Source organism: Epinephelus lanceolatus, chromosome 1 (genome assembly GCF_041903045.1).
Source record: "Epinephelus lanceolatus isolate andai-2023 chromosome 1, ASM4190304v1, whole genome shotgun sequence".
NCBI lineage: Eukaryota > Metazoa > Chordata > Actinopteri > Perciformes > Serranidae > Epinephelus > Epinephelus lanceolatus.
In genome coordinates, this window is record NC_135734.1 from 48367639 (window position 1) to 48421169 (window position 53531).

The 53531-nt window shown below is 41.6% G+C and overlaps 4 protein-coding genes and 1 pseudogene across 6 annotated transcripts; all 5 read right to left on the reverse strand.

Annotated features, from left to right (window-relative positions):
• Positions 1–2886: 2886 nt before the first annotated feature.
• rbl1 (retinoblastoma-like 1 (p107)) lies at positions 2887–20639 on the reverse strand. Its single transcript, XM_033627570.2, has 22 exons — positions 20366–20639; positions 19001–19134; positions 18456–18659; positions 18075–18139; positions 17565–17693; positions 17002–17165; positions 16676–16740; positions 16351–16525; positions 15489–15655; positions 15008–15120; positions 14741–14844; positions 14198–14335; positions 13880–14044; positions 13595–13751; positions 13286–13510; positions 11911–12098; positions 11386–11562; positions 10675–10746; positions 10462–10549; positions 8407–8555; positions 8097–8261; positions 2887–6673 (listed from the first exon to the last, which is right to left on the reverse strand). The coding sequence occupies exons 1-22, from the start codon at positions 20525–20527 to the stop codon at positions 6479–6481; spliced, it is 3201 nt and encodes a 1066-aa protein (XP_033483461.2). The 5' UTR covers positions 20528–20639; the 3' UTR covers positions 2887–6478.
• Positions 20640–23944: 3305 nt separating this feature from the next.
• LOC117256903 (uncharacterized) lies at positions 23945–31808 on the reverse strand (annotated as a pseudogene). The gene is made up of 4 exons (XR_013492306.1): positions 31531–31808; positions 29721–30778; positions 26767–26983; positions 23945–26597 (listed from the first exon to the last, which is right to left on the reverse strand). The product of XR_013492306.1 is annotated as an uncharacterized LOC117256903 (transcript).
• Positions 31809–32401: 593 nt separating this feature from the next.
• On the reverse strand, positions 32402–41581 carry LOC117256902 (uncharacterized). The gene is made up of 5 exons (XM_078172225.1): positions 41301–41581; positions 40027–41179; positions 34970–35145; positions 34814–34867; positions 32402–33571 (listed from the first exon to the last, which is right to left on the reverse strand). The coding sequence occupies exons 1-5, from the start codon at positions 41470–41472 to the stop codon at positions 32607–32609; spliced, it is 2520 nt and encodes an 839-aa protein (XP_078028351.1). The 5' UTR covers positions 41473–41581; the 3' UTR covers positions 32402–32606.
• Positions 41582–43109: 1528 nt separating this feature from the next.
• On the reverse strand, positions 43110–49297 carry LOC117256687 (uncharacterized). The gene is made up of 2 exons (XM_033626255.2): positions 49024–49297; positions 43110–47929 (listed from the first exon to the last, which is right to left on the reverse strand). The coding sequence occupies exons 1-2, from the start codon at positions 49193–49195 to the stop codon at positions 46992–46994; spliced, it is 1110 nt and encodes a 369-aa protein (XP_033482146.2). The 5' UTR covers positions 49196–49297; the 3' UTR covers positions 43110–46991.
• Positions 49298–50148: 851 nt separating this feature from the next.
• Positions 50149–53305, reverse strand: LOC117256683 (nuclear factor 7, brain-like). 2 transcript variants are annotated; one of them, XM_078171645.1, is made up of 2 exons: positions 53077–53305; positions 50149–52972 (listed from the first exon to the last, which is right to left on the reverse strand). In XM_078171645.1, the coding sequence occupies exon 2, from the start codon at positions 52955–52957 to the stop codon at positions 51551–51553; it is 1407 nt and encodes a 468-aa protein (XP_078027771.1). In that variant the 5' UTR covers positions 52958–52972; positions 53077–53305; the 3' UTR covers positions 50149–51550. The 2 variants fall into 2 exon arrangements, with proteins under 2 accessions (XP_078027771.1, XP_078027778.1); XM_078171652.1 differs by having other exon boundaries at positions 50149–53000.
• Positions 53306–53531: the final 226 nt, after the last annotated feature.

Here is a 53531-nt window from a genome sequence, read left to right on the forward strand (position 1 = left end):
TGGAACTGTTGAGTGCTTCAAGCCTGAAATATCATGTCAACGCAAAGCATTTAGCAGTGAACCTGGAAGTCAGAGCTCTGACGCTAGTGTTAGCAGCCAGCCTCGTCAAGTCACACTCGACCAGGCGTTCAGAAGCAAACTGAGTAAGTCTAACTGTGACCGACTAACTAACTCCCTTGCAAAATGGACTGCAGACCAGTTTCAATGGTAGAGGACAGGGGGGACATTGAATTGTTTGCAAAATTCATTGGAGTTGACATTTTCTAAATACTGTGTATGTATGCTATTCATTTAGATTCATTAGTCACAGAGCATGTAATTAATTAGAATAATTTTTTAATTGCTTGACAGCCCTACTTATTTTTATTTGTGATCTCACTGTAGAGTTCTCTAAAAAAAACCAAAGACCCCTGGAGGTCCCCGTGTTGGGAATGGACAGACTTTAATAATAAGGCCACTGCTGAAATACAAATCATCTCTGTTATTCATCAGCAGCCAGAGAAAAACACTTTGCACCTCCACATGTTGCTGCGTCCCTGAGTGAGTCATCATAAGAGGGACACATTACTTTTATTCACTGAGACAGTTTAAAGAGGCGTGTCGTCATGGTAATAAATGAGTGTGGGACCAACAGGAATTTGATGTACCAGTGTCCAATCACACACTCACACAAAACAGAGAGGAAACAGAATCTGTAACACAAGTAGCCTGCAGGTACATTTTAGTCAGCAAACAGGAGAGCTGATTATGATATTGATGTTTTAAGAAAATAAGAATGAAAGAAAAAGAGCTGAGGTCTGATCTTCAATATTATCAACATCGCCTGAAATTAGTTTTTCGGCAAAATACTGAGAATTAAATGTGATATTTCATATTTACATTAGTATGTGGGGGTCAGACTCATAAATAAAAACTGTCCTGGTATCTTTTAGGGAAAATGAAATGTCAACAGAGAGACGAGCTCAGTGAGATTCAGGTGGCAGGGATGGAGACTGACAGGATTGCCATGGTAACTGGGTGATAAAAGCCCAAGAGGATGTATTATGTACGGGACCTCTCTCTCTGTGAGAGTCCTCAGCAGGAGGATCACATATAATCAATATTTTTTATAAAAACAAGGGATGAAATGACTTTTTATGATGTGAAAAGTGTCTCTGATGTCGATGTGTGCATACAGGTGACCATTTCCTAACATGATCGCCATAGGAACTTAATGAGGCGACAGATAATACGTCACGTAATATATCATATACGTTGCTGCACTGCCAAGAAGTGGCCACATCCCAACCCTCACCTATGGTCATGAGCTCTGGGTAGTGACTGAAAGAATGAGGTTGCAGATACAAGCGGTCGAAATGAGTTTCCTCCGTGGGGTGGCTGGGCTCAGCCTTAGAGATAGGAGGAGGAGCTCGGAGTAGAGCCGCTGCTCCTTCGTGGGTCAGTTGAGGTGGTTCGGGCATCTGATCAGGATCCTCCTGGGCGCCTCCTGTTAGAGGTGTCCCGGGTATGTCCCACTGGTAGGAGATCAAAAAATCAATTAGTGCAGGTTTTAAACTACATAATCTGCTCATTTAAAGGTCCAGTGTGTCGGATTTAGGGGGATACATTAGTAGAAGTGGAATATAATATTCCTAATTATTTTTACATTAGTGTACAAACACCTGAAAATAAGAATCATTGTGTTTTTGTTACCTTCAAATGAGCACTTTACATCTACACACGGAGCGAGTTATCCTCCACCTTCCACAGAGTCCACCATGTTTCGGACAGATGTGACCAACAACCACAAAATATACAAAATGTACAAGACACATTAAAATGATTAAAATGAAACAAGCTTTAAGTAACGAGTGGAATATTTTGTCCAGACCATCTGTTTTAGAAGTACAAAAAATAATAATTCACAAATCAGTAAAGGCAGTAACTGTTTCATAACATTTTCCAAAGGATATTACTTTGTTAAAGTTATCTTATCTAATTAAAACTTACACATGGTGAGTATATAATATCCCACCCTTCAGTTTTTTTAAGACAAAACACGAATAATTTTAGGCCAACAAAAAGTCAATATACAAAGTTGAGAAAGCAAACGATCTCACCTCGTGGTCCATTCAGTGGGGTTGTAAATTGATAAATATGTCGATTGATGTGATGTTATATCGGGTCTTTGGTCAACATGATACTTGCTGATATCACAAAGTCCACCACAACATGATTTCGATTCAATTCAATTCAGGGACCTGCGATCAATATGAGACAATATCAGGAAATATCCTCATTATCTTTATCTTGGCTGCCTGGTGCGAGGCCGCCAGGGGCAAGGTAACACAGGAGTGCCACGGCAAAATCAAGACATATCTTGAAGACAAGATTTCAAAACTTTTCCACGAATTTTCAAGAACTCATACATTTTTCCCCCAACATATCAGATTTAAACTATTCAAACAGAAATTGAAGAAACGTATGATGGTAAACAAAACGACACGTCAACTCATATTACAGCGACATTACATCGACAGCATCAGAAAATAAATTTCTTTCTTTCTTTCCACAGAAGATTACTGTGACAATGTCAACACACACAACAAAATTCAAGGACTTTTCAGGGTTTTCCATGACAATAGGAACCCCTGTAAAGATGACAATATGTTTATGTTTTCACTTTGCATCAATGATGTTGGATAATTGGCCACTGAATTAATATATCGATCCAGGTCGACCATCTAGTGGATTTTTTAAGACTGAACTTCAAATCTGAAATATAAAACTGATTCAATATTTTTCGACCTAAACTCTAATCCTATGTTGGAGCTTTGAAACAGCAAATACAATAAATACAATAAAGAGAAATTTGTGCAGACATGAGGGACACAAATGAACCCAAAGTGCTCAAAGTACATTTTATTTTACAAAACCTTTGACAGTTTGTAGAAAATACAAATTTACTGGTTGGAAAGAAATCAGAAAAGTTACAAAAATGACACAAATGCTTTCCCTGCTTTCAGATTCATTTCCATTACTGTACTTTTTTAAGCCGTCTGGGAACAAAAGCTACACTTTTAATTTGCATTTTACAACAAGTGGTTAGTTTTTCTCCGTCTCCTTTGCTACTGTGCTTTTAGCAAACCAGGTGTGAACAAAACGGAAGATGTTAAATTGTTAGATTGTTTTCTAAAATGTTAAATTCAATAAAACTGATGTGTAGATGCTACACACTCAACATACAAAAATGCTGCTTCAATCGAGCACTCTTATTGCCTTTTATTACAGCATTTTACAACAATCAATGGTTCATAACCACAAAAACGAAAGTTAAAAGGAAACAGTTAGAAGTAGTGAGTAAAAGAATTATTTTCCCTCAGCAATACAATCTCTATAAAAACTAGAGACCTCTGAAAATATAGTAGTGGAAGACATGTTTATACTAGAAAATGTACAATACAGCTTGATTTGGCAAATCCTGTTAAAGGAAACTATTTACACAAGTTTAAGGTTGAAAACTTTAAATTTTTTCTTTCAAATATATTTCGACCTGATGAAGAGCAACAAGCTTCAACTTCTGTTTGAGAACGAGAATCGAACCATCGACCTCAGGCTTCTCAGTCTCTGATATCTGATATCTGAGTTTTTACCTTTTACAACTTGGACTTTAAATTTTTAATACTGTATATGTATTTATTTATTTGTGTTGGCAGGAAACAGCGAACACTGCCAGGGGCAAGATGTTTGATTTTCACCCTGTCTAAAAAAACAACATGTGCGCTGAACTGTTGTTATAGCAACCTAAATTCTGGTTTCTCATCAGTAAAATGAAAGAAGATGAAAATGCCTGCTGAAGGTCATCAGATGCAAAGCTTAAAATAAAATGAAAGTGTTGAGTGTTTTCTTCTTTGTGGGAAACATCAGTACCACTGTGAAATATCTCCATTCAACGCTGGGTTTTAATAAAAGTTTCTACCACACTGGCCTGAATAAGACATGACATTATATTTCACTGGAAACTATGTTATAAAACAGTGGGTTGTATTATATTGTAAAACATTTTTGTAATCAACAGGAGCAGATATCCGACTGAATACACGGAGTACCTTCTGCTGAATTATGGGCTGTTTGTAGCTATAAGCCCAATTTATGATAGGGCAGTCAAAACGTATCGCTCCACAGAAATTAAATCATCGTACATCATTTTCAATTTATGCTTCTGCGATTGGTTTTAAGTCATCTCCGTGGTAACAAGGGACACTTTGAGTGTATTTCTGTCTTGTTTAGTGAAGCACAATCTACAAAGACAGCTGTTTGAATCACCTAAATATCCAGTTGTATCTGTGTTTTGACGTTTTTACCATATATGTCTGGTTTGATCAGCCCCCAGTCTGTGAGCTGCAGATTTCAAAGAATAAGTAAATACAAACACTGCTGATTTCCTCCTGTGGCACTGACATGAGAATATTTTGGTTGAGTAAATGTCTGCTGTCAGTCAGCCTGGTAAAAACACAGCCAGCCGAGGGTCATGTCGATGAAGTAAGTAAATGCTATATCATAGGCAGCTGGACTTGCTTGAGTTTCTTGAAGACGTTTCATCTCTCATCCAAGAAGCTTCTCCAGTTCTTAATGACTGACGATGCCTTTGGGACCGTACACATGCCGCATCTTTTGCGCCCTCAAATTAATTATTTTCAATGTATACGCACGGGATGCGTGCACAAACACCAGAGCCACGCCGCTGCAGCACGTAGGCGTTCCTGAGCACCTGTTTTTCAAGGCGTGACAGCTGCACCCTGAGATAAACCGAATTCAACATGCAGCAGCACGCATTGCATGTCATGTGACGAGGAACAACCAATCACAGCCGACAGATGTCTCTCTCTTCTTCCGTAAATATTAGTCTGTGATAAATATGGAGGAGAAGTTGATAATTTTGGTGCAGGGCTGCCAGAGCTTTTCATCTGTCTGACAGATGATATATCAATACACTTATAAACAGCTCCTGGAAGAAGATCAGCTCTGCACTCAGGATTTCAGGTAAATAGGATATGACCTCATGTTTTCAAGGTGGTTAATGTACAGCCCCGTAGAACTGAAGAGGCCTCTTGGATGAGAAGCGAAATGTCTTCAAGAAACTCAAGCAAGTCCAGTTGCCTATGATATAGCACTGATGATGTAGGATGCTGAGTGCAGGTCAGAGTCTGTGTGGATTTAAAACTACTATCTCTATGGCGATGTTAGTAACACTACCAATCACGTCGCACAACAAAATATGAAGGTGGACACGACATAAAATTCTTCAAGTGCACGACATGAAAGGAAGTTGACACTTTTTTCTGTTGAAATACACCATGTCTTTTGAGCCATACATCAAAAGTGCCGAGCGCTCAACTATAATTCAGGTTTTAATGTTGCTAAGACAGAGTTTCTTAATGTCAGTTCATAGAGGGCTGTAGGAGCTCAGCTAGTTTAGCCTAACCTATGAAAGTTTCTGTGTTTTGCTACCAAAGAGTGGAAATAAAATTCCTGCAAAGTGAAATCGAGTCAAAAGTGTCTCCTGACATCCTCATGGCAGAAACAGTCCATCAAGCTGCCAAAAATCACAGCTGAATTTGATAATGAGGAGCTCAGAAAGACTGAAAAATTTCCAGAGTAAATAGTTGAGACAGCTTCAAGAGTCCGACAGGAGAGAGACTGAGTACGTGACAAGATTCACAACTGTGGGATTTACATTCTGCTGTAATGTAAGTATTTCATGTTTCACAGGAGGACAGCTCTCTTTACAGTATCCCCTGAAAACCTTCCTATTTTCAATAACTATATTTCAACAAAAAATGATCTCATAATCAGTCTTATTATATTCAGGCCACTGTGGTATTTTTAACTTTTCAACATAAAAAATGAAAGAAATGTGAAACCATCCTTTAAAGAGTAACAGAAGTCTGAAAAACCTGTCTGTGCTGTCATCTAGCAGCTGCAACCTGTGAGTTATGACACTCTTGACTGTGTAACAATGGTACAACATTTGCATTTGTGGGATAAAAGTTAACTTAAAGAAAGTTAAGTTAAAGATACTTTTATAAAAGACTTTTACAAAACTTAAAAAAGACTTCTAAAGAGTCAAACAGTTCAGCTAAAGTCAACAAGTCTTCTAAGGTGAAAAGGTGAAACAGGTGTGGCGTGTCACAGATTGTGTTTTGATTCCTGATATGGTTCAAATATCACATTGTAGATATTATTATTGGTGCCAAAGTCCAATTTCTGAGGTTTTGACAATGCTACAAAGAGGAATTATAGGGATAAAATAAAATGGCATGAATTGTGCCATTATGTTCTGCTCAGGTTCTATGACCCTCAGGTCATAATATATAAAACGTCACAATCAAACGGACATCAGTGATGAAAAAAGACTCTTAATGTCTTGTTTCATCAGCAACTGTTCTGTAATGAAAGTTACTTGAATGTTTCACGCATTTCTCCTTCTGTCAGCCCGTCAGTGACTCTGCCGCTCGGACACAACGTCCTGCAGACGCTTCAGTAGCACGTCTGGGCTGCTGCCGTTCTCCGGACACGCCCTCTTACTGGGGGAGTCACAGGATGACGACATCATCACATCCCCCTCCATGGTGAAGGCCCTCTTCCTGCTCACAGAGCCCTGACGGATCATCCGGTTTATGTCGGATAACTCCTGGATGGAGGGACGAGACAGAAGAGGAAGAAAGACACGGTTAATTAATAACATATATTTTAGATTTATGGCACCTTATTTATATATTTTGGATTCAGGGTGTCCCACACATTCATTTATTAGTAGCAGCCTGATACAATATCACCATTTGCTGCCACATGCTGATTTTCCATTTCTGGAGCTGGACCTTTTACGTGGAGCCTGTGGGAACAGTTAATTTCATGCTCCAAACTCTCGGAGTGCAGAGGGAACTCTGAGCACAGATGGATCAGAGTTGAAACAGGCAACTACTTGCAACGCATCGTTCTATAAACCTTCTGGTTCACACCAATGCAACTAGATGAGACAGTGTATCATCTCCATGCAACAACTCTCTGTACTTCTGCTCTGATTTTCAGATTTTCAGACTTATTTTGTGGCTGAATATAATTTGTAGCTTCTTAAAATATGAATGAGGATAGTGATAGTGAGCTACTGGCTGCAGCTGCATTTGTAGTGGTGATGAAAGGACAAAAAACTTAAAACAAGCAACAGATTGACTGTATTCATGATAAATAGGCCTCAATAACGTAAGTAAGCAGCACCAATTACTTTGTCAATGAGGAAACGTGTGCGAGAGCGGGCATAAGCACATACAGCGAGCAGCAGCAGCAGCGCCCCACCGTCCGACACCAGCCCACTTGAGACAGAAACAGAGGGCTCGGCAGGGACTGAGCACCTGCCGCAGCAAGTGAACACGCCGTCTGCAGTCATTTTAACTTGACCAGCGGACTTCACTACAAGCTGATTGGCTGTTGAAACAGGTGACGTGTTTTAAAACCAGCCTCTGATAATCTGACCAGCTGAGTTGCAGGTGACACCATCAGCCGGCCTGAGTCGAGCTCAGATGGCCAGTTCACACTGCTGAGTTCAACTTTCTCTGCAACGTTCTAAAATGGTTTCATCTCGTCGCAAATCTTTGGTCTGAACTGGGCTTAACAGTTTGCTCTTCTTGCCTCTCAGGAGCTGCTCCTCTAATCCATGCTCTAATAAGCTCTGATCAATCAATCCACAAACTGATCGACTGAGCAGAGTGACTGTTGAAACGAAAAACATGGAGGAAGTGCTGAGTGTTGCATTAACTAGGGAAAAAACAAACAAAACAAAAGCTTTTATTCCTAATAAAAAAGCTGTTTCTCTCTGGTGTTGAGGTAAATATATTTCTGCTAACTTTAATTTCTCACCTTGAAGCTTGAAGCCCAATTCAACAACTCAAATGTTACACTTCAGTATTCACAACCATGACATTTACAGCCTCGAGACAAAGAGGCTTATCCAGAACTTGCAGGCACTAATTTTTAAAATACAAAAAGCAGTTTCCAAAAAACCCTCCACTGTATTCAGATGTGTGTGTGTGCGTGTGTGCGTGTGTGTGTGTTCTTGCCTTAGATGGGCTGCTGTTGATCCTGTACGTGTAGGAGTTGGGTGTGAGGCAGGCTGCAGAGTTCTTGTGAGGGGAAACATACAGCGAGTGTCTCTGAGAAATCCGGCGAGGGGAGAGAGGCTGAGCCCGGACAGACGGGAACGGAGACAGCGGGGGAGCATCTGCCTGGAGGATCAAACACACACACACACACACACACACACACACACACACACACACACACACACGTTCACAGTCAAATTATGTAAGTGCATTGTACTAATTTCATTATAGTGAACCCAGTTTTCTGCTGTGGGTTATCATGTCGTACCCGGTTGTCATGGGTGGCGTATCGCAATGCAAAGCCCTTCATCTTCAGGACGAAGACATTGTTGTAGAACTGGATAAGGTCACCACGTTCCTCCTCCCCTGATTGGTCAGAGTTCGCTTCTCCTGAGACCTGAATGGTTTTCTCTGCAGCTGAAGACAAAGATGGATCAACTGTTATTAGTTATTAATCAGATGAAACTACCAAACGCGTCGGCTCCAGCTTCTCTGATGCCAGGACATCACCATACTGGATCCTGCTGGGTTTTTCTGATCAGTCAATTAATCCACTGCATTAAGTTCATTTGTGACTATTTCGATAATTAATTACTCACTTTAAGACCCTTTTTTGGGCAAAAACAAATGTGAGAATTTGCTGCTTTTCTCAACCCTACATTTCAGTGAATATTTTCAGGTTTTGTACATCACTTCATATGCGGGATATTCTGATAGGAAATTTCACATTTCTAGACAAAATAATAGTAAGATAGATAATGAAAATAATTGGAAATTGAATCTCTGCTGTGCTCAGTGGATTGAATTAATCTAAATATCAACATTTTCAATTGAAAGTCATTATGTGTGGCCAACGTTTGGAAGCTGGAAGATAAGTCTCGAGTGGTCGCTTGATGATACTTGGGACAGAGAAGAAGAAAGACCATGTTTTGCTACTCAGATTTACTTTTTTCTGACTTGTATCTGTTCTTTATCCTAAAAAAAAAATCACAAAACATAAAAATTGATAGAACCACAGATCATCTACATTCATATAAAAAAAATTGAATTCAAATCATTTTTTCCTGATGAAGGCCTGAGGATTTAAATATTGTTAACAAAGTGATTACAGTGACCAACAAGAGTGCAACAAAGAGGTAAAATTCAGTTCTCAAGATGAAACAAGCAACTGTTTTTAACCAGTGAAAGGAGACAGTGCTTTATTAGGACCAGAGGTGACAGATCATTTCAAGCAGTAGCTCCCAGACTGTGGAATGCTTTGCCTTTCTCACTACGCTGTTTAAACTCTGTTGATATTTTTAAAATGCATTTAAAGACTCTTTTATTTAAACTGGCATTTGGTTAATTGTGTTTTTTTTTCTCATATATCTATGCATCTTTGCATTTATGTTTATACTTTGTGTTTTGTTTTCTTTGTTATTGTTCTAACTTCTGTGAAGCACTTTGTGGTTTTTACCTCGGAAAGGTGCTATATAAATTAAGTTTACTTGCTTACTTTATTAAAAGAGTGTTGTGCTCAAGGCGTGTCGCTACAGCAGCTTCATAAACGTCTTGGCATACTGAGCCAAGTGTGACACTGATGAGCAATGTGCCCTGCGCTGAAAAGTTTAGAATATTTTAACTTATGCTTGCGTCTTAAAACCTCAAGAAAAATATAACGTGTAACACAAGAGAGGAGTGCACACCACCCAAACCAAAATAATGGTTTAGCTGGCACCGCATCTCAGTAGCATCTTTTACACTGCCTGTTCAAGGCCGGAATATCGAGCTGTTATGCTGCCTTGTTGTTGTGTATATAAGGTACGATCGTGGTATGGGGGGGCAGAGTTTTCTTGCCTTTAAGCCATGGTTGGTAAATCATGGGTGGCACGAGTGTGACACTTTGATGACATGTTATTCGTGTATCCCACAGTGGAGGATTTAAAAAGTAGCTGGTAGCATAAAGAAGCTAAGTCAAAATGTCTGCAAAGAGGGAAAACCATGAGGTCTGGGAACTCCTTACCCTCCGAGCTGAGGACAAGATCAGATGCTATATAACAGGAAAGGTAAATGATTTTATTGCCATTGTTACTGTTGACAAAGTGCTGCCTGTGCATATATGTCACGCTAGAGGCTAATGCTGTGAATGCTGTGTTAAAATCACACACAGGAGTGGCATGATGCAGCGGTCATTTGGTTCTGTGTAAAAATGCAAAGGCAGCATGAAGAAGGGACTTTGTCGCAGCTCTATAGCGCCATCTGTGTAAAAAGCTGCTCTAAGTTAACAACAGACCATCATCTTTACATTCAATGTGTTTATGAAGGATGTGTGTCTGTTTCTTACATTCGCCACCTGAAACAGGATCCACCTCCATGTTCTCATCAGTTACCTGCTCTCTGGGAGTGTGACGCAGCAACACGCTGCGGTATACCTACACACACACACACAGACACACACACAAAGTAAAGTAAAGTAAGTTGGTTTGTAAATTGTTGTTCTATCATGGTATACAGTGGTGTGTCCCTGTAAAGTGCAGTGCGTGTGTGTGTCTCTCACATGGCTGCTGGCTTGTGGTTGGCTGCGATAACACTTCATGATGTCATGGAAGGTGTGCGTCTCTTTGGTGATCTGCAAGGAAGGAAAAAAATGACAGGAAATTAAAACATTTACATGCACAGGTCAACTTCACTCAGCCAGCTGATTTCTGAAAGCAACAGTTCACCCCAATTAAAAAAAACATATGACTGCTTTTACCTGTAGAGCTGTTTATCAGTCTACATTGTTTTGGTGTGAGTGGCTGAGTGTTGGAGATATCGGTCTTTTCCCCGATATAATGAACCCAGATAACACTCGGCTTGTGGTGCTCGAAGCAGCAAAAAAAATATGTTTGATAAACTTGACAGCAATGCTTCTTTCCAGAAATCATGAAGCATGCACCTACTGCTAGCTCACCTAGCACCATCAAACTTTGTCTGCTCATGTAGCACCAATTTTGCATCTTTCTACTTTACAGACAGACCCATTTTATGAAAAGACCATCTTTCAAGCAGTGAAATACTTCTTTACTGACACAGTGAGGTTTTCTGCTCAACAGAGAAAGAGTATTCAGGGAAACTGCCAAAAAAATGATTTCCCTCCAAGGAAAACATTTCTGATTCATAAATTAAAAACCGTGTTATGCTGCCAGAAACATGTTTCCCTGTGAGGCAACACTGTTCTTTAAAACATGGTCACATATGTTCTTTATTAAATGTGAAGCTTTCTCACTTTGGATATGATGTAAACGCTGCACAGCAACAGCTGGTCCAGATGTCTGTCCTTCATCAGACTGGTGCAGTGGACCAGAGAGTGTTCGAAACACGTCCAGATTTTCCCTCGCAGCTCCGACGGGACGTCCATCTTCGCACACAGATCCCTCAGACGTACACTGGCCAGGTGATACACCTGGAGACAGATACGGAGGAGATGAGCTGGTCAGAAACATGAAACAAGTGCAGGAAAACACCACCGGACGTTTTTGTATTTTATGTGTGGAAATATTTTTTGCATTCATTCATTAACACAAAACATACTACAGATATTCACAGAACCAGAGAAAAAATAAGAAAACAAAAAATTAGTCTTGAAAGTCCTGAAGTCCATGTCAGTATATGTCATTCATGAGCCCATGAATCTCCCTTTACAGGGCTTTAAAATCTGATCCTTACAACATACAACAACCTCTATTTATGCTACGCCAAGTCAATGAAATCACATCCACAATAAACGATGATGATGATAAAGGTTTTCTACCTTCCTGAAGAACAGCGCGAGTGATCCAGTGCGACGTGGCCGTCCCATTCCTGTCTGGGCGTCGGAGGTTGCGGGTGCGGTGGCGGCGCGGCTCGGGGAGGCGGTCAGCAGGAACTGAGCAGTGATGGTGCCAGAGGAGTCACACGGCTGAACCGGGATCAGTGTGATGGTGCGGTCGTTATTCATACCTGGAAACATTCACACACAGCTGTCAGCAAGATAAACTTGTTTTATGAGCACTTGATTCAGTGTGTCAGGGTCAGAGTCTGATTCATGTACAGCTTCAGAGAAAGGCACTAACTCCGGAACTCGTTATTTACAGGGCTTTGTTGAATGCTCTGATCTGATTTGATGATCATTAAAACACAGATACACTTGACTTTAATGCAGAGAGCACAAACAGTTCTGCCAGTTAGAGGCTGCATGACAAACTTTCAGGTTTATCCAGACATTTCCAGTGTTGATATACATTAAGTTTCATGTTTCATCTGCATTTAAAAAAAATCCTGATAATGTGACAAAGCGATGGTCATCACATACATGCAGTCGGTGTTCATGGGAACGCCCACAAAACGTCTTCTTTTTATGGCGAGGGGGAAAACAAAGCTACTACACTGAAGAGTAGCTGAGTGGCTTTCTGCACGTTGGAAAATCTTTAAAGTCCTGAGTTTGTGAATATTTTTCAACCTGGACCCTATTCTTCCATGTTTTTTCTTCCAAGCTGGCACAAAAAAGGCAAATGAGTAGCACCCAACGCATGACCTTGTGTTTTCCAGGTGGTTAAAGATGCAGCATGTGTACGGCACCTAATTTCCAGGGCTGGTACCTGCGGTTATTCCACAGGCTAGTTAATAACATGTCGGGCAGGAAATCCAAAGTGTGGGATCATTTTGAGAAGGTGAAGGACGAACCCAAGGTGATATGTAAACTCATCTTCATTGGTCGACTACAAACATGACGTATCATCTGAAACATGGAAGTAGCTACATGCCCATTAGCCCACAGCATCATTAACAGGCGGCTCGCTCAGTGTGTGACGTGCATACATTAATATCGTAAACATGTGGGTGACTACTCGACTAATGGTCCTAAATGACGAATATTGGTTGAGTAGAAAATTCTTAGTCTTGGGCAGCCCTAATACTTGACAGCTTCAGTTCAGGCTTTTGTTATGTTCAAAGTGATATGGAAAGGTGTGACTGACATCATGACTTTTACCTAAAGGTGACAGCGCGCTTATTCAGACATGAGCCAGAGAAATTAAACGGCCATCACATTAACATAAAGTGTCTTCGTTTGCAGTCATGTTTTTTGAAGGCATCTCCTTTATATTCTTTGTGTTCAGTGATGTAAAACGTGTAAATGTGTCATCTACCTTGCAGTGGGATACTCAGGACGGTGGCCTGGGAGCCCTGACTGATCTTCAGGGTGCTGCTCGAGCCAAACGTCAACCTTTTGGCTGGTGACGACATTGGACTCAAGCTTGGAGCCACTCCTGATGTCGTGGCCGGAGGGTCGTCGCCAAACAGACGCCGCTTAGCGCTGCCAGCCGCTGGGGAGCTGTACCTGTCGTGGACCGACAGCGGGGAGGGAGGCACATCTGGAAGATGGAAACGGGTAACAAAGTTGATCGAAGCTCATTTGTAACAACAAAAAACATGTACCGTAACACCTGAACACTCACCTTTACGTGCGCTGCCCAGGCCTGACCTGAACTCTCTGATGCGGGGGTGGATGATGGGGGAGAGGGCGACCAGAGGCAGGTGGGACTGACCTCCACTGGTAGAACCAGGACCAGAACCAGGACCAGAACCAGTGTCAAGACTGGAGGAAAAATTCACCTTAAGAGAGAGATGAGGAGAGAAAGTTAATGAGAGGGCAGAAAGTGGGACAAGATGAAATAATCAAAACAAAAACAAAGAAACGAAGTAGCAAGAAAAGGAGGAAAGTTTGTGTGTTTCCTGCTGACCTCCTCCACTGTGGGGACTTTGTTCCCAGCAGCCTGCAGGGCGCTCCACAGGGCAGAGTCTGCGCTCCACGCTCTGCTCTCCAGAACCTGCTCCTCGATCAGGTTCAAATGCTTCACCATGTCTCTGGACAGGCCTTCCTCAGAGCGGATAAACACCTCAATCACCTGCACACAGTTAAAGAAATACAGTTATATTCATATTCAAACTACTCCATGAACGGAGGCAAACAGACACAGGAGAGAAGGAAATGAGAATTTGAAAGGATTTCAATGGTTGTTTTAAGTTGTAAAAGTGTGTATGTTATGAGTGTGTGTTACCTTAAAAAAGTAGAACGGGGAGAGTTTGAAGATGTTGATGATCCAGGGGAAGGTTCTCTGGGAGCTGTAGGAGAACAACACCACCTCCAGACAACACGCCATCAGGGAACAGTGGAAGATATCCTGCTCCAATAACACCTAAACACACAGATTTATATTTACCTAAAGTACCAAAAAGCCTATAGTACAATTACAAAAAAACTTCATGTGGCAACAAACAAATAAAACACATCTGGAGACGTCTGATGAAACAAGAAGGAAAGCAGAGTTTCGGGCTTTTTTAAATTTTTTATAACGATTAAATAAAATACAGTGAGTGCTGGACGGAGCAGTGAGTGACAACAACTTCGCCCACATGTAAGAGGACTGTCTGCGGTGGAAACGCTAGGGTCTAGGTACCATGTCTGAAGTGTCACTTTTGGTTCCAATGGTATCATACAGAAACTGTTTGGTGGAAACGGGGCTTTAGAAAGCTTAGATAGGCTCGTAAATGGTAAGTGGACCTTGAGTTTAAACTGTGACACACATGTGGCTGCTGCTTACACTCATGTCTTTGCCTTGCAGCCGTCTGGTCTCCTGCACCATGACGTTCTCAAGGATCTTGTAGTAAAGGATCTCAGCCAGCTTCAGTCGGTTCTCTGCAAAGTCTGAAACAAAAGACAAATGGTAAAACACACGTTAAGTTACGTACTGTAATTTGATTTAAATTTCATATTGCTGTCGGAGCATTCAGTGAGAGAAGTAAATCTTCTCATGAGCTGACTTAGGTAGGTTGAAGCAGTTATGTGTGTGTGTGTGTGTGTGTGTTACCTATATGAGAGCCAGGCATGTCCTCTGAGTCGCTGGTATAATGTTCTTTGAATGTTTGTCCCAGTGTCTTCACTCTGCCCAGTATAGACTCTGTGGGATCTCTGGAGCACGACCTTCAATCACAGCACAGAACACACTGTCACCATGGAGGGTAATGTTTCACTGTTACTGCTTAAAAAACTACTAAAACAATTATTCGATTACCAAAATAGTTTCTGTCACTCAACTAACTGATCGAATCATTGCAGCTTAAATTGTGACAATCATGTAAGTATAATCAATGTTTTTTTCTTCTAATCTTTTACTACAGTTTTTCAGAATTCAAATCAAACGCAGTCTCATCTGCTCCACTCCACTGTTTTCCTACTCCATCATAATTTCCTCCACTTTACTTGACTTCATCCTGGTCCGGTGACGCTCGACGCTGCTGAACTGCAACAAACAAGACAAGAAGCACAAAGAGACAAAAAGAGGAACTGACTTGAAGATCTGCATCAGGTGGTCACTGGGCGCCGCCCTCAACCCGGCCACCATGCTCTGCAGCCGGCTGACGCTCTGTGTCGCCGAGGAGACGGGCGTGACGAGCAGATCCTTCTCCTTCAGGTAAACTCGTCCGGTCAGAGGGGTGGAGGGGGCGAGAGAGCCTGACTGCAGACACAGTGGGAGAGTTTATACCATCAGTGTGTCTCTATAAAGCTGTTTTTTTTATATTTCTTCTCCACAAGTTGTTGACTGTGTCTGAGACTTTAAAAAAATGTAAACTATGTATTGTGTTTTCAGCAGGGAACAATGGGCTTGGAGTGAAGAGCCACAGGCAGACAGAAAACAGTGCTGGTTTTGACGCTTTCGTGGAATTTGTTGACAATAACAAAAACATAGGATATTATAAGTCTTTAATGTTGGTATATACACCGTCTGTGCATGTTGTTACCAGATCTGTGTGTGTGTGTGTGTGTGTGTGTGTGTGTGGTTGGCGCAGGGCTTCCCACATATTTATTTGTGATGACTTGCCATGATAACAGCTGCTGCCACACACATGTTTTATTTTTGGAGCTGGACCATTCATTAGGAGCACTTTTAAAAAACACACTTTTTTGTTTTTCATTGCACCACACTTTTCGAGAGCGGAGCGTACTCCTGGCACAGAAAGCAGAAGACCGCCAGGTGCAGTGAAAGTGAAACTTAACCACACAGTATGCTAGGTCTAAAGGTTTGCTTTAATTTGCCTCTGCAGCAGCTGCTCTTCTCATCCATCAATCTGATCTGATGAGCTCTGATCAGATCGACTGACACCACAAAGTGCTGCTGTGGATAAACTCGTGTGTGTGTGCCTGTGTGTGTACCTTCTCTACATGTTGTTGTAGCTGGTTCTGAGTAGACGTCTGGCTGGCAGATGGCTCCTGAACAATTTTTCTGGGAGTCCCAATTTCTTCGTCCGCATCGGCTCCCAGAAACACTCGCTCATCGAAATCTCCCACGGTGAGCACGTACTCCTCGTACTCCCGGTTTATGGCTTTACTGTAAACATCACACACAAAGACATAACATTAACCACTGCAATATCTCAGAGAAGTAACTTTAATTCAGTCGGACAGATTTACAGACAGAGTGGAAAAAAGTGACTTTTCCTGATAAGTGACCTCTACCTTTGGTCCCTGATGAGCTTACTTGTTATCAATGAAGTTCTGAGGATCCAACATTTCTGTCAAATGGTCCTCGTCGCCTTTCAGGATCTGAGAGGAAGAGGGGTTAAGACAAACAAGACTTTACAAAACAGGTAAATGAAAATTAGCCTGTTTGCTTTGAAAAACGTAAGTAAAACCTGGATTGCAGATCAGAAAAACAGTAAGTACACCTGTATATGCGCAGATTTTTCAACCAAAAGAAAAAAGCAAAGGAAGAATGAGGACTGAAGGAAGAAAGTCAGGAGGGTACTTTGAAAAATACAGGAAACAAACCTGTGTTTGTGTGTGTGTGTGTATGTGTGTGTGTACCTGTTTCTGGAACAGTTTCAGTATGTAGGGTTTGAAGTAGTGCTGTTTGATGCCCTTTGCCTCCACCACCAGTCCGTCGTGCAGCTCGCATAACCTCTCCAACACACACGGAGGAGGTTCATCTGGTGAAACGTGTCCGTCAACACGGTACAGAGCAGGCAGACCTACAGACACACACACGCACACACACACACATTTATTTACATGCCAATACACAAACAGACTTGTGTGTACCGTGTGCTTTTAAACCAACAAGCAGAGTGTACACGTTATGATGAACCCGCCTATGTAGTTGCATCTTACTATCTGAATAATGCGCCCTTTAAATTACAGGAAAACCAATGACATTAAACTTGTTTTTTGTTGGTCAGTGGTGCGATCACTGTCTGCAGCCACAAAATAGCAATATGTCAGCAATGCGCCTGAACACACCTCATTTTAAGACTCGACACAGATGGGCTCAAGAACATTTGCTCCTTACACACTTGGGCCCTGGCTGTGATAATGGCGACTGTGTCGATCTAAAACTAGACTCACCCTCACACACACATCCTAAAGCCTACCTCTAAACGTTGGGTTGATGAGGTCCCTCCTGTTGGCACACAGCAAAGCGTTGCCAAACACCAAGTCCAGACAGCAAAGCAGCAGGTGATACGAGTTCACCAGGTCATCACCAATCATACGAAAGTTACCTTCACAAATACACAAACATCACAAGTCACACACAGGTAATCTGCATCTTTACAGGAGCTACGACAATTAGTTGTAGTAGTTGTATTAGTGGTTGTCCGTCCATCCATTGCATTCTCGTGAATGTGATATCTTGACACCTTGAGGGAATTTCTTCAGTTTTGTGAAAATAATCAACAGATTAATCAAGAATGTAAATAACCATTAGTTTCAGCTCTAAACTAAACAATTCAAATATCATTTAGAGGTATGAAGGGGTCTGTTAAGTCCATTATTAAAACTAAAAACTACAGCAAAGCGTCACTTTTAACATCTTTACTGACATCAGTAAAACCATGACAGAGCTTAGAGTTGCTCAGCAGTGTGTTTTTGTTTCTTGGTACCTTTGGTGTAGACAAACAGAGTCCAGCAGAACTTGAACACATCGCTGATGTGACAGGGCAGTCGCCTACAGGGCCAGAGGACAGACACACTTGGTTAGACTGCGTTGGGTTGACTGTGTGTGTGTGTGTGTGTGTGGTGGCTCATCTCTCCAGGAGCAGCAATTTCAGAAACAATGACTTAATGTGACAGAGAGAATAAAATCTTTGTTCTTGTGTTTCTTGCTTCAGGGTTAGCAGCATGTGTGTGTGCGTGTGTATGGTCAGAGATCAAACAAAGACAAATATTGTATCTGACGAGAGGAAGAATAAGAAGCAAGTTTAAAAGTGTGTGTGTGTGTGTGTGTGTGTGTGTGTGTGGGTGTGTGTGTGTGTGTGTCGTGCCTGTGTTTCCTGCTGCGTGGCTGTCGTGGCGGCTCCCCACCCTGAGGGTTCTGAAACATGTCCATGAAGATGGGCTCAAACTTGCGGAAAATCACTGTGGAGACCTCAAAATTGCGCTCCAGCCGCTCCACGCGCAGCCTGAAGTCCTGCGACAGGTTGGACATATCGGACCACTTCCTCATCTTGGAGAAGAACTGGATCAGACTGGGAGGACAGGGAGAGACGTGTGAAGGGCAACATAAAAAAGCCAAAACATTATTGCTAAACTTAAACAACATAAACAAGCTCCAGAAACAAAAAATATATCACACTAAAACACCCTTTAGTGAAACCTGGAAAGGCCAGGTCCAGTTGAGCATAAAATTAGTTGGTTGACGGAAAAATAACCTGCAACTATCTTGATAATCAATTAATCGCTTTGGGGTGTTTTTCAAGAAAAAAAAGGTCATTTTGTGGGTGAAGTTTTTCTTTAAAGGTTTATTTGGTGTGTTGTGATTTGCCAGATGTTTTTTTTTTTTTGTATTGCCGTGGCGACAGGGACTGACCTGAGTTTGGCGGTGCGAAGGATCCTGGTGAGGGAGACACAGTTTCCCTCCATCAACCCTTTACCTACTGTGGGAGTGGAGCCCTTCCTGCAGGCTGCATACAGAGAACACGCCAACCAGTGGACCACCTCTCCCTGCACAAACACAGGAACACACAATTCATTCAGCATAAACAGAAAGCTCACAGGCCAAAGATCCACTTCAAACACACAAACAAAAACGTGTACACATCAACAACAGCATGAAACGCTGCAGGCAGTAACAACAAAACATCACAAATACACAATTATGGAGCTGCAGAATATGTATCTGGTTATTTTTTGATGAGGCTGTATAAGGGTCCAGTGAGTCGTCACTCAGCTGTATTTGACTAATGAAATAAAAATAAATATCTTAACATAAAAGATCATAAGATGACCTGTCAGGCTGCACAATGTACCGTCACATCAGCATATTATTAGTATCTGTTCACCACCACTTTGAAAAGGAAATATTATTCAGATACACCTTATTTTATTGGCTGCAGACTGAAATTTATATATATCACCTGATCTTTCCTGAAACAATTACTCAATTCATTTTGTATTTATAAATCCACAGTAAACTAACTGACGGCTAACTTGATAATAGATTTTCTAAAATACAAAACGAGTTCAAGAAAAGCACAACTATCGAGCACTTTTAACAAGATGTACAAACTAATTATTTATAGGAGGTATGCAGATGAAGAGGGGGTTGTTTATTTATTTATTTGGGCTTGGTTGAGATGAGGTTTGTGTATTTAATATCTAAGACTGTTGTTTATTTATCTTTATTAATGGTTGTAAATAAGTTTGGGACAGTTGTTGACCATTTCCTTTTCAAATGAGACATGATTAGTGAGAAGGGGGAAGGATTATATAAGTGTACACTTCCTGCTCCATTTTAGCATGTCTGTTTATTTTGTTTTTGTTTTTTATTTTGCTCAAAATAAAGCCACTCATCATTATAGGACTTTGGGTGAAGTCCACGCGCCTTAAAAATTGTACTTAAGTACAGTACTGTAGTAAATGTACTTAGTTACTTTCCAGCACTGAAGGTAAACAATCCTAGGTGATCATGTTGGGCTCTGTGAACCTGTGATTGTTACAGGTGATATAAATACGTCACTGAATGATACATAATTTCACGTGATTAAGTAGGTTAAATTAAAAATATGAGACAATAGGAACACGTCAGTTGAAACCCTTCAAACAGTGTTTGTGTTCCACAGTTCCCTCCACAGGAAGTTTACAGCACGATGAAAGTTAGTGATGTTTCAGTGAGTCTGTGTCTGACCATCATGTTGGATCATTGAACAGAGGATAGTTAGGGGACGTGATTCACCTCCAGTGTGTATGTGTTCCAGATGGCAGTGAAGTTCTCCATGGCTTCAGTGGCAGTCTGCTCGTCCATGTTCAGCTCCTGACACAACGTCTCCAGACTCCTCCGCACCGAGCTCTCCTCCATCCTGCCCGACTCTGAATCCGACGACTCTTCTCCCCGCATCCGTACAAAATGTCCGCTTTTATAAAAACTTTACAGAAAAGAAAAATCCTCCTGAGTTTAAAATCCAAAACATCAACACACGACTACAGCTTCCCCCCACGACCCGGCGGACTTCCGCTAACCCTCCCCACAATGCAGCGCGTTGGCGCGAAAACCGCCGAGTAGTAACCAATCAGAAGCGAGGGGAACGTCAGGTCCACGTGAGCTGTTCGCCCAACCCCCTTCCCCTGCTCGCGTGCTTCTTCCAGCCGGCCGACCGTTACTAAGCAACCGCTGCCTTCACGACCAGACACGATTCAACAGTGACTAACGTTTAAAACGTTGGTTTGAGCGATTTTTAAATAATTTTCGGCGAGTTTTATCGACATAAAATGGACAAAAGCAAATAACAGTAGTACTTAGATCATTTACTACGGAAGCTTACTGCTGCCACACCAGGGAAAAAAATAATGGGTCAGTATTACCTTATAACCTGAAAAGTTTATCGTACTAACAAGAATTTTTTCACATTAAAACAATATATTTTCACATTAAAATGTGATAACTTATATTTATACATTATGTAAGGGATAATGTATAATGAGCCGGTGAATACTGGGAAAATAACTCCCGAGTTGTTACCGCTTATTACACGGCTAATTATCAGTTAAATAAATAATTTGAGACAGAATATTGATTAATTATACGATTTTTAGTGATTTATAAATTAAATCGGGAGGAGAGAAAAAATCACAGACGGCAATGGCTGAATCTCCTTGTCAGGGCAGCGTCCCTAGCAACGCTGGACTACATAGCAACGGTCATTACACAGTAGTATCAGACCTCTGAATGCCGCGACTGACCAATCAGAATACACCATTTAATAGAGCTGTGTAACAAAACGTCATAATTTATATTGTAAAAACATGAAAGTTTCTCGTTATGTGAAAGTTGAGCTGAGTGAAAAGTTTCTCGTTACAATGTGAAACTTTTCATGTTCTTACAATATAAGTTATCACATTTTAACATGAAGCTATATTGTTATAACATGAAAATATATTGTTATAACATGAAAAACTTATTAACTTTTCACGTTATAACGTAATACTGATCCATTATTTTTTTTCCTGATGTGGCAGCAATACGCTTCCGTACTTTACTACGTAAAATTAAAGTTAGAAAGAAATAAAACTTAAGTAGCTTAAAGTGGTACCATAGTGTAAAAAATACTCCACTACAAGTAAAAGTACTGATCACATTGTCTGTGCTGGGGAGTAACTTAATACAGGAATTTAATTACAAATTAAATGTAGTTGTAATATGTTACAGTTACTAATAAAAATACATGTAATTAAATTATAGTTACCAATCAAAATATTGGTGATTACAAGGGGGTTACATTTGATGAGCTATATTCTTTTGGGTAAAAAGTTGCATGCATACTTTTTACTTTTATTGTAGTCTTGTTTATTCTATTGCTGTATATATTGTAGTTAACTTTCACACAGCCTCAGCACAATGACGATGCATATTTCATTTTTCATATTTTAATTTAGTACTAGTGTTAAACACTGTAGCATAATGCACATTCTAATTTTATTTTTTATTTCAATATACATTTTCATTTCTATTTTAATGCTTCACATTTACAATCTTCTATTTCATACTCTTATTCTTACTTTTTATAATTTTCTATTCTTTACATCAGAGCGACTGTTGCGAATCACAATTTACTAAGGGGCCCAAAGTGTGTCAAAATCTCTGAGGAACGTTTCCAACACCTTGTTGAATTTATGCCATGAAGGATGAAAGCAGTTCTGAAGGTAAAAGGGGTTTAACCCAGTACTAGCAAGGTGTGCCTAATAAAGTGGCTGGTGAGTGTGTATGTAGAAAAAATGCAAAATAACCAAATAATACCTCCAAAATGATTTTTTTATTCATTAGAAGTGTTCCAGATTTCATATTTATGTATAATTTACATGCAGTCTGGGCCGTCTGACATTGACCTTGTTTTACATTAATAAAGTACTCAATTACATGTAGTTACGTTCCTCCATGTTTGTTCAATATGAGGCGATCAAACAACAGAAAATACTTTAACTTAACATTCCTGCAGTTGAGCTGCAACACTAAAACACCTCTTGCACATAACAGCTTAACATTCTGAAATCAACTCTTCTTCAGTACGATTACTTTTATCTCTGATGTCAGTCACACCCATCTGCAGCCTCCATGAACAGAATTTTAGTCCTCAGGGTGAATCTGGAATTATTAAATCATCAACATAAAAAGCTTGTTTGTTAGAATACATACATGAGATCAGAAAACACCATTGCGTTGCCCAGCAGGCTGATTCACTGACAGCACCATGTGGTATATAAGCCACAATTTGTGTTTGTGTCACTTTAAAAATCTAAAAGAACAAAAATTGTATTGCGTTAACATAATCACAAAATACGTCAAAATATAGATGCCACGCTGCGGACAAAAACAATAATTACAGCCTTGCAGTTTTATGCCTCTGCAGACCAGTCGAGTTGCAGTCACGGTTTATATCCATGTCTGTAAAAACATGCATTCAAAGCTTCACACACACCTTCCTCAGAGACGATCTATACAATCAGCAGTTACAAGATTAGTGTCACAAATTCAGTATCTGAGCAAATGTCTCTCCATCTGTTCCTGAGATAAGACGTTGAAAGGTAGATAAAGGGCAGAAATGGTGTTTTTGCAGAACATTATGATGTCACAGTGAAGTTAACCTTTGACCTTTTGGATATAAAACATCATTGCTTTATCATTTTATCCCATTAGACATTTATGTGAAATTTGGTTATATTGGCATCAAAATTATTGAGATGTTTTGTGAGGTCACAGATACCTTTGACCGGTGGTTCCCAACTGGTGGGTCCCGGTCCAAAAGTGGGTCGCGGGTCGATTCTGAATGGACTGCAAGTGATTCACAAACGTGTCAAGTTTGTAAAAAACACATTATTTTTAAGTATAGCAAATTTCCGGCACAGAGCTTTTATTTTGTGCCATTTCCTGCTGTAGATTGAGTGACTTAGCAAACAGCTTCTCAACAGACACAACAAACTAGTTTGATGAAGTGGCTGAACGAACGCTCAGTGTCTTAAAATGCATGGACCTTGAACTAATGACTGAGGAGAAATCTGGACCTCGGGGCCAGACCAGTTGGGAACCACTGCCTGTGACTACTAATTCTAGTCAGTTAATTCTTGAGTCAAAGTAGGGCTGGGCGATATGACCTAAAATTTATATCACGGTATAAATCGAATCCCTTCGGTAACGGTATATATCGCGGTATAAATTTAAGTGTAAAAGTTATAATAGAAGTGTTTCTGAATGGGTTTTGGAGTCCCTTAGCAAAGCTAAATTGATAAAAAAAAAAACCAACAACAAAAGCAAAGATATAATGTATTTTTTAGAGCATTTATTGTGCAGAATGGAGATCTCAAAACTCAAAATTAAAACCCACTACTCTATGGTGCAAAATGTCCCCTGGGATCTATATCAAAAGGTAATTTCCTTATTTGAGCAAAATCCTAAATGACTGAGTTGTGTTTTTTCCACCTGGACCTTTATGCTCTGCCATTTCTCCTCTAATCATCACGCTGTAACCTGTGACAGGCTGCTATGATACCACAACTATCACACATTCACATATGGAGTTTTTTGTGGAGCCCCTAGCGTCACATAGGTTTACATTACCAAAGGGTTATGACAAACTCTCTTGCCGAAAACCAACTCCCGTGTGCGCACGGCGAGAGAGGAGAGGGAGAGACGCTGTGCTGCTGCCAGAGGAGACACTGAATGAGTTCCCTCTGAGCAGTAAGTCGGTAAAAGAGTCTGAGAAGTCCAGGGCGGTTCATAAGACATTAACTCACTCACTCACAAGTTCTCCAGCAACACATGTTGCACGTGCTACGCTAAATCACGGACGTGAACCAGCTCCTCTTGCTCTGCTGTCTCTGTGCTCGCAGCCATTTTCACACTGAGGCAGGTGCGATGACGTAATCGACGATAGGATGGTAGAGCGCAAATCTCTACCGTGGGCCAAATTTATATCATTTCTACCATCTACCGCATATACCGTGCAGCCCTAAGTCAAAGTGGACTTTTGTACCAAATCTGAAGAAATCTCAAGGTTTTCTTGAGATAACACGTTTACAACAATGAGACAGACGAGGTCAAAGTAACCTTTAAGCGATAAAATCTAATCAGTTCATTGTTAGTCAAAGTAGACGGTTGTGCCAAATTTAAGTTAGCTCCCTCAAGGCCATTGAGGGATTGCGTTTACAAATATGGATGCACGAGGTCACACTGACCTTGACCTTTGATCACAAATTCTAATCAGTTCATCCTTGAGTCCAAGTGGACATGTTCACAAGAACAGGACGTGTGTTCATACGAACAGATGGACGGACAAACTGCAAACATAATGCCTCCGGCCACGGCCAGCGCAGAGACATAATGAAGTCTACAGTTGGCAGGTTGAATATATGAGTGATCCAGTGACAAGCAGAGAGAGGATTTCACAGCCTCAACTTCAACATCTGAGAGTTCACAGTCCACTCATGTAACTGAGGTAGTGTAGAAAAATTATACACATATATAAAAAGTCAGAAGAAAGACAGAAAGGATTCATTTAACTGTAGAAATTATGCACACTATGCGAACAGTTTTTTTCAGATAGATTATAACTGTTTCAATTAAATAATGTTGCAAATAGAAATAAGGGTTAGTTTAGCAAAAGTTGATGGCATATTTGGAAATTTACTGCTTCAAAAATATTGTGACCTCCTCTCAATGAGGAAGCGTATATATCTAGTTCGTGAAAATGTCTCCAAAGCAGTGTCAGCTCGATGGTTCCTCCTGTGTATTTTGATCTTCAGGTGCTCTATCAGGTATGTTTCTCCTCACTTCATGAGCTCTCGTGTCTTGACCATGAACCAGCACTGAATCGTCTCCCACATCTTACACGCCTTGCCAATTGAAACACATCAAAGCGTCTTTTCCTGCATGTCTTGCAAAGTTTCGTCTTCTCTCCTGTGTGAATACTCGTGGACGGTCAGCTGACCTTTACGTCCGAAAGCTTTCCCACATGTTATGCAAGCAAAAGGCTTCTCACCTGTGTGGATTATTATGTGCCTTTTCAATGCGGACATCTCATAGAATCTGTTCCCACAGATTTTGCACAGGTACGGCTTCTCACCCGTGTGCATTCTCATGTGGACTTTCAGGCGATTGCTGTGTCTGAAATCTTTTCCGCATATTTCGCAGGAGTACGGCTTCTCACCCGTGTGTGTCGTCATGTGGACAATCAAGTGACTGTTGTATCTGAAATCTTTCCCGCATATTGTGCAACAGTACGGCTTATCATCTGTGTGTGTCGTCATGTGGACTCTCAGGTGACTGTTATATCGGAAATCTTTCCCACATGTTTTGCAAGAAAATGGCTTCTCACCTGTGTGGATTCTCAGGTGTATGTGTAACTGGGACTTAAACTTGAAAGCTTTCCCACAAGTGTCACATTTGAAAGACTTTTCACCCATGTGAGTATTATCTGACATGGTAGAGTTGTACACATTGTTGCTGTGGCTGTTACTTTCATGATGTCTCGGTTGAAGCTCTGCATTCCCAGGTGAGTCTCCATGCTCGCCTCCAACCTGATCTCGGCTCTCAGAGACATGAGAGCTGTGAGAGAGCAGCCGGTGGTCGCTGTTTGATTCTGAAGCTGGAGAGTTCACAACTATTACTTTCACTACAGTTCCTGCTGAACTGTTATCAGAATTGAAGCTGGGAGTGTGATCTTCACTGTGGTTACTTTCCTCATAAGGAGGAATCAACATGAAGCCATCAGTCTCCTGCTTCACTACAAGCTGCTCTCCCTCCTGACTGCTGCACACTTCCTCCTGTTCCTCTTTAATCAGTGAAGGCTCTGGGTCATCTTGGTCCACACTGGAATTCCTCTCTTGAATGCGGAGCTGCTGGTCAGCGTGACCCTCCTCCTCCTCTTCCCTGTCCTCCTCCCCCTCCTCCTCCGCACAGATATGTTGCTGTGGGAGCTCTGTGGGGACAAAGAACAAAAGGAAACATCTGTGATGGCAGAGAAGAAGAACAATGCCTACACGCGAGCACATTAGCAGGACTACCGGTGTATATTTTCATTTGTGGGATTAAATACATGAATCAAATCAATCTGTTTTAGGTTATTAAACTAATTAGGTTTCACATACCTATTCTGTTAACCTCTATGTCGGGTTTCCAAACGACATCCAACAGTTTGCGCTGACGGTCGATCACTTCTTCGTACTCGACGATGGTTCTTTTAAAAACTCCGAATATTTCTTCAGCAGCAGCAGTTAGTCGGACGTTGACAAACTCTCTCAGATACTCCACTGAAGACATGGTTGCCCGATTATGACTGAAACATTTAACTACGCAACAACTACACCATCACCTCCCTGCTAGGTCCAAACATCCACTGAGCTAACGCAGCCAGCAAGTGCTTATCGTACTTCCGCTGGATGTGTCACCGTGTTTAAGTTCCGGCAGTGGAATTGAGTTACTTTATCTTTCCGCAGGAAAATTTTTAATCCACGATTTATCTCCCTAAAAAACAACGAATACATAAACAGAATAAATTATTACATTTGCCACACTGGCTTCACAGGAAGATAATATTTTCTCAAAGACTTACAAAATGATCCTTCCTGCAGTGGCGTAGGGTAGGTAGCAGGGGCCCGAGTGCACGCTATCATGACGGGCCCCAGGGCCGGATTTACTCTGTGTCCTAATGTCCATGCTATCATACTATGTAGTAGGTGAGAAGAAGATTTAGTATATCTGAATGCATAGTATGTCACAGACAGTATGCCAAAAATACCAGGATGTTCTTCTACATCAGGTCTGACGCGCAGTGGACAACACATCACATCGACTGAGCCGCAAACAGATGACAGCTTGACACCTCACTGACAGCTGTTTGACAGTGCGTTCAAGTACCTGATGACCAGTCGAACAATAGTAATAGGAATATTAATTAAGTGAATTAAATCATCATAAATACTACAAACAACAAAAAGACATAAGGAGGTGGGACCACACTGGTCGATGAAGGTAGCGATGAGATCCCACAGGAGGATGAATACAATGATGGGACCTCTCTGGAGGACAGCAACAAAAATGGGTCTAAACTAAAGGATAGCCACAGAAGTTCAGATCAGGAATGATAGCTGGCAATTGACAATCTGGCTTCAGGTTGGACTCTTGGAGATCCCAGCAGGAAGCCAGCAACAAGACAGCTGAGGTGAAGGCCAGTGACGGGACAGCGAGGCAGGAGTCCGGTGAACCAGGGAACCAGGAGACTGCAGCAGCTGGGCAGAAACTTGGTAGTTCTGTGGCTTAACAGGAACAACAGCAGATCAGCAGGGTCGGATATTGACTGGGCATGGGGAACAGGTGTCAGCCAGCTTGCCTGTGTGTATGTAGCCCTTTTGTAGCAGCTAATCGAGGTGAAGCCATTTCATTTTTTACCTGATACACAAACTGATGTATGCCTATTTCAAGCCTCTGTATGTAAAAATCTTAATCACCAGAATAACTCTAGCTGTCTAGTAAATGTAGTGGCCTAAAAAGTAAAATTTTTGCCTGTAAAATGTTGTGATGTGAAACTAAATGTAGAATGGAAGGCTAGTAATCAAAGAATAACTCAAAACGGATGATTTTTTAAAAAAATTTATTAGAAGTTTCAAGATTTAACATCAGTGCATTTAAATTCAATCTTGGCCATCTGAAGACAATCAGTGTTGTACATAAATACAGTACTGAAGTACCTGAAGTTACATTTCTCCACTGCATACATGTTTTTTAAATATGAGGAAGTTTCACTGATCAAACTACCAAACAGTATCAAATTATACTTTGGAGGGTTACTTTGGTGTTTCCCCATGTTTTTGTTTCTTCAAGTGCTTTCACACCTGCCCTGTTTAGTTCTGTTTAATCAAACTCAAGTTCATTTGCCCCCTTCGTGCGGTTCGTTTGAGCAGGTGTGAACACAGCAATCACACTCAGGTGTGCACCAAAACAACCGGACTTAGACCTTCTTGAAGAGGTGGTCTCGGTTCGGTTACAACCGAACTCTGGTGCGGTTGGTTTGTGGTGAGAAGGTGTTCCGACCTGGATGTGAAGCAACTGCAGTCACATGACACATTGTTTGGGTTAAACATGAGCATGTTACAGTCCTGGAGGATTATTAATGTGCACCTCATCCTGTACTGCCTTAATATGCACATTCAGCACATCCAATGCATCAAAACATTGTTTTCTAGTTGGAGCCGCGCCTCGTTTTCAAACTGTATGGTTTGACTAAAATGAACAATGACAGCAATATAGTCCACGATGAGCAGCGCTAAAATCAACCTGCGTAGAAAGTGTCACATTTATCTTGCAAGCGTACTCTTCTTCAATGTTTGCTTTACTTCCTGGATTTTTCCCACATGGAAATTCTGACCAATCAAGAGCAGCTTTCTCACACAAGCCATTTGATCTGGTCCGCTTGTAAATGCTGCCGTGAGAACACGAACCAACTCTAGGCAATTATACAACTTTGGAACAACATGAGTCCCTGATTCAGACCAAAGGAGACGACCCTAGATCTGAAAGCAGCCTAAGTGAATAATGGGGGCACATTTGTTTTAAAAATCAGTCCCATCTTAAGCTGGCAGCGACAAAACGGGCTGCAAATAACCACTCTGTGTATTTGTTCACCGTTGATGTATGTCCGCTAAAAGTGATCGTTTTTGCCACTGACAGACTCAAATAATTATTATAAGTGCCTGACAACATTATGGAAAGGATCCCTACAGAGATAGACCTTTTTGTTCGACCAGAAATAGCCCAAAATCTCTATCGACAAACCCACCAGACTACATTTGAATAAACAGTCATTTAAGTGTGTAATTCTAGTTTTGTCTTAATTAAAACTAAGACTAAGAAAAGTAAAACTTTCCCTACAAGTGCTGTAATTAAATGGCTCCTCACTTCTGTGCGTTCTGTGTGTTTTGCCTATGAAGCACTACAAATGAATCATCTCCCACATATTTTACAAACACAAGGCCACTTGTCTGTATGAGATCTTATAAGCTTATAAAGCTTATAAGTGTCTTCTCTCGGAGAATTTGCAAAATTACTGCTTCTCATCTGTGTGACTTCTCACGTGGACTTTCAAGTGAGCACTACGTCCGAAAGCTCTCCCACATATTTTGCATGTATATGGCCTCTCACCTGTGTGGACTCTTACATGAGCGCGCAATACAGATATCTGAGAAAACCTTTTCCCACAGACTTGGCAAGAATGTGGCTTCTCACCTGTGTGGATTCTTACATGCCTTTTCAATGTGGACAAGTCACAAAAACTTACGCCGCAGGTCTTGCAAAGGTACGGCTTCTCACCTGTGTGGATTCTCATGTGGCTTTTCAAGTTACTGCTCGATCTAAAAGCACCCCCACATGTTTTACATGTAAACGGCTTCTCGCCCGTGTGGATTTTTAGATGGTACAACAAGCCACTATAATACAGGAAATCTTTTCCACATGTTGTGCAAGAATACGGCTTCTCACCTGTGTGGATTTTTTCATGAGTGTTCAAAACTGACTTGTCACTGAATCTTTTCCCACATGTTTTGCATGAAAACGGCTTCTCACCTGTGTGTTGTCTCATGTGTGCATGCAACTGGGACTTAAACTTAAAAGCTTTCCCACATGTCTCACACTTAAACCTTTTACCTGTGTGAGTGTCACACTGAGTCTTTGAGTTGTTTACATTGTTATTGTGACAACTACTTTCAAGATGTGTTTTCTTTGGTTGAAGCTCTGTATTCCCAGGTGATCCTGAGTCTTCTTGCTTGCCTCCAACCTGATCTTGGCTCTCAGTGACATGAGAGTTGTGAGAGAGGGGCTGGTAGTTAGTGTTTGGTTCTGCTTCACTGTGGTCACTTTCCTCATAAGGAGGAATCAACATGAAGCCATCAGTCTCCTGCCTCAGTACAAGCTGCTCTCCCTCCTGACTGCTGCACACTTCCTCCTGTTCCTCTTTAATCAATGGAGGCTCTGGCTCCTCTTGGTCCACACTGGAGTTCATCTCCTGAATAAAGAGCTGCTGCTCAACAAGGCCTTCCTCATCCTCCTCATCCTCATCCTCCTTCTCCTCCTCCTCCTCCTCCTTACAGACATGCTGCTGTGGGAGCTCTGGAGGGACAGAGAACAAAAGGAAAATGCTATTAGTATGATGGTAAAGAAGGAAATGCAATACACATAAAAACACAATAAAAAACAAACAATACAAAGATAACAGTGTCCAAAAAGCAGTAGGTAGAAGTAGAGCTTAGATGTCCCAACCCCTGTCTTACATTTCTTCTTTTAACTCATATATTATTTCAACAAATTCCCAAATTTATTTACAACTAATATAAAACTGTCCCCGGTCTATCTACCCCCCCAATTAAATAAATAAGTAATACCCAGTTTATTTACAGTCCAAGTACAACCCTGTGATACAAAATAAATATGAACTTGCCAAGCACAACTTTTCCTCATCTATACAACTTTTTCATATAGTTGTAAAAAATGATTTATATTTGTTCCACACGTCCACCCACACACTGAAATACACAGACTCCTCATAGTTGTACAAACACATTGTTTTTAAAATTAAACTCTCCTCTTAAATCATACCCCCCTAACTGTCCTGTCACAAAACATTTTTGCATATTGCCCGGAAGTAGATTATTTCTCGCTTTAAATATGGTTATTGCAGTTTTTAATTTGACAAGATCGAAATATGTCCATGCATGAGACTTTAAAAACAGTGTGATGGTGTGTTCCCTGTACCCTGTAATGGTTGTAGGCTGCGTAATAGCACCAGTATATGTTTAAACATTCCCAGTTATATAAACCATAATCCCTGTTCTCTGTTATTAAACTGAAAACATAATACGCACCTGTCCTGTGTAACTTTAATTCAGGTTTCCAATCGATATCCAACAGTCTGCGCTGACGGTCGATCACTTCTTCGTACTCGACGATGGTTCTTTTAAAAACTCCGAATATTTCTTCAGCAGCAGCAGTTAGTCGCTCGTTGACAAACTCTCTCAGATACTCCACTGAAGACATGGTTGCCTAATTATAACTGAGATATTTAACTACGCAACAACAACACCATCATCATCATCCAGCTAACTCCACCAGAGCTAACGCAGATAGCCAACGTTTGGTTTGTTTACTTCCGCTGGATGTGTCACAGTGTTTAAGTTCCGGCAGTGGAATTGAGCCACTTTTTCTTTCCGCTCATCAACAGGGATCAGTAGTTTCCTCCTTAAGTATGACACTTAAGACTTAATTTCTCCTTTCCTTCTCACAAACACGGCTCATAGTTAGGTGAAAAAATGGCAGAAGAAAAAAAGGCAAGAAAACCATATTGGTCAGAGGAGGAAAAGATTAAACCTCTGGAGGAAACAATAATGGACAGCACAAACTACAGAGTATATTTGAGCCCAAATACTACAAACCAGAAAAGGATTGGAGGAAGAAATTGCAACAAAAATTATTTTAAATCTATAGAATAAAAACAAAAGTGTAGACACTGGGTTGTCCTGGTCACAGAACACCTTCTGTGTGTGTTAGTTTCTTTCATTTATCACCATAATCCCAGTCATGTTGCAGTTAATATAGAGTCAAAGGTACCTTAATATTTGTTTTTATTTATTTATTTTTACCTTTCTTTGGTTGCAAAGGCCTTCTGTCAAAACTGAAACAAATTCACATCTTGTATAAATGGGATGCTGCTTGTCATCATGAAAGAATAGAAACAAATAGTTTTACATTTTATTTTATATTAAAACATTGTCCTTATTATTATTAATAAACAGTATATAAATATATATAAATATGTATATATACATGTAGACGGATGTATAAATAAACAGATATAGATGAACATACATATAAAGACAATATAGTTGATGATTGCTGCTTTAAAGTATCTTTAAAGTGTCTCTTTAACACAGATCTCTCAAAATTATGACTTCCCACTAGAGTGGACTCTCATGTGTGTTTTCAAGTCACTGTTCTGTATGAAACCTCTCCCACATGTCTCACATGCAAATGGCTTTTCACCTGTGTGGATTCTTAAATGCCTGTTCAATGTGGACATGTCGAGGAGTCTTTTCCCGCAAGTCTTACAATCGTACGGCTTCTCTCCTGTGTGGATTCTCATGTGGACCGTTAACTGACCATTACGTCTGAAAGTTTTACCACACGTTTTGCACAAAAACGGCTTCTCGCCCGAGTGGATCCTCATGTGGACTGTCAAGTCACTTTTCTGTCTGAAAGTTCCCCCACATGTTTTACATGTAAATGGCTTCTCACCTGAGTGGATTCTCATGTGCACCGACAAGCCACTGTTAAATTGGAAATGTTTTCCACATATGTCACATGAATACCGCTTCACACCTGTGTGGACTCTCTGGTGTCTGTACAGTTTTGAATTATACTTAAAAACTTTCTCACACGTGTCACATTTAAAAGACTTCTTGCCCATGTGAGTGTCACAGTGAGTCTTTGACATGGTACAGTTGTTATCATCGTTCCTGTGTCTGCTACTTTCAAGATGTCTTTTCTTTGGTTGAAGCTCTGTATTTCTAGTTGATTCTGAGACTTCCTGCTCGCCTCCAACCTGATATCGGCTCTCAGTGACATGAGAGCTGTGAGAGAGCGGCTGGTGGTCACTGTTTGTTTCTGGTTCACTGTGGTCACTTTCCTCATAAGGAGGAATCAACATGAAGCCATCAGTCTCCTGCTTCAGTACAAGCTGCTCTCCCTCCTGACTGCTGCACACTTGCTCCTCTTCCTCTTTAATCTGTGGAGGCTCTGAGTCATCTTCGTCCATACTGGAGTTCATCTCCTGAATACAAAGCTGCTGCTCAGCAAGGTCTTCCTCCTCCTCCTCCTCCTCCTCCTTACTGACATGTCGCTGTGGGAGCTCTGGAGGGACAGAAAGATTAGGATACTACTGTGATGGTAAAGACGGAAATACAGACATGCGAGCAAATTAGGAACAATATACACTCACCGGCCACTTTATTAAGTACACCTTACTAGTACCAGGTTGGACCCCTTTTGCCTTCAGAACTGCCTTAAGTCTTGGTGTCACAGAGTCAACAAGGTGCTGGAAACATTCCTCAGAGATTTTGGTCCACATTGACATGATGACATCACACAGTTGCTGCAGATTTGTCGGCTGCACATCCATGATGAGAATCTCCCGTTCCAGCACATCCCAAAGGTGCTCTATTGGACTGAGATCTGGTGACTGTGGAGGCCATTGGAGTACAGTGAACTCATTGTCATGTTTGAGATGATGTGAGCTTTGTGACATGGTGCGTTATCCTGCTGGAAGTAGCCATCAGAAGATGGGTACACTGTGGTCATAAAGGGATGGACACGCTCAGCAACAATACTCAGGTAGGTTGTGGTGTTTAAACCATGCTCAGTTGGTACTAAGAAAATCTCCCCCACACCATTACACCACCAGCAGCAGCCTGAACCGTTGATACAAGACAGGATGGATCCATGCTTCCATGTTGTTTACACCAAATTCTGACCCTACCATCTGAATGTGGCAGCAGAAATCCAGACTCATCAGACCAGGCAACGTTTTTCCAATCTTCTATTGTCCAGTTCCTGTGTGAATTGTAGCCTCAGTTTCCTGTTGTTAGCTGACAGGAGTGGCACCTGGTGTGGTCTTCTGCTGTTGTAGCCCATCTGCTTCAAGGTTGGACAAGGTGTTGTTGCTTCAGCGATGGTCTTCTGCACACCTTGGTTGGAACCAGTGCTTATTTGACTTCCTGTTGCCTTTCTATCATCTTGAACCAGTCTGGCCATTCTCCTCTGACCTCTGGCATCAACAAGGCATTTTGGCTCACTGGATATTTTCTGTCTGGGACCATCCTCTGTAAACCCTAGAGATGGTTGTGGCACCAACAAGCATGCCACGTTCAAAGTCACTTAAATCACCTTTCTTCCTCATTCTGATGCTCCGTTAGAACTTCAGCAGGTCATCTTCACCATGTCTACATACCTAAATGCATTGAGCTGCTGCCACGTGATTGTCTGATTAGCTAATTGTGTTAAGGAGCAGTTGAACAGGTGTACCTAATAAAGTGGCCGGTGAGGGTCTGTTTAAACAATCTATTTTGTATCATTAAACTAGTCAGTGTAACACACCTGTCCGGTGTAGCTGCTGCTGATCCTCTTTGCAGACATACTGCTGCGGGAGCTCTGAAGGAACAGAGACCAAAAGAAATACGACACTATTGTGATGGTAAAAAAAGGAGATGCAGACATGGAAGCAAATTAATACCATTAATTAAGCTTACACACCTATCCTGTGAAGCTTTATATCGGGTTTCCAAACGACATCCAACAGTCTGCGCTGACGGTCGATCACTTCTTCGTACTCGACGATGGTTCTTTTAAAAACTCCGAATATTTCTTCAGCAGCAGCAGTTAGTCGGACGTTGACAAACTCTCTCAGATACTCCACTGAAGACATGGTTGTTTAATTATGACTGAAACGTTTAACTACGCAACAACTACACCATCATCTCCCTGCTGATTCCAAACATCCACTGAGCTAACGCAGCCAGCGCTTGTTTTGTTTACTTCCGGTGGATGTGTCACAGTGTTAATGTCCCCCTAGTGGAATTTCCGGTCATCAAAAGTTTCTGACCAGTAAAATTATGCTTTATCCACAGTTTGTCTCCCTTTTTCTTGTTTAGCATCCGTAATGCATTTTCTTTCTTTTTTAAAAGGGAGGTATTGATTCTTTTGCGATGTGATAACGCTTTGTACAAACTGCCCGTGATTTCCACCGGCAATTTCTCCTTCGCTGGAAGTTATTATATCCTCCTAAGACCCTGTGTCCTCATATGAGGACATCACATTTTGGGTTTACTTGACCTTATACTTCATTCTACTTTAAGGAAATGGCCACTTTAGAATGACAGTACTGACTGACCCTCATGCCGACAAGAAGTCTAGTGTAGTTTTTTAATCCACAAAACTCGGTATCGGAGGCTAACAACCAGCCAGAATAACAGCTACACTTGAAATGCACGGAACCCACATTTTGAAACTGTAATAAAACTCCGCTAATGCATTTCAAAAACATCAGAACGGTTCGCCCGTCGTAATCCAAGTGCCCTGAAGCCGTGCGAGACTAGTTGATGGCTAGTGGTGGTGCCAGTTCTCGAGTCTCGCCATGTAAACACAGCACTCCTGCAGGGCGGTGAGAAATGATGCTATTAAAGTGGAATAAATTACGTCTTTTCAAGTCAATTTTGCATGCCATGGCTTCAGGGCACTTGGATTACAACGGACCAGCCGTTCTGACGTTTTTTTTTTAAAAATACATTAGCGGAGTTTTATTACAGTTTCAAAATGTGGGTTCCATGCACTTCAAGTGTAGCTGTTATTCCGGCTAGCTGTTATCCTCTGATACCCCGAATGAGTTTTGTGGATTAAAAAACTACACTGAACTTCTTGTCGGCATGAGGGTCAGTAAGTACTGTCTGTATTTTCATTCTAAAGTGGCCATTTCCTTTAACTAAGACCTGTTGTCCTTGTTCATGGACACTTTTTTGTGCCATCTAGTGGTAGTAAGAGCACAATACACTAATCCATGTACAAAGAAGATGGCGGCCATCTCTGCCAAGTCAGTTTGCAGCCGATCCAGACACAAAAGTAGACAAGGTAACAAGCTAAGACGCTGTTAATTAGAAAGTACACATTTAAAGACATTGGGATTTTATTATTGTCTCATTTGAGGACATTGGGATTTTGTTATTGTTGACAATGTTTAGCTTTTTATACCTATCAGGTACGACTGATTCCAAATAGCTAGACCCCCACTCTTTGTTAATGAACTCTGTATTTGAAGACCTGGATTCATCATCCTCCTTCAATCATGCCATCTGGAAGGTAAACACCAAAGACTTTCCACATTTTTCATTCTTATGTGCACATGCTAATAAAAATGAGTCTTTGATAATCGAAATGAAACTTGAGGAAGTGAACAGTGAGTCCACTGTGAAGCACTCGCTGTCAGATGGCAATAACACTCAGCATTTAGCAGATGCCTTTTTCCAAGAGCGATAAATACAAGCTCAGTGGAGGAAGTGAATTTCTAAGATTTCTAACTTTACTAGCAACCAACTGAATGAGTGCAAAAATCTCAATAAAGTAGAGTGACACAGTACAATATAGTAGAAGAGAAGGAAAAGCTGCACCAAATACCAACAACACTGCAGTCCACAAGCTGTGTCTTTATCCGAAGACTGTGATCAGGCTAATTATTGTCCAGTTTTTTTCCTTCCCTACAGTTTAAACCTGGGGATAAAAATGTGTCTTACGTGAGGGTAAAATTACATATTGAATAAAACATTTTAAATATTTCAAATACACAAATACAAGCTCTTAAAATGTTTTATTACAAATGACATTTTTTGTTATGTCCAGCAGAATACAAATTACAAAATACTCAAAATTAATCCCAGCTGACCACCAGCGTTGTTAGACGTTCATATTTGAATTTAGGTTGATGTGATGTCACGTGAACAAAATCCAACATCTTTCAAATGTCTCACGCCAACATCATCTTGACGTAGATTAACGTAGTTGTAAGGTTTGGTGAACAAAACCCAATGTCTGCAGAACATCATAATGTTAACAAACACCTGACCTGAAATTCTTAAAGTCATTGGACATTTAAAATATTGTCAACCTGATTTTCATTACAACCTAAATTTTTTGTCTATCCAACATCAGAGTCCAGCGTCTTCTGACACCATTCTGACGGCAGGTGCCAGCTGGGATTTTCACACAATGTAAAATAACTACATTTAATTCAAATACTGCTCAACTATGGTCACCACAAACATTCAAAACAATAATCACATCACGTTGATGCACTCACTAAATACATTAAAATATAAATGACTGCAGACAAAAACCGCTGTAGTTGGCAGGATGAACACATCAGTGACACAAGTGTGAGTATGTGGCTTTTCACTTCTGTGAGTTCTTCTGTGTTTGACCGTGAACCAGGACTGAATCGTCTCTCACATATTTTACAAACACAAGGCTCCTCGCCTGTATGTGATCTTATGTGCAGGGTTACCAATCCTATAACCCTATACAGTAATTCAGCCACACATCTTCCAAGGCATATGCAAACTGCGAGCACTTGCTCCTCACTCGTTAGACACCAACAGACTGGTACTTGACAAAGGCTGCGCAACTTCTGGGGGACAGACAGCCAAAGATCATGTTGTTGTCTGTGCAATTTGACGTGTTTGGATTCAAATTTTGTTCGCATTAAATTCTTGTTAAACAAATGTCTGTTCTATGGACATGTCTAATAACTGTTTTGCTTATGTTTTGTAAAAGTGAGGTTTCGCTTCAACAATGGGATTCTTGGTAAATTGAGAGCTGAACCCAAAATCAAATGAGCATATTACAAAAATGTGAAGAGGTAGCACATCCCAAATTTTCAAATAAAGGACAAAATACTCACATTTCACTTGTTAAACTGGCTCACATCACAACATGCTTACACATTTTGGGACACAGCCTTCATCAGAGCTTTTTGGCATTTTCCTGCTTTTCTCATCATGTGACAGCACGCCTCTTTCCGAGTAGGTAAAGCTGCAGCTGGAGCGGCTACATGACCCGCCCACCACAATCAGCCCTCTTCACCCATTGGCCTGGAAGTTAACGATTAGCTAGCCATGGAATATGAAGTTAAAAGAGAGGCAGCTGAGGTTAAGGTAAAGGTTACATCTTGTTACTTATGAGTGAATCATATTTCATGTATTAAATCATAAAGTGGATTATTGCTACTTGTCACGCTGTAGCAGAGTTCAGATAACCATGGCGTTGGTGGGTTTATCTTGTACAAGCGATGGGCGCGGCCTGTAGCAGCTTGTCATGTACACTATAAAGGGTGTGTGTCTGCAGCTATACACGTCTCTGTCTTTCCACTGAAAGGGGGCGCGGCCATGGCAATGACGTGATGCAGTCCTGTCTGTGTGTACCACGTGATACTAGGGACATTTCATTGCTCATGCAGCGTAGCACTATATTTTAAATCAGTAATACAAGGAATGTATGTCACATGACGTTAGACATGTTTTGGGATAATTATCGGGAAGCACAACTGGATTTTTTGCAAACTACTCATTTAGCCGATAACCGATACCGATATATCCGCTTTTTTCCCCCAACTTATTTTAGTGATCGTCAAGTCTCTGCTTTTGTGGAATTATGATCATATTTTACATGCATACTCTTATCATGATGGACCACCAGCAGACGGAGACATGAAATACAATACTTTTCAGTGTATGTGATATTCATTCATTGTGCAAAGTAATATAAAGCATGTTGGGTGATTCTGATAGCTCATTTTAAAGCCGACATCGGCCAATCCCGCTGACGTGCCGATATTACCGTGCATCCCGAGAATATTATGAACAACAGCTAAAGCAATGCATATAGACCAAATCACAATGTTTATTTACAATAACCTGCGGGTAGAAAATCCTCGTGTCACGCACATGAAATCAAACGGTGCTGTTTTCAGCCACAAAAAAGGCCCACCAAAAATAATCCATATCAGTTGAAGTGTGTGCTAAATTAAGAATATTTTCTCCTGTTTACCTTTCCATCAAACAGTCTTTTCAAATATTCAAACATGGCGCACACTTCCACTGATACTGATTTTTTTTTTTAGGTGGCTAAAACATGTTTTGCTGCGGTCCTGTCCACATCAGTACACTGCGTAGCTTCCGTGCTGGTAGATTTGGTTCATCAGAGACACTAGCAAAGCAACAAAGCGCATAAAATAAGCACAGCAGAAGCGTCAGATCGGTGGGACCACTGTGTATAGCTATACATCTTTAAACGTTACAGTTACGGCTGAAAGTGACAACAAAAATCAACAAGTCTGCCAGCTTTACGTCTCCACAAGTATAATCAACTGCCAGTTTTGCACCCAGAAATGATTGTTGAGGTTAGCGCGATGTTAAGGTGAGTCTTATGTATGATGTTTCCAGGAATTTCATAACCGCAGGGACCCTGTATGCCTCGCCAGTTGAGACACTTTAAAGCAGTGGCTCCCAACTGGTCCAGATGTCTCCTTTATGGGCCACACAGTTTAATATATTCAGCGTCATACTGGTGTTTGGCCGTGTCGTTGAGCTAGTTTATGGTCTCTGTCAAGTAGCTGTCCATTCGTCACTCACTCTACAGCAGGAAATGACACTAAAAGTAAAACCTCTTTGCTGGAAATTCATTGTACTTCAAAATAAAGTGCGTTTTGACTGACCAGGAGGGAACCACTGCTTTAAAGTATCTTTAAAGTGTCTCAAAATTATGACTTGTCACTCGAGTGGATTCTCATGTGGGCTTTTAAGTCATTATTCTGTATGAAACCTCTCCCACATATTGGACACGTATATGGCTTCTCACCTGTGTGGATTCTTACATGCCTGTTCAATGTGGACGTGTCACGGAGTCTTTTCCCGCAGGTGTTGCAAACGTACGGCTTCTCACCTGTGTGGATTCTCGTGTGGACTGTCAACTGACTGTTGTGTCTGAAAGCTTTTCCACACGTTTTGCACGAGAATGGCTTCTCGCCCGAGTGGATCCTCATGTGGACTGTCAAGTCACTGTTCTGTCTGAAAGTTCTCCCGCATGTTTTACATGTGAACGGCCTCTCGCCTGAGTGGATTCTCATGTGCACCAACAAGGCGTTGTTATATCGGAAATGTTTTCCACAGGTTTCGCAGCGATATGGCTTCACACCTGAGTGGCCTCGTATGTGAGTGTTCAACGCTGATTTCTCGATGAAGCTTTTCCCACAGATGTTGCAAGAATACGGCTTCTCACCTGTGTGGACTCTCTGGTGTATGAACAGCTTTGAGTTATACTTAAAAACCTTCCCACATGTGTCACATTTGAAAGGCTTGTCATCTGCATGAGTGTTATGGAGCATATCTGACACAGCAGAGTTGTAGACATTGTTGCTGTGGCTGTTACTCTCAAGGTGTCTTGGGAGAAGCTCTGCATTCCCAGGTGATCCCGAATCTTCCTGCTCGCCTCCAACCTGATCTCGGCTCTCAGTGACATCATAGCTGTGAGAGAGCAGCCGGTGGTCGCTGTGTTCATCTGATATCACAAAGCTCGTCACTGGTATGTCGTCGACAGACTCTTTCTCTGCTGCACTGAGAGCATCGTAAGGTCTGATGTTCAGAGTCTGATCTTCACTTCCGTCATAAGGAGGAATCAACATGAAGCCATCAGTCTCCTGCTTCAGTACAAGCTGCTCTCCCTCCTGACTGCTGCACACTTCCTCCTCTTCCTCTTTAATCTGTGGAGGCTCTGGGTCATCTTCGTCCATACTGGAGTTCATCTCCTGAATGCGGAGCTGCAGCTCAGCCAGACCCTCCTCCTCCTCATCATCATCATCATCATCCTCCTCCTCCTCCTCCTCCTCCTCCTCCTTCTTACAGACATATTGCTGCGGGAGCTCTGGAGGAACAAAGAACAAAAGGAGTAGGATTGTGATTTTAAAGAAGGAGATGCAGACATGGAGGCAAGTTAACACCAGTTTAAACACATTAGGATTACATATTAACTTAGTTTTACGCACCTATTCTGTGAAGCTTTATCTCAGGCTTCAAAACCACATCCAACAGTTTGCGCTGTCGGTCCAGCTCCTCTTCATACTCGACGATGGTTCTTTTAAAAACTCCGAATATTTCCTCGGCAGCAGCAGTTAGTCGGATGTTGACAAACTCTCTCAGATACTCGACTGAAGCCATGGTTGTTTAGTCATGAATAAAGTGTCTCGAGGTTTTACTGAGAGAATAAATCCCCAGAATTCACTCAATGGCTCGATGTATGTACGGCGACTGGCGCATGTCTTCTGTTTACTTCCGCTGATGTCACACGGTAAAGTTCCGACGCTGGAGTGGTTCTGTTTTTATCTGTTCCGCTTTCAAGTGTTGCCATTAAAAATAAATGTTTTAACATATTTGTGCCAACGTTTGTCCTGCAACTGAATTTTATGTCCTCATGAAAACCTAAAAGTCGATTTTTTTTTTATCGGCGAGAATGATAAAATAAATAAATTTAGAAATATTATCAATTTTAAATTCATATGGAGGAATAAATGTCAGCACATAAGAACGACATGGTTTAAAAACCACGACGAGAGAGGAGTGAATGACTTTGATTCTGATATCAGGAATGGTGTCCTGAAGTTATAAATGGTTTAAATCTTTTATTAAGAATAGTCACTCCTTTTGGTTTCTTGTTCCACAAAAAATGGGAGATTTTACTACGCTGTGATTATGAGTGTAACTTGCTGCCAGTATCCATTAGAATAAAAAAATAAATAAAATGAAACTTTCTCACACAAAAGTAATCAATATATAAAATAAGCCATATGTACATAAATTACCAAATAGCTACCTCACAAAATATGAATGAACATATCTTAGTATACGATATATATTACCAATTATCTTTTTCTTACAAAACATAAATATAAATATTAATATTACACATATCTCTTCATCAACTTGTTCTGCTGTCTTTTTATATTTGAATAAGTGAACATGTGAATTATACAAGGTATGAATAGACTGCAGAGGAGATACCTGCACACCGATGCAAGTGGGCTGGACAGCCACAAAAAGATTCACAGGCAAAAAAAGACAATTTATTTAGGACATCTGTGCACAAAAAGAAGGTGCTCAAAGTGCAAAAAATATTAATAAAAATAATTTTGTCCTTTTTTGCACTTTGAGCAGCCTTCTTTTTGTCCTTTCTTGGATGTCCATTGTTCCAACACCCCCAAAATAAACTGTTTTGTTGTCCCAAGTAGGCGCAGTCTCCCTAAGACAGAATATGAATATACATAATTCTTCCAGTTTATTGATTTTGTACACCCACATGCTCATCAATCAATAACTGCTTATTTACATATTAATACTTGATGCTGTCCCCATGAAAATTCCACAAATAAATCATATATAAAAAACAATATCTTCACATTGTGGTATTGCTGTTTGGTTCAGTTGCTCTCATGGATTCGACCACTTCTGCTCCTGCTGCACACACAGCTCATTGTCAGTCATGCCCATCGGCGTCTGCAGTGAAAGGCCGCATTAGTGTCAGCAGCTGCAGAGAGAACAGACAGGAGGGAGGAACGCTGTGTGCCAGTGATGCACTGACAGTTCCAGAGCAGCCTTTTTCGCCAGGGGCCACACCTTGATTTAAGGAAGTTTGGATTCTCAGGTGACTCTGCAGTTTGCTTTACGCTACAAAGTTTTCCAATGTGTCACAGTTGAAAGGCTTTTTGGTATAAAAACAGTGTTTGATCCAAAACTTGTACAGAATGTATAACTTTAGTTGAGATATTTCTTGCTTGATGCACACAGCTCACACCGACACCTTTTGTTCATGAAAGTTAAAAAAAAAGGTTTATTCATCCACTTTCCCTCATACAAAATCAGCTTAGTGAAAATAAAATGTTTGGACAGAATGACAAAGACAAAACAAGACAAAATCATCCACACCTAGTCAATAATACGGTCAGAAAACCGTGGCTCCACTCTGCATCTGCAGCTACTAACTGCACTGAAGTGTCAGCAGGCAGCTCTGAATGGACATTAGTGAATTTCTAAGTGTGTCACAGGTGAAGAAAAATACAATAAATATTAACAAAGAAGCAAATATGACTAAACAGAAACATACAGACAATAATACATAATATTCAACCTCAAAACTGTATTTGGCACATACAAATAACCAAACAAAGACATGTTCACATTCAGTAGGATTTCTTCTATAACATCAGTCAATCTCAAATGTTAAATCTCACTTGTGCAGGAGGCTTCATGTAGAACTGTCAAAAACTAAGGAACATGGATTTTAAATACTTGTCAGACTTCAGAGGCCAACCATAGACCCATTTTGTCTTTTTAAACGGGAGATAGGGGATGTTTAGGATGAGACGGCAGGTCAACACTAAATGCCGTATGGAAGTGGTTTACATTATCTGAACGCTGGAACCTGAAGATAAATTTGAAATGGAGCTCAGCACTGTGTGTCGAGTGTTTGTCGCCATAAATATGTAATTTAGATCATGTTTTGGTTCAGTGCCGACTCAAACTTTGAAAGTTTATAGTGTGTAGGGGCTGATAGCGTCATGATGGACGTTCGTGATGGCCATGCCCTCGTGTTCAGCTATGTCTCATCAGTTGTTGCTGCAAGTTTTTGGGTTGATACCATTTGTTACACGGACGTGATGGAGTAGCTCAGTCCCGGGGATGGGAACTGAAGTGTCGCCAGTTTGCCTCTTGGGCACTGAGGCCTGGGGTGCCCTTGAGCAAGGCACTGAGCCCCCAACTGCTAGGGGGCAACCCTGTCTCACTCCAAAGTCGTCAACATCCTGCACTTGGGCAGTGACTTGCAGTCAGACACTGACGAAAAAGCCTTCCTTAAACGTCGGCATGATACACGGCCGGTCGCTGTTATGGTTTAATGGTGCTCGGCGGTGTCATGGGGAAGCGCGGTGGGACATGAACGAAAGTTAAGGTGATGAAAGTCCTAGTGGGGTGGTTGGGAGCGGTGGTGGATGGGTCCAAAAAAAAAAACAACAACAACAAAAAAAAAAAACAAAAACGGGGGAGCGGTGTTCGCATCTTACAAGTTTCTAAAGCCAAACCCTGTTCTTTTTTCAACCTAACCACATGCGTTAGTTGGTGAAGGAAAAAAACATCAATTTGTGGCGTTCTACTGACGTAGTGCTTTTATTTTTAAAGAGACTGTATGTAAACTGTACATTTCCTGTGCAACTGGAAGTGTGCTTTGAAAGAAGACAATGCATGTAACAGGCAGAACTTGACACAGTGTCCCAGAACATCAACAACCAACACACCCAGGGTACCTTGCACGTCGTATGTGGACGTGGAAAGTCAGTGACCAAACGTCGATATGTGACGAGGTCTGAGTGAGAATGTGTTGTTGGGGCGCCTGTCCAAGGGCAGCCCCCTCACTCTCACATCTCTCCATTTTGTGCAGATATATGTTCTCGTTGCGCATGTGTGTGTATTTCAGGCCTGTGTGTATACGACAACAGAGTGAAAAGGCTGAATTTCCCCTTGGGGATTACTTAAGTATTTCTTCTTCTCAATGTTATATTTAAGCATTTTTGACCACTTAAGAACCAATAAAAATGGGCAAAAATACATAAATATTAAAACACCAAGAAAAACCCATGCTGTGATTTCGTATCAAAAACTTTCTGGGAGTTTTCTGTAAGAATTTCCTTTTTCAGCAACTGGATAGTGAGCACTTCAGTTCTGGAAACTGCTGGTAAAGCACCTTATTGTTCAAATACTTATGAAAGCCATCCATCCTCTGCCCGAGGTCTCTTGTTTGTAGTTGTATCATGAGGCTGTGATTATCCTGAAAGGTCACAACAGGTCATTTTATACAGTGTGTGAAGGAATTTTGACTATATTGAAACCTCCATTCTGAGTCTGTTAAAGGTCATGTAGGACAGCTAAGCTTAAAGTCATGGTCAGGTCAGTAGCAAGCCTGAAAGGGGCCCCGAGGTCAGGCCTCCCTGTGGTCTCCCAACTCTGACGGGGGGCACATAGCTGCCCAGGTAAGGTAGCGCTGGCTGGCTCCAATGCTGAGGATCAGAGGAGGAGGGGTTGTACCGTGCCCCTGACTCAATGGACTTAATGTCTCTTCCTAAATATGCGCTGTGCCTAACTGGTAGGACAGGCAAGGTGCTGTCAGGGAGCATATTACACCTGCCCTGGCATCAGAGCACTGGCTTCCTCTCCATTTTAGAATTGATTCTAAAATTTTATTCCACACAAAGCACGACCTGGACGAGCACCTGAGTATATCATGGATCTCTTAACACCCTATGAGCCTGAACGTGCCCGAGATCATCTAGTCAGTTACTTTTTGCATTTGCATTTTGTAACTCAGTTACTCACTTTCCTCAGTTCGAATTCTTTAAAGGAGCTATATGTAAGAAATCTAAAGCAAATAGTCGTAAAATCCTCCTAATATGTCACAGAGACTAAGGAATAATGTTCATATAACATACTGATCTCATGGACAACAATACTACAGCCAGAATATTCGCATTTAAAAAAATATTTTTACAGTCCGCAAATCATGTTCATGTTTTGAATTTGTGTTTCGGCCTGTTGCGCCACCCACCGCCGTCTACCAGTCACGCAGTCAGTAGAGTCTCAGCATCAGTTACAGTTATGACTGAGCTACAGCAGCATGGCAAGCAGCATTAGCAGTGTCCCAGTACATAGCATTAGCAGCCGGCTCCTCCTCAGCTGTATCCCGGCAGCAGCGTTAGCAGTGTCCCGGTACATAGCATTAGCAGCTGGCTCCTCCTCAGCTGTATCCCGGCAGCAGCGTTAGCAGCAGAGAAGCCGGACTTGCTCGAATGGTCCGCTGGAAAACCGAAGATCAAGGACGCGGCGACGCGGCCCTGCCACGGCAGCCGCCCATGGGCAAACAAATCAGTCTCCAGCGTGCCGCTGTCCAGCAACCTCGAATCTGTAGGGGCGGGGGGGGGGCGGACACAACTCGCGGCAGTATTTTGAATTTGAGTGCAGTAACCGTTTTGGCCACATTCTTACATACAGCACCTTTAACCAGATGCCGAAATATTGGCAGAGGCCTCTTTGTCTCCAAATAAACGGACCCGGTGATTAAAACGGATAAATCACTGAATAAAGCAGCTTCTTGTTAAAAATCTGTGTCTTTCCAACACAGTTCGGCATGTAGGAGACGGGCAGCTTGCCCACCACATGCTATTGTCTGCTAAACTTTATTCTCTGATAACTTAAGATCCAGATGTTCAGGAGGTTTTAATGAGAGCTGAATCATCCACAGAGGTCTCTTCCTCTCCAAAACAAACCGACCCTGTGATTTAAACCGGTAAAAACACTGAATAAAGCAGTTTAATGTTGCAAATCAGTGTTTTACTGACGATGTTTGTTGCAGATGGGCTTCTCACTACGGTGGCTGACGCAAAAGATGCAAATGGCCCTACCTGGAGCCAGTGTTTAGTTTGTCTGTACTGGACTACTGTAGAAACATGGCGGTGCAAAATGGCTGTCTCCATAAACGAGGTTTTGCTCCTTATGTCGATATAAACGTCCCATTCTAAGGTAACGAAAACAAGAACATCCTTATTTTCAGGTGAATATACACTACTTATCTTATTATATTCCATTTTTTCAGTATACCCCCTAAATCCTTGACACTGGACCTTTAAAATTCTTCCATGTCATTTCCAATGACACACCTTCTCACCTGGATGGGTGTGACCACAACTGGAACCTCTGTGTTGCACTGACAGCTTCTCACATACACGCTTTCTCATGTGGCTTTTCAAGTTACTGCTAGATCTGAAATCTCTCCTGCATGTTTCGCACGTATACGGCCTCTCATCCGAGTGAGTTCTCAAGTGGACCCTCAAGTCATCACGACGCCTGAAAGCTTTTCCGCATGTTTTACAGGTATGTGGCTTCTCACCTGTGTGGGTTTTCATGTGCCTCGTCAATGCGGACATCTCACAGAATCTTTTCCCGCAGGTCCTGCAGACGTACGGCTTCTCACCTGTGTGGATTCTCACATGGACTTTCAAGTCACCGTTACGTCTGAAAGCTTTCCCACATGTTTTGCACAAAAACGGCTTCTCACCTGTGTGTTGTCTCATGTGTGCATACAGCTGGGACTTAAACTTGAAAACTCTCTCACATGTGTCACATTTGAAATAATTTCTACCTCTGTGAGTGGTACTGTGGATCTTTGACATGGTACAGTTGTTATCATTGCTCCTGTGAATACTGCTTTCATGATGTCTTTTATTTGGTTGAAGCTCTGTATTTCTAGTTGATCCCGAGTCTTCCTGCTCGCCTCCAACCTGATCTTGGCTCTCAGTGACATGAGAGCTGTAAGAGAGGAGCTGGTGGTCACTGTTTGTTTCTGGTTCACTGTGGTCACTTTCCTCATAAGGAGGAATCAACATGAAACCATCAGTCTCCTGCTTCAGTACAAGCTGCTCTCCCTCCTGACTGCTGCACACTTCTTCCTCTTCCTCTTTAATCAGTGGAGGCTCTGGCTCCTCTTGGTCCACACTGGAGTTCATCTCCTGAATGCGGAGCTGCTGCTCAGCCAGACCCTCCTCCTCCATCTCCTTACAGACATGTTGCTGTGGGAGCTCTGGAGGGACAGAGAACAAAAGGGAAAGGCTACTACTGTGATGGTAAAGAAGGAAATGCAGAAATGGAAGAAAGTTTTAGGCAGAACAAAAGAAAAATGTAAACCATATCAATATTTGGTGTGACCACCTTTTGCCTTCAAAACAGCTTCAATTCTTCTAGGTACACTTGCACACAGTTTTTGAAGGAACTCAGCAGGTAGGTTGTTCCGAACATCTTGGAGAAATAACTACAGATCTTCTGTGGATGTAGGCTGTCTAAAATCCTACTGTCTCCTCATGTGATCCCAGACAGACTCAGGGCTCTGTGGGGGGCGTACCACCACTTCCAGGACTTCTTGTTCTTCTTGACGCTGACAATAGCTCATAATGACACTGGCTGTATGTTTGGGGTCGTTCCTATGCGTTTGTGCACAGTTGAATCACTCTTTTTGGCCACCATTTTTCCATGAAGACCACCTCTGGCCAGACTACTGCAGACAGTAGATGGATGTACCTGGGTCCCACTGGTTTCTGCTAGTTCTGAGTTAATGGCACTGTTGGACATCTTACAGTTTCGCAGAGAAGTAGAATTTCACTGACTGCACTAAGTTTCCTTAGCCGACCACTGCGTCTACTGCCCTCAACGTTGCCTGTTTCTTTGTGCATCTTCAAAAGAGCTTAAACAGCACATCTTGAAACCCCAGTCTAGGGAGAGACCCTGCCGATGCAGTGTAACGACCCTCAGGCTTGTCATGGTGTGTGACCTGTGACATCAAACTGTCTTCCACAACCTCACCTGAGTAGCACAGTTTGGCTGCTCCTCACCCAGTTTTAAACCTAATGCGCAGCTGTTTCTGTTTCACTTCAAGACTGTGTTTCTACCTACATATAATATTGATGATCATTAGTACCTGTTTGTTATAGTTGGTTAATCATACACCTGACTATGATACTACAAACCCCTGACTTTGTGCAAATGTAGGCCTACTTAGAAGAATTGATGCTGTTTTCTTTGGACTAAAACGTTTACACAGTACTGTATGTTTAAACAACCCGAATTATATAAATCAAACTGATCTGTTCTGAGTTATTAAACTGATTAAATTTTACATACCTATCCTGATAAGCTCTATGTCGGGTTTCCAAACGACATCCAACAGTTTGCGCTGACGGTCGATCACGTCCTCGTACTCGACGATGGTTCTTTTAAAAACTCCGAATATTTCTTCAGCAGCAGCAGTTAGTCGCTCGTTGACAAACTCTCTCAGATACTCCACTGAAGACATGGTTATTTAATTATGAGTAAAACAATAATTAACGCGACAACTACACTCTCATCTCCCCGCTAATTCCACTGAGCTAACGCAGCTAACATCTGTTTTGTTTACTTCCGCTCGATGTGTCACAGTGTTTAAGTTCCGGCAGTGGATTTGAGCTACTTTTTCTTTCCGCTCATCAACAGCAAAATTTCCCTTTATCCACGTATTCTCTCTCAAAAAAGTACTTTATATATATATATATATATATATATATATATATATATATATATATGTATATGGTTATGTGACGCCATAAGCAAGTGGCTGGCATAGTGTACAGGAACATCTGCACTGAGTATGGGCTGGAAGTCCCAAGGTCACAATGGAAGACACCTCCTAAGGTGGAGAATGACCAAGCTAAGATCCAGACTGACAAACTGGTGATGGCTAACCAACTGGACATCACGTTAATGGACAAACAACAGAAGAAGGCAGTGGTGATGGATGTTAGCAACATCTGGAAGAAGGAACATGAGAAACTGGAAAAAATACCAAGGGCTGATAGAGGAGCTCGAAAAGATGTGGGGAGTAAAGGCAATAGTCAGTGGGAGCACTGGGAACTGTGACCCCCCAATCTGGGAAAGTGGCTCCAGCAGATTCCAGGTACAACACCTGAGGTCTCTGTCCAGATGAGTGCAGACCTAGGAACAGCTAAGATGCACATACATGCATTAAATAAAGAGATGTCAGGGTGAGGGGGGCTGCCCATGGACAGGTGCCCTGAGCTGTTGGGGGTTAATGCCTTACTCAAGAGCACTTTTGCAGTGCCCAGGAGGCAAACTGGCACCTCTCCTGCTACCAGTCTATGCTCCAATTTGGTCCACACAGGGACTTGAACTGGCACCCTCTGGTTCCCAAGCCAAGTCCCTATGGACTGAGCTACTGCTGTCCCAAAATTACAGCCAGCAAGTCTGAACACATTTCCTTCTTGACATCATTGTTTATTGTTTTACAGATAGAGATCATCAAAACAAATACAGCAGGTTACAGATTAAAGGGCTGTAAAACAGATTAAATAACAAAGTGTAACTGTACAGAATATAAATTACCCACACTGCCTCAACCATAAAGAACATTATGATGTATTGAAGTTACTCCAACTGCAATACTTGTATTCTTATGTTGATAAGAAAATTACTGACACATAATGATCTTGAACTGTTAAACAGCATTTCATAACTGATACATAAAAAGCCCTTAAATTAACTTGAATGAACATACTCTACAATAGGCCCACAACCGTAAACCGCTGTGTATTCTCATTATCATTTCAGGAATATTTCAAAAATACGATCCACTTAAACTTTTAAAGACACAGAGACAATTTTACATGCCTTCACCTCTTCACACCTGGATCACTGCAACAGCCGCTCTTCTTGCCTGAATCAAAAATCTGCTCATCTGTTAGAAATACACAAGTAAAAATCCTGCATTCAATTTCAGAATAATAAAATTGGATTATACTTATTGATGCATTAATGTGTTCATCACTTTAATGTTGCAGCTGGAAAAGATGGAGCTCACGATAATTACTTTATTTACTGCCAAGTAGTTTGTTAATTTAGATTTGTTGATTTCCTTTTGTGTTATTAATCTGAATCTGCTGAGTAACTAAAGTTATCAAGTAAATGTAAAGGAGTAAAAAGTACAGTATTTGCCTCTGAAGTGCAACGATGAAAAATAAGTAAGTACATTTATTCAAGTATTGTGCTTAAGTAAATTTTTGAGGTGCTTGTACTTTACTAAGTATTTCCAATTTATGCTGCTTTAAGCTTCTACTCCACATCTTGAAGGGAAATATTGTACTTTGTACTTCACTACTTCTATTTGATAACTTTTCACATTTAGATTATTAATACAAAATATAAACTGAAAAATTGTGACATACTCTCATAGATAAATCTACCCTCTACCTTCATCTCTTCACACCTGGATCACAGCAACAGCCTCTTTTCTTGCCTGAATCAAAAATCTATTCATTGACTCCAGACTGTACAGAAATCAGCTGCCAGAGACATGATGACATCACTCCAGTTTCAACCTCTTTACACTGGCTCCCAGTATGTTTCAGAATAGATTTTAAGATTTAACTGATTACTTTTAAGGCTCTTCATGGTCTCTCTCCCAGTTATATCTCTGACCTCTTAGTGACATACACCCCAGGACGTATGAGGACCTCGGGCAGAGGTCTTCGGTCTGTTCCAGAGGTCCGGCTGAAAACTAAAGGGGACAGAGCGTTTGCTGTCAGGGCCCCGAGGCTCTGGAACAGTCTGCCCAAGGTAATCAGGTCAGCCGAGTCGGTGATCTCTTTTAAATCCCTTCTTAAAACTCATCCTCATCCTCATCCTCCTCTGGTAAAATCTTAATTGGGAATTTATCGCTATTGCTGAAGAATGGAAACAGCCTCTCCTTGAAAGTGTGTGTGAGGGTGTGTATGTGTTTGATTGTGCATATGTGTGTGTCAGTATCAGGATCAGAGAATGACAGCTCTCCTCTGTTCCAGTCCAGATTAACTCTGATCCTCTGGAACGTCTTCTTCACTGGCAAAGTTACTGGTTTGGCTGATGGGACGAAGGCTTTATATGTACCATTACAGAATCCTATTCTCCATATTCCACACCATGTTATGCTTTTCCTCAAGACAGACTGTGTTGTCACGCCCAGAAAGCAGGTTGTACTGTCTCCAACCTCAACGTCCCAGCTGTGAGTCCCTGAGTTAAAGCCCTCAGAGCCCAGGACAGAGTGAAAGGAGTCAAACCTCTCTGGATTATCAGGAAGCTGCTGTTTCTCTCCACATCTCAGACTGGTCAGATCTTTAGACAGGATGAGTTTTGGATGAGCAGTGTTTGGATCCAGAATCACAGGAGTGTCTGAGACCATGTCCTCCATCTTGCTCCAGATGTTGAAGGTCAGGTTGCCCAGGTGTTTAGCCTGGTCTATCAGAGCTCTTGAGGGCAGCTGTGGATCATCCAGCAGGGGGCGCTGCTGGACTCTGTCCACTGCAGCCTTGTAGTTGAGCAGGAATGAGACGTCTTCAGCTCTCAGCTCGTCCTCTGTGGCTCTGACTGTGTCTGAAAGAGCTGCTATCTCTCTGCTCAGAGCCTCCATCTTCTCCTTCATCATCTGACTCTTCTGCTCCTCTTCCTTCCTCAGAGCAGAGATCCTGGCCTCCTCTTCCTCTTCTAGAAACTGGTGAAGTTTCTCAAACTGCTTCTTAATCAGCCTCTCTGTGCATCGGGCCTGGACCTTAATGTGCTCTGCTGTTTGATCAAACTTCACTTTAACTTGTTCAAACAGCTTCAGTTTCTCCTGTAAAGGCTTCAGGGATTTCTGGAGCTCCTCTTTGTGCTCCTGTGCAGCTTCATCGATGGGTCTGAATCTGTGGTTGTTGTGTGTTTTTGAATCTCTGCAGACGACACACACCGGCTGCTGATGGTCCAGACAGAAGAGTTTGAGTTTCTCAGAGTGCAGACTGCAGACAGTCTTTGCAGCTCTCCGATCTCTCATCAGTAAGAAGGTCTCACACAGGTTCTTTAATGCCAGATTACCAGGTGGTTGACTTCTTGATGTCTTTCTCTTACAAACTGGACACTCCTGTATTTGTTTCCCCTCCCACCATGTCTGCAGACAGTCTTTACAGAAGCTGTGACTACATGACAGGACTACAGGATCTTTGAAGATGTCCTGACAGACAGGACAGGAGAGATCTTCATCTGATATGGCAGCCATTGTGTTTTTAAAATGCTGAAACAAAAAGCAGACAGACAGCACACTGCAAATCAATCAGTCACTGTTTTCATCTATCAAATAGATTTGACTGTTTTCTCTCTGTGTAGTGGCAAACTCACGTTTAGTGTGTGAAGCCGGCAGTTTGTTGGAGCAGCAGTATTCCAGTTTTCACCTCTGTGCTCGTCCTCTCTCAGTGGATGTTTCCAGTTTGCTGCAAGGGCAAATCTGTCATTGTCTGTCTCTCGCCGTCTTTGTCTTTCACTGGAAAATGATACACAGTGCTTACTTCCCTGTCTCAGGTGAGTCAAGCAAAGGGTGGAGCTTCATCAGTGCACTTCTTGTAAATACTCAGCTGTTAACTGTAATCGACCAGGAGCCATATTCACAAACACTCTGAGAACACTCTCACAGAGCTCCTGACTTAGCTTTAAACTTTCTAGTTAGGAGTCCGAGCTGAGGAGTGATTTTAGGAAGTTCTCAGAGCAACTCTGAGCAAGGATGGGACAGAAACTTTTACCTTCGTGAGGAGGTGTGAATACCCAGTGAAATAGACTGTGTCACAATATTAAACTGT

Excerpts from the sequence above, each read along its gene's own strand:
- rbl1 (XM_033627570.2), bottom strand. The coding sequence starts at position 20,527 with ATGCGGGGAGAAGAGTCGTCGGATTCAGAGTCGGGCAGGATGGAGGAG. Across the intron at positions 14,045-14,197 it reads CCCCGTTCTACTTTTTTAAG|GTGATTGAGGTGTTTATCCG; the intron begins GTAACACACACT and ends AACTGTGTGCAG. Across the intron at positions 13,752-13,879 it reads AAGTCCCCACAGTGGAGGAG|GTGAATTTTTCCTCCAGTCT; the intron begins GTCAGCAGGAAA and ends CTCTCTCTTAAG.
- LOC117256902 (XM_078172225.1), bottom strand. The coding sequence starts at position 41,472 with ATGGCTTCAGTCGAGTATCTGAGAGAGTTTGTCAACATCCGACTAACT. Across the intron at positions 41,180-41,300 it reads GATAAAGCTTCACAGAATAG|AGCTCCCGCAGCAATATGTC; the intron begins GTGCGTAAAACT and ends TTGTTCCTCCAG. Across the intron at positions 35,146-40,026 it reads AGAATCCACTCGAGTGACAA|AACCATGTCTTCAGTGGAGT; the intron begins GTCATAATTTTG and ends TCATAATTAAAC.
- LOC117256687 (XM_033626255.2), bottom strand. The coding sequence starts at position 49,195 with ATGTCTTCAGTGGAGTATCTGAGAGAGTTTGTCAACGAGCGACTAACT. Across the intron at positions 47,930-49,023 it reads CATAGAGCTTATCAGGATAG|AGCTCCCACAGCAACATGTC; the intron begins GTATGTAAAATT and ends CTGTCCCTCCAG.
- LOC117256683 (XM_078171645.1), bottom strand. The coding sequence starts at position 52,957 with ATGGCTGCCATATCAGATGAAGATCTCTCCTGTCCTGTCTGTCAGGAC.